This window comes from Carcharodon carcharias, chromosome 16, assembly GCF_017639515.1.
Source record: "Carcharodon carcharias isolate sCarCar2 chromosome 16, sCarCar2.pri, whole genome shotgun sequence".
Lineage (NCBI taxonomy): Eukaryota > Metazoa > Chordata > Chondrichthyes > Lamniformes > Lamnidae > Carcharodon > Carcharodon carcharias.
The window spans coordinates 38,785,590-38,856,223 of NC_054482.1; the positions used below are offsets into that span (position 1 = coordinate 38,785,590).

Genomic DNA, 70,634 nt, shown 5'->3' on the forward strand with positions numbered 1-70,634 from the left:
TGGGTGAATCCAAGGAGAGGGGTGAAATATCATCCTGTTTATTCCTACTTTGTTACCTGTCTGCCAACCATCTTTATCCATCTCAATACACTACCCCCAATCCCATGTGCTTTAATTTTACACGTTAATCTCCTATGTGGGATTATGTCAAAAGCCTTCTGAAAGTCCAAATAAACCACATCCACTGGCTCCTCCTCATCAACTCTACTAATTACATTCTGGATAAATTGTAGATTTGTCAAACTTGATTTCCCTTTCATAAATCCATGCTGACTCTGTCTGATTCTGCCACTGTTTTCCAAGTGCTCAGCTATTCAATCTTTTATAATGGATTCTAGAATTTTCCCCACTACCGATGTCAGGCTGACTGGTCTATGGTTCCCTGTTTTCTCTCTACCTCCCTTTTTAAATAGTGAGATTACATTAACTACCCTCCAATCTGTAGGAACTGTTCCAGAGTCTATAGAATCTCAGAAGATGACCACCAATGCATCCACTATTTCTAGGGCCACTTCCTTAAGTACTCCGGGATGTAGATTATCAGGGCCCAGGGATTTATCGGCCTTCAATCCCATCAATTTCCCCAACACCATTTCCTTACTAATACTGATTTCTTTCAGTTCCTCTCTCTCTCTAAACCCTTAATGACAAGAGGTCTGAAGATGGTTGTAACCCTGGCCAATTTGAGAATCGGGGCAAAAAGCATGTCTGGGATGGTGACCATAGGCATTTAAACCCAAAAAACGCATGGGGAATGGTTAATTGGTGTTTCTGATGTGATTCCCAGCACCATTACACAAACTGCCCACAGCGAATTTGAAGTGACCCACGAGATGGATTCATCTGGAACTGAAAATGATGATGGTGACCCTGCCATGATAGAATTATATTGATCAGAGTTTGAATCCAGTGATGTGTAGATTCCTTCAGCTGTGTGATTCTGGACAGTGGTTGCCCTTCTGCTATCTGGAGTCTCTCAATGAGGCAGACCAGCGGAAGGTCAAGGGGTATGAAAGCTCTACCTGCTTCAGGTTCGGAGCTGACAATACATTAATATCCTCCAAACAGGTGGTCCTCCCTTGTAAGATAGCAGGGATCAATCTGTTTATCAGTACTGATGTGGTTTCTAGTGAGATGCCGCTATTGTTAAGTTGATCTGTGATGAAGACTCAGGTGACGCTAGATATGAAGAATGATAGAGCAGTCATGTTTGGAAATAGTGTGGATCTCCATTTTACTCAGTCAGGCCATTACTGCTTGCCACTAAGGAAGCCAGTGATTTCTCATCAAAAAGTTCATGAAGCTTTGTTAACTGCTGAGAATGAGAATTTGGTGGACAAAAAGAAGATCATTTGGAAATTACATGGACAGTTTGCAAATCCGGCGCCACAAACTGAAGACTCTGCTTCGAGATGTGGGAGTGGTTGATAAAGGATATGGTGATCTTATTGAACAAATCACTGATCAGTGTGAAATTCACCTTAAATATCACAAGACACCACCGCATCCTAAACAAAAACAGAATTACCTGGAAAAACTCAGCAGGTCTGGCAGCATCGGCGGAGAAGAAAAGAGTTGACGTTTCGAGTCCTCATGACCCTTCGACCGAACCTTTACCACCGCATCCTGTTGTGAGCTTGCCACTAGCCAGGGAGTTTACTGATGCAGTGGCAATGGATTTGAAAGTTTGGGACAAGAATAGGGATTTTTTTTTACTACATTTCATAGATACGGCAACCAGATTTAGCCTATCCACTGTGATACATAGTAAAGACAAAAGGACCATTGTTGATAAGGTCATGGAGAAATGGGTAGGAACAGGATTAGGAACTCCAATGAAGTTCCTCACAGATAATGGTGGGGAATTCACCAATGAGGAATTTCGAGATATGTGCGAAAATGTAAACATTATAGTTATGCACTCTGCAGCTGAGAGTCTGTTTAGTAATGGTCTTTGTGAAAGAAACCCATGCGGTAGTAGATGACATGTTACATAAAATATTGGCTGATCAATCAGATTGTAAACTGCAAACAGCGTTAGCATGGGTAGTGCACGCAAAGAACTCTCTGCAAATGGTTGGGGGTGTACAGTCTATATCAGTTGGTGTACGGAAGAAATCCGAAGTTACCTCCGGTGTTGTCAGATGCTCCCCCTGCTCTAGAAGGAACCAGCCTGAGCTCCACCTTTTTTGCATGTGGCAGAAAAGCTTTCATTAAAGCTGAGGTTTCGGAGAAAATTTGGCAGGCCATACAGCATCACATAAGACCACCAGGAATACAATTTAGACAAGGAGACATGGTATATTATATAAGGGAAGGCCAGAAAGAGTGGAAAGGACCTGGCAAGGTTATAGGGAGCAATGGGAAAGTAGTAATTGTGCAACACGATAAACAAACTGTTAGGGTACATTTTTCACGGTTAATTGGTACTGACTAAACCTTTACAGGTTCTGAACAGGACATAGAGCATGAGGAGGCACCATGCACTTCACACACATACACCAGGTAGTTATGAGGAGCAGACGATGGCAGATACAGGGTTGACTGACTAAGTAATCCTGAGGTACAGGACAACACTCTTCGTCCAAACGGGCAACAACCCAAAGTAGGAACAAAGGTAACGTACATGCCAGAAGGGACCAGTGTGTGGAGGAATGCCACCATCATAGGGAGAGCAGGAAAGGCCACTGGTAGAGACATACATTGGCTAAATGTACAGGATGAAGGACAGGAGACAAGACCTATTGATTGGCAAACTGAGGTAAAGATGTGGAAACCCAAATAGTACAGTATGAGTTCAGAAAGTGGTCTTGACCCTAGAAAAGATCACGGACTTGCGAACGGGGTTCTGATCACATGGGAGCATGATCATATAGTAGTAGTCCGGAAAGGAATGTGAGTCGAGGCAGTAGCTTAACAAGGAAGTCTAGAGAGCCATTTAGCAATCTCAGAAGTCCTTATAACAGAGATTCTAGTAGCTGCTAATAAATTGGAAAATAAGCTGATAAAGGAAGCCAAATGGAAAGAGTTAGAAAGCTGGAAGGAATTTGGGGTATATTCTGAAACACCTGACAGAGGACAGCCAGCTTTATCTCACAGATGGACCTGCACAGAAAAGGTACTCCCAGATGGCACAAATAAGGCCAAAGCGAGATTAGTAGCCCAAGGCTGTGAAGAGAGACTAGCAGATCAGGATGTCAGAGTGGAATCGCCTACTGCAGGGAAAGTGAGTTTGGAGATTTTTTTTAGCTATTTTGACATCGTATTCCTGGGAGTACAAATCGATTGATATAAAGGTTGTGTTTTTACAGGGGGAGAAGTTTCAAAGAGAAGTTTTTTTTTTAAACAACCCAAAGAAGCCTGGGGATGTAGAAGGAAAGCTGTGGAAATTGAATAAGTGTGTTTATGGGTTGAATGAGGCATCAAGAATATGGTATTTTTCCGTGAGGTCTGTCTTGTTGAAAACCGGTTACATTCTGTTAAAGACAGGCCCCGTGATGTTCTACTGGTACCATAAGGAGAAACTAGCTAGAAGTTTTATCATGCATGTTGATGATTTCCTGTAGGGAGGATCTGTAGAATTTGAACAGTGGGTAATTGAAGATAAAGAAGTTCCAGGTTGGAAATCTGGCTTCTGAGGCCTTTAAATACATAGGTTTAGACATTGAGCAGAGCAAGTTAGGAGTGACCTTGAATCAACAATCTTACCTAGAAAATGTTAATCATATCCCAATAGCTCAGGTTAGATCCTCACAAAAAGAGAATTCTGCTACCAAGGAAGAAATGGAACAGTTGAGAAGTTTGAGCAGTTGAACTGGTTGTGCACTCAGACTAGGCCTGATGCTAGTTATGATGTGTTGGAGCTGAGTACCATGATGAAACATGCTACTGTTAAGCAAGTTCTGAGAGCAAATAAAACACTAAAAATTACATTCGGAGAAATGTGTGCTCAAGTTTCCAGCCTTGGGTGATCCAGAAGATGAGGTTGATCATTTTTAGTGCTGCTTCACATGCCGATCTTCCAGATGGGTACTCTAGCACAGCAGGGTTCATTATATTCTTGGTGGGAAAGAACGATAAATATTGCCCACTGGCTTGAGAGGCCAAGAAAATAAAAAGGGTAGTGAAAAGCACCTTAGCTGCTGAAGCGTTAGCCTTAGTAGAGGCATTAGATATGAGGGTTTACTTATATAACATACTGACAGGAATATTGTACATGGCGTAATGTGGGAAACGTTTGCCCATAGAATGTTATGTTGATAACCAGTCTCTTTGGGATAATGTTCATTCGACGAAGTGTCACTGAAAAAAGGCTAAGAATAGACTGAGCCAGTATAAAATAAATGTTAGAGAGGAGAGATCTGTAAGATACAATGGGTTGACACAAATCACCAACTATCAGACTGTTTTATGAAAAGGGCTGGCTCTAAGAAATTATTAAATGTATTGGAAGAGTGTGTCTTATGTTATAATGATGAAATTTAAAAAATATTTTTTTGTTATAATTGTTTATATATGTATATGTGGTAAAAGAAATTCAGGAATTATAGATGTGGAAATACATGATATTATTTCCTTCTGTTTGTTTAAACAAATGTTCATTAAGTTTTTTTAGTTTTAATTTAAAAAGAAAAGAGGAGAATCTGTCAGTGTATAAATAATCACACTGCATGGCAATCACCTTGTTAAAGACAATTGCTAGTTAAACAGATGATGGGCATTGATTATTCCATCTAAACAGAATAAAAAGATACAGCTGGAACACTTTTTGTGTGGAAGATACTTAGGGGTCAGTAGCAACGAGGAGTTGTCTTGAAAATAAACCAGCTTGAACCAAAAGACCAGCCTGGATTAATTCTTCCACCACAACCTTGTATTGTGAGTAAAACATGTTCTTCCTACCAAAATGCTTCACCTCTCACTTCTCCACGCTGAGCCTCGTCTGCCTGGTCCACCAACTTGTCTATGTCCTTTTGAAGTTCCACTCCATCCTCCTCACAGTCCACAACACTCCCAAGCTTCATATCATCTGCAAACCTTGAAATTGTCTCCTGCGCACCAAGATCTAGGTCATTCATATGTATCAGGAAAAGCAAGGGTCCCAATACTGGCCCCTGGGGAGCTCCACTACAAACCTTCCTCCAGCCTGAAAAATATCCATTGACCATTACTCTCTGCTTCCTATTTTTCAGCCAATTTTGTATCTATATTGCTATTGTCTCTCTAATTCCATGAGCAATAGCTTTTCCCACAAGTCTGTTGTGTGGCACTCTATCAAATGCCTTTTGAAAGTCCATTTACAGCACATCAACAGCACTACCCTCATCAGTTACCTCTTGAAAAAAAACTCCAGCAAGTTAGTTAAATATAATTTCCCCTTCAGAAACCCATGCTGCCTCTTCCATATCAATCTCTATTTTTCCATGTGACTAATTTAATTCCAAATAATTGTTTCTAGAATCTTGCCGACCACAAGTTAAACTGACAGGTCTGTAATTGCTGGGCTTATCCTTACAAACTTTTTAAACAAGGGTGTAATGTTTACAATTCTTCAATCCTCTGGCACCTCTCCTAAGTCTAAAGAAGGATGAAAGATTATGTCCAGTGCCTCTGCAATTTCTACTCTCTCTTCCTTCAATATCCTTGGATGTATCACCTCCTGTCCTGGTGGCTTGTCAACTTTAAGTACCGACAGTCTAGTCAACACTTCCTCTTTATCAATTTTGAACCCTTCTAGTGACAGAGCTTCCTCATCTGTCACCATGGCCTGGGTAGCATTTACCTCCTTGTTTAAGATGGATGCAAAGTATTCATTTAATACCTCAGCCATGGGTAAATTCCATTTTAGGTCCCTAATCAGCCCTACTCCTCCTTTTACCCATTTACTATTTATATGTCTGTAGAAGACTTTGGGATTCCCCTTTATGTTGGCTGCCAGTCTTTTCTCATAATCTGTCTTTGCTTCTCTAATTTGCTTTTTCACTTCCCCTCTGAACTTTCTGTATTCCTCTTGGTTCTCAATTGTATTTTCTACCTGACATCTGTCATAAGCATTCTTCTTTATCTTAATTTCTATTTCCTTTTTTATCCAGGGAGCTCTGGACTTGTTGGCCCTACCTTTCCCTTTCGATGGAATATACCTTGACTGTGCCTGAACCAATTCTTTTTTGAGGTTGGCCCATTGTTCAGCTGCAGTTTTCCCTGCCAATCTTTCATTCCAGTCTATCTGGTCCAGCTCCGTTCTTGCCCCATTGAAGTCGGCTCTTATCCAGTTAATTATTCGTACTCTGGATTGTCTATCGTCCTTTTCTATCATCATCCTAAAACATACAATACAATAATCACTGTCTCCTAAATATTCCCCCACTGTCACTTGATCTACTTGGTCCGCCTCATTTCTAAGAACCAGGTCCAACACTGCGTCTTTTCTAGTTAGATTGGTCACATGCTGCTGTAGAAAATTCTCCTGAACACAACCTAGGAACTTTTGCTCCTCCACCCTTTACACTACCACTGTCCCAGTCTATATTTGGGAAATTAAAGTTCACCCATTATAACTACACTGTAATGCTTGCATCTCTGTAATTTCCCTTGAGATTTGTTCTTCTATGTCCTTCTCACTATTTGGTGGTCTATAGACTACATTGAACAATGTGATTGCACCCTTTTTGTTCCTTAGCTCTAGCTAAATTGATTCTGGCCTTGAACCCTCTGGGACATCCTCTTTCTCCAGCATTGCAATGCTCTCCTTAACCAATACCGCCACCCCTCCTCCTTTCCTTCCTTTCCTATCTTTTCTGAACACCTTGTACCCAGGAATATTTAACATTCAGCTCTGCCCTTCCTTGAGCCAGGTCTCTGCTATCACAACATCATATTTCCACATGGCAATCTGCACCTGTAACTCAACAATCTTATTTACTATACTCTATGTATTCACATAAATGCATAGTAACCCTAACTTACTATTCTCTATACGAGTGCTATCTGTTTCTCCCAGTATTTTGTGCACCCTGCTATTCCTCTCTAATATTTTCTCTTGATTCCCAAACACCTCCCAAGTTAGTTTAAAGTCCTCCCAACAGCACTTGCAAAAGTAGCAAGAAACTCTGTTCAGGTGCAACCCATCTGGCTTGTACAGGTGCCACCTCCCCCAGAGCCTGTCTCAGATATCTAAAGCCCTCCCTCCTGCACCATCTTTCCAGCCACACATTCATCTGCCTCATCCTCCTATTTCTGTCCTCACTAGCACGTGGCACAGGGAGTAATCTGGAGATTACTACATTTGACGTCCTGCTTGCTAATACTCTACCTAGTTCCCTAAGTTCTGATTGCAGGACCACATCCCCTTCCTGCCGAAGTCATTGGTATTGATGTGAATCACGACCTCTGGCTGATCACCCTCCCCCAGAAGAATGTCCTGCATCTGCTCTGTGATGTAAGTTTCTGAAAGTGTTGTAATGTAACTAATCAATTGGTGGTACAGAAATTGAGTATTGCTGACAAAAGAGACATGCTATCGAAGGCTTTCCTCCTGCATTCGTCAGGACAGCTATGCAAGATAAACCAACAGTTAGGGGACAACAATTTATACTGCAGACAGAAGGAGAATGTCCACACATTACACCTTTTCCAACTAAACAAAAGCTGGGGAGCACCATTCCCTGGTCCATTTCCAATGCCCAGAAGGAAGAAACAGTTTGGATCAGTACATTATTTCCCAGTTTTTACTGTTTTTCTTCTGGGTAGCACTGCATTGACCAAGAAGTTGACCTGCCTGGTCTGATTTTGAACAAAAGCTTGACAATTAACTATTCTCTACTGCATTCTCCATGGGAATACCTCTTCCAATCAGAGTCCACTTTCCACCCAATCAGCACTCTCTTCTCATGCAGTATAAATTGTTCCCTTTACTATTGGTTTATCTTGCGTAGGTGTCCTCATGAGTGCAAGATGAAAATCTTCGGTAGCATGTCCTGTAATTTATTGAAGTTTGCCTTAGCATTAACAACCCCTCCAAACCATCCCCACTACCATCCAAAATTGGTGCCTCCACAAATTTAGAAATTGTGATTTTTATTTTAAAGTCTAGATTGTTAATATAAATTGAACAGCATTAAGCCTTGTGCAACCCCATTTCCCACCTTCTGCCAGTTTGAGTAATTAATCTCTTCTTTCCATCTTGCAGTTAGGTTGTTACATGTTCTGCACCTGTCCCCCTGATACCACCTTGTCCTTCACTCTATTGTATGGCAATTTATCAACAACCTTGTGGAAATCCAGACACCATATTTGCTGGATCAATTAGAGACACTTTCATTCTGGGAAATATGCCTAAGATTGCTGTCTTATGGTCTGAACGTCACCCAGTCGCACATGTTTTGCAGTTAGGCACACATTGTTACTGCAAACCTAATGGCTACAAGACAAAAAAATTTCCTTATAGCATGTGATTCAAACTGGTAGTGGGGGGGTTGGGGGGGTGGGGGTGGGTTGGGGGAGGGTGAGGTGGGGGGAGGGGTTGGGGGGGTGGTGAGTGGGGGGTGGTGGTGAGGGGGGGGTGGGGAACAGCTCTATGTGACCAGTTCTGGGCACATCCAACTGAGGCCACGTAAAGGAGATGTGATTCCGGGCAGTCTCCCGAGTCAATTACAGCCCCTTGATGTTCTGATAAACAAGCCATTCAATCATGCATGCTTGAGGATTGGACCAAATGAATGGAGAATCCAGGTCACGACTTGATACCAACAGATGGAATGAAGGGGCCTGCCATTTCTCAGGTATCAATAGGTGAGAAACTCATGGCACTTGGAGAAAGATGAGACAGTTGTGAAATCATTCAAGAAATATGGTTACAGCAATGGCCTAGATGGTAGTGAAGGTGCCTGTAAAGCACTTTGAGATGGCTCGTGATGGTGAAAAGCCTTATATCAATCTAAGACTTTCCTTTGAACTTTAGAACTTTGTTTCCTGCAGCTGTATATACAGAAGGCAGTGTTTTCACTTCTTTAATCTTTCATGGGATGTGGGCATCACAGGCAAGGCCAACATTTGTTGCCCATCCCTAACTGCCCTTGAACTGAGGGCAGTGAAAAATCAGTTACACTGCTGTGGGTCTGGAGTCAAATGTAGGCCAGACCAGGTAAGGATGGCAGATTTCCTTTTTAACCACAAGGGCAAGGTGAATTGAATCACTATTACTGTTCCCCTCTTGTGCCTGTGACAGCGGTAATTTAATTTCTACTTTAATTTGTTTCCCTTAGTATCCTTTCCCTTGTTGAAATGAGCCATGATGCGTTTTACAAACCTGGGTTTCTGAGATCCAATGTTAACAATAACCCCACAGCAAATTCGTTAAGGTGAAACAAAACTAGGATTGATTGACACATTCAAAACCCAAGGAGTGGATTGTGATGCACATTCAAACTCACGAGCATACAAGATAGGAAGGCAGGGAAAAGAAAGGAAAAGAGCTACAAATTACGAGTTATAAAAAACATCAAAGCATTAATTCACAAGTCGAGTCCAGTAGGTCACTGTCTAGTGAAGGTTCCTTCAGTTGGCATTTGTCTGGCAGAATTCCTGTTTTTCCTAGGAGCTTAGTTGCAGGTTGAGGCTGGGCTGTTGAAGGCGCAGCAAAGTATTCTTGTTTTCTGGGAATTGGTTCACTTTGTAGGCAAAATACGAGGTTCTTTCTGGAGATCAAATGTTGAAAGAGATGGAGGTCAGAGGCAGACTGCTAGCCTGGAGTCCTGCTTTCTCCTCTGAGGTTAAACAGCAACTGAAGACAGAATTCAAAAGCTGTATAATTAAAGCAATTCAAACAGCTCAAGTCTCAGTCATTCAGGTCGTGCCTTTCAGCTAACGAAGCATTTTAAGGGCCCCTCATTAAAAACCCTTGTATTTTGAGCAGGTAACTGTGGAACCATTAGCACAACATTGGAGATGAGGAGTCACAATAGCTCTTCCTTTGTCCAGAGCTGGCTGGTGCAGGCATCTCATCCACTAGTCCTTTGTGCTGGCTTGGCTGGAATGTTTGTAGAAAGGGGTGTCGCATTCCAGCAGCCTGAGTTAGCCTTTGTCCTTTAGAACTGCTCAGAATCTTCCACAACTACCATCATGTGACCAGCTCCAGCCATGTTATTAGTCCAGCAATATTGTCCATTTTTAAAAACAGAATCGAAACTAGAGAATGTGCAGGAAAAACACTTTTTTTAGGATTTTTTTTTCTTCACACCCACTGGGCATTACATTCCCTAAAGGACATTAGTGAAGCAGATGGGTTTTACAACAATTGATGATGTTCCATGGACTAGCTTTATATTATTTAAAAGATATATCAATTGAATTAAAACTCCATTAGCTGCCATGGTGGGATTTGAACCCATATTCCCAGAGCATTCAGCTGGGTTACTAGTCCAGTGAAATTACCATTCCTTCACCATCACTTCCTGTGGATGATATATATATATATATATATTCTTCACTGGATTGTGAAATGCGTTTTTTCAGTGGCTCTCTCTATTTTCACAGTTTGTAGAGGTTTACAGTCATTTAGGATGCTCCCAAGAGCTGAGATCATGTAAGACTATAATAAAATGGGAAACCAGGGGGTTGGGAAGCCTACAAAGACTAACAGAGGACAACTAAACAACTAAAAAAAAAATAAGGAGGGAGAAGATTAAATATGAGGGTAAACTAGCCAGTAATATAATAGGAGATTGCAAGAGTTTTTTTTTTAGATATATAAAGGGTAAGAGACGCAAAAGTGAACATTGGGCCACTGGAAAATGACGCTGGAGAAGTAGTAGTGGGGAACGAAGAAATGGCGGAGGAACTGAATAGGTACTTTGCGTCAGTCTTCTCCATGTAAGACACGAGTGACATCCCCAAAGTTCAAAAGAGTCGGGGGGCAGAGGTGAGTATGGTGGCCATTACCAAGGAGAAGGTGCTAGGAAAACTGAAAGGTCTGAAGGTGGATACATCACCTGGACCAGATGGATTACACCCTGGTGTTCTGAAGGAGATAGCTGAAGAGATAGTAGAGGCGTTATTGGTGATCTTTCAGGAATCACTGGAGTCAGGGAGGGTCCCAGAGGACTGGAAAATTGCTAATGTAACACCCCTGTTTAAGAAGGGAGTGAGGCAAAAGACGGGAAATTACAGGCCGATTAGCCTGACCTCGGTTGTTGGTAAGATTTTAGAGTCCATTATTAAGGATGAAATTTCAGAATACTTGGAAGTGCATGGTAAAATTGGGAAAAGTCAGCATGGTTTCATCAAGGGGTCATGCCTGACAAATCTGTTAGAATTCTTTGAGGAGGTAACGAGTAAGTTAGACAAAGGAGAGCCAATGGATGTTATCTACTTCCAGAAGGCCTTTGACAAGGTGCCGCACAGGAGGCTGCTCAGTAAGATAAGATCCCCTGGTTAGAGGCAAGGTACTAGCATGGATAGAAGATTGGCTGTCTGGCAGGAGGCAGAGAGTGGGGATAAGGGGGTCCTTCTCAGGATGGCGGCCGGTGACTAGTGGAGTTCCGCAGGGGCCAGTGTTGGGACCACAATTTTTCATTTTATACATTAATGATCTAGAAGGAACTGAGGGCATCCTGGCTAAGTTTGCAGATGATACAAAGATAGGTGGAGGGACAGGTAGTATTGAGGAGGCGGGATGGCTGCAGAAGGATTTGGACAGGTTAGGAGAATGGGCAAAGAAGTGGCAGATGGAATACAACGTGGGGAAGTGTAAGGTCATGCACTTTGGTAGGAAAAATAGGCATAGACTATTTTCTAAATGGGGAGAGAATTCAGAAATCTGGAGTGCAAAGGGACTTGGGAGTCCTAGTCCAGGATTCTCTTAAGGTTAACTTGCAGGTTGAGTCAGTAGTTAGGAAGGCAAATGCAACGTTGGCATTTATTTCGAAGACTAGAATATAAAAGCAGGAATGTGCTGCTGAGGCTTTATAAGGCTCTGGTCAGACCACATTTAGAATATTGAGCAATTTTGGGCCCTGTATCTCAGGAAGGATGTGCTGGCCCTGGAGAGGGTCCAGAGGAGGTTCACGAGAATGATCCCAGGAATGAAAAGCTTAACATATGAGGAACGTTTGAGGACTCTGGGTCTATACTCAATGGAGTTTAGAAGGATGAGGGGGGATCTGATTGAAACTTACAGAATACTGAAAGGCCTGGATGGAGTGGACGTGGGGAAGATATTTCCATTAGTAGGGGAGACTAGGACCCGAGGGCACAGCCTCAGTGAAGGGAAGACCTTTTGGAACAGAGATGAGGAGCAATTTCTTTAGCCAGAGAGTGGTGAATCTGTGGAATTCATTGCCACAGAAGGCTGTGGAGGCCAAGTCATTGAGTGTATTCAAGACCGAGATAGATGGGTTCTTGATTGGTAAGGGGATCAAAGGTTACGGGGAGAGGGCAGGAGAATGGGGTTGAGAAACTTATCAGCCATGATTGAATGGTAGAGCAGACTCGATGGGCCGAATGGCCCAATTTCTGCTCCTATGTCTTATGGCCTTATGGAAATGCAGTAGTTGCTTTGAAAGGAGTTAGGCTCCCAAGGCAGGTATTGAAAATTGTTGGCGAACTCACTGCACCACTACAGGATTTGAACTGGAAACTAAGGAATGATTTATAATGTCTCAACTTAGTCAGGCAGCAAGGACTAACAGGAGCCTGTAGAAGTTTCTCCTGTGGCTCTTCCAATCACAGATTCCCTAACTTTTCTCAAAACTGCTCCTGATGTGAGAGAAATCAGACTATACCGCAGTCGGCAAATGTTATGTCGCTGTTGATTTCTCTTAATGTTGTTAAAATAGTAACCTTTAGCTTCTGCCTGTTAATTAGGGACGTGTAAGTTAACTTAGACATCTCAATGACCACTAAATTGCTGAAGTAAGATTTAGTTTAGCCATATTAGGAAATCAAATTAAATGAGATGCCAGTACATACTTTCATAAACCAGAGTGAATTTTAATCAGTCCATAAGTGCAGCAAAAGCCATACATTTGGCAAAAGGAACTATCTAGATCATATCCTTTTTAACCATAGAAGCAGGAAATTGGCATGAAATGGTATTGAAACAAAGATTCATAATTAAAAGTTTCATTAGTGGGCTTGCAATCACATGACACCAAATCAACATAAGGGAGTTATAATGGACAGGAAAAAAACCTTTAAAACTAAAAATATCAATGTGTCTCACTCATTAGAATTCACCTTACATGAGATAATATTTTAGCTTTCAAATAATCTTGGAATGCAGAAGCACAAGTAGTCTCATGAATATTAGGAAAGAGGAGATATAAAGTTGGGAGTTGTAAACAGGTACATGGCCTTTGATTAGGTCTGATTTAAAGCTGCATTTCAATCTCGAGTTTGTAATGCACTCGAGTCCCTCAATTAAACCGGCAGTGTTCCACTGGGAGTACTGTTTCTTAAGTGTCTGTTCATCTAGTTTGACATGGAGTATAATGACTGATTGTCCTGTGATACCTGATATTAACTGTTCAAGAACCTTATTGATTTCAGAAGAGAATTAGACATGAGAACACTTATCCTCTCTCATGAAGGTAGGCAATCAGTGCTGAAAGCATGGGTCTGAATGTAAACCTGACAATGTCCCCTTGTTAGCTCATGTTGTCTTCCCTTTCAACACAGGCATCTTGCCTTGTCCAGAGAGACAGGAGGATCTGAAGTGGCAGGGTGAAGATTTACTAGGTGAGCCTTGGATTAAGACTCAGCAATGTTCAATATTCCAGGAGGAGGCTAAAAGCTACAAGGAAGAGCTGAAGAAGCAGTTCAATGGAAAAGGAGGAGGCATTGAAAGGAAAAGCAGTAGAACTTTTCAAACTGTGCAGGATAATGGAACCATGAATTGCACAATTATGGAAGTGAAACAGGTTAAGGCTTCCCTGGAGACAGACCTGGCCAACAGTGAATCCAAAATTAAGGATGAGGACAAAATTCTGTTGTAGGCAGAGAAAGAAAAGACAGAAATGAGATTGGAAAACGTAAATCTGACACTGAAGCACAAGGCATTAGAGGAAAGAGCAGGGGATGTCTCAGACGTACTGAGAACCATTGAGCTGAATGAGAAGAGTATAAACTTGCAAAATGATGTGAAAATAAAGCAGCACACAAATGTTTGGCTGAGACTGTGAAACAAGTGGAAATGAAGGTTCCATTTGCAAAATGTATACATCCAGCAAGAACATGGTGGACACGATGGAGAAAGGAAACTTGAGTCCACTCTAGGAATGAATGGGGTGAACATTCCCCTTGGAAGGAGCGGGACAAATCCACAGTGTCTGAGAAATGCAGAAGAGTTGTTAATAAAGAGAAATGCAACTCGAAGGAACAGAAAAAGTGAATCAAATGGAGATAGCCAAGTACCAGAATCAGTACGACAAGCACCAGCAACAGTACGACAATCATTCGTCCAGATGTGGAAGAACTGTCAAATCTCAGAGCGTCTGAATTTATAAAGTCAGACTTGAGATGAGGGAGCAGAGATAACAAAGTAAAGATTATATTACAAATAGTTATATTCCATTACAAAGGAAAAGTCTTCTTTGAAGAAAGGGGGAATGTTGTAATACTCTGCATGCCACTGTAATGTAAATGTGCTCAGGAGGGCAAGAGTTAATATGGGAGCGGAGAACAGCACTGCCCATGGTATGATGTATAGAGTCACATGCTAATAGACTGAGAACAATGTAGAAAGAACACTTGAAGCAGCCTGCATGAAGATAACAGCAACATGCATGACAGTAAGCTGGGATCTGTAAATAGTTAAAAATTAACAAACAATTCATGTTTAAACATACAAGTCTCATGATCTCATCATTGAGATGTCTAAATAAGCAATATTACAACAGGGGGTAAAGATAGTGACAGACTGACGGAAGGCAGCAAGTGGTTTTCCAAAAGGATTGATGCAGGGAACAGCACTGTTCACCATTTACAGTTACATTAAAAGACAATTGAGAACCAAGATGAATACAGAAGGTTCGGTGGGGGAGGAGGGGGGGGGTGGGGGGGGGGGGTGGGGGGGTGGGTGGTTGGTGGGAGGTGCTGGGGGGGGTGGAAAGCATATCAGAGAAACAAAGAGGGATTGTAAGAAAAGACTGGCAGCCCACATAAAGGGGAATCCTGAAGTCTTCTCTAGGTATATAAATAGTAAAAGGAGCAAGACCAATTAGGGACCTAAAAGGGAATTTACACATGGATGAAGGGGTCATGGCTGAGGTATTAAATGAATACTTTGCATCTGTCTTTACCAAGGAGGTAGATGCTACCCAGGCCGTGGTGATAAATGACTGTCACTAGAAGAACACAAATTTGATAAGGAAGGATTGTTGAATAGACTGTCGGTAATTAAGTTTGACAGGCACTGGGACCAGATGAGATGCATCCAAGGGTATTGAAGGAAGTGAGTAGAAATTGCAGGGACATTGGCCATAATTTTTCAATCTTCCCTAGATTCAGGGGAGGTACCAGAGGACTGGAGAATTGCAAACATTATGCCCTTGTTCAAAAAAGTTTGGTCTGTAATTGCTGGGCTTATCCTTACAATCAGTTTAACTTCAGTGGTGAGCAAGATTCTAGAAACAATTATTCAGGATAAAATTAGTAGTCACATGGAAAAATATGGGTTGATAAGGAAGAGCCAGCATGGATTTCTAAAGGGGAAATCATGTTAACTAACTTGCTGGAGTTTTTTGAAGAGGTAACAGAAAAGGTTGAGGGTAATGCTGTTGATGTGGTGTACATGGACTTTCAAAAGGCATTTGATACAGTGCCACACAACCGACTTTTGAGAAAACTTATTGCTCTTGGAATAAAAGGGACAGTAGCAATATGCAGAAAAAATTGGCTGAAAAATAAGCAGACAGGTCAATGGATACCTTTCAAGCTAAAGGAAGGTTTGCAGTGAAGTTGCCCAGGGGTCAGTATTGGGACTCTTGCTTTTCCAGATGATGCAAAGCTTGGGAGTGTTGTGAACTGTGAGGAGGACTGGAACTTCAAGAGAGCACAGACCAGTTGTTGGAGTGGGCAGATAGGTGGCAGATGAGATTCAATGTGGAGAAGTGTGAGGTGATGCGTTTTGGTGGGAAGAATATAGACAGGCAGTATAAAATAAGAGGTGACATTTTGATGGGTTGCAGGAGCAGAAAGACCTGGGTGTGTATATATTCATAGATCATTGACTCTGCTCTACCATTCAATCATGGCTGATAAGTTTCTCAACCCCATTCTCCTGCCCTCTCCCCGTAACCTTTGATCCCCTTACCAATCTAGCAAGAGCAGTTATTAATAGGGGCTTATGGTACAAGAGCAATGTGGTTATGCTGAATTTTTGTAAGACACTCGTTAGACCTCAGCTGGAGTATTGTGTACAGTTCTGGGTGCCATATTATAGGCAGGATGTGAACACATTGGAGAAAGTGCAGAAGAGGTTTAAAAGGATGGTTCCAGGGATGAGAAACTTCAGCTACCAGGATAGATTGGAGAGGTTGGGACTATCTTCCCTAGAGAGAAGGTGGCTGAGGAGATTTGATAGAGATGCTCAAACTCTTGAGGGGGCTGGACAGAGTAGATGGTGAGAAACTGTTCCAGCTTGTAAAAGGATTTCTCACGAGTGGTTCAGGTCTGGTATGCACTGCCTGGAAGTGTGGTGGAGGCAGGTTCAATTGAGGTATTCAAGAAGATATTGGATGATTGTTTCTATTCAAATAATGTACAGGAGTATGGGGAAAAGGCAGGGCAATGGAAGTAGATCACAAAATGCTCATTTGGGAAGCCGGTGCTGACACGATGGGCTGATTGGCCTCCTTCTGTGCTGTTAAGATTCTGTGTGGACTTGAGAGTCCACGATCAATGTCAAAATTTGCTGACAACACCAAAGGTGGGGTGGGTTGAGGGACTGGTGGGGAGGTCGGTACAGGTATGGTTAATACTGAGAAAACTGACAAGAAAATTCAGTACATTAGAAACAATGTACAGTTGTACATTGCACATTCAAATAATCATCTAATGTCCTCTTGAATGCCTCAATTGAACCTGCCTCCACCACACTTCCAGGCGATGCATTCCAGACCCAAGAAGACATGAACAAACTTGCAGCATGAGCATGTAAATAAATTAATGTCAGGCTGCCCACATCCTGTGATGGGATAATAACAAAAATGACAAACTAACTTCAGTAGTTCTGATGAAAGTCATCGAGCTGAAACATAATTGTTTCTCTCTCAGCAGGTCTGACAGCATCTGCAGAGTTTTCTGTTTTTATTTCACATGTCCAGCATCTGCAATATTTGCTTGTGTCCAAAGAATTTGATTTCTATGCACTTGCACACATAATAATCCTGTAAATTATTGACTAAACTACAAAGTAAAATTACTGGCTGAGTGCTGAAATATCCAAAGAATTATCCTCAAGATAATTCTCAAGCACAACTGCATTAAATATTCAAAGATACAAAGGCTAATAACTCAATTATCAAAATAATTATTCACTGAATTATCCACTGAATTAAACATTAGATTATTCACTGTATTCCTGACTAAATTATCCACTTAACTATCTACCAATGAAATGTACAAAGAATATTGTCCACAGAATTAATTGTTGAATTATCCAAAGGATTAAGTACTCAATTATCCACTCAACTATCTACCAAATTGAATATTAGAACAGCCAAAGAATTGTCCTCTTCACTTGCTCTCTCCAAGTGCAACTGATTTTTTGAGCTTTATTGATTTGCAGGACAGCGCGTACACGTTTCACTTTTACAAGGTGCTTATACAAGAACACAAGAAATAGGAGCAGGAGTAGACTATATGAGCCTGCTCTACCATTCAATATGATCAACTCCTTTTCACACTTGCTCCCTATATACCTTAATTCCCTGAGACCAAAAACCTGTCTATCCCACCCTTAAATATATTCAATGATGGAGCATCCACAACCCCCTGGGGTAGAGTATTCCTAATATTCACCACCCATTGAGTGAAGTAATTTCCCCTCATCTCAGTCCTAATGATAGGCCCTTTATCCCGAGACTGTGCCCCCGTGTTTTCAATTCCCCCAACCAACGGAAACAATCTCTCAGTGTCTATCAAGCCCCTTCATCATTTTGTAGGTTTCAATGAAATCATCTCTCATTCTTCAAAACTCCAGAGAATACAGATGAATTTACTCAGCCCCTCGTCACAGGGATCAATCCAGTGAAATTTCGTTGTATGGCCTCCGATGCAAGTATACCCTTTCTTAAATATGAAGACCAAACTGCACAATGTACCAGAAGCCTGTACAATTGTGGCAATACTTCTTTGTTCTTGTATTCCAATCCCCGTGCAATAAAGGCCAATATGCCATTTGCTTTCCCAATTGCTTGCTCCTCCATGCTAACTTTGTGTTCTTTGTACAAGTCTCTCTGAACATCAAAACCTACAAATTTCACATCTTTTAAAAAATATTCTGCTTTACCATTCTTGTGACCAAAGTGGATAGCTTCACACTTGCCTATATCATACTCTATCTGCCATCTTGTTGCCCACTCACCAATCTATACCTCTTTGCAGCCTCTCTGTGTCCACCCCACAGCTGACCTTTCCACCTAGCTTGGTATTGTCAGCGATTTTAGATAATCACTCTGCCTTGTCATCTAAGCCACTAATATAGATTGTAAATAGCTGAGGCCCCATCACTGATCCTTGTGGCACTTCACTATTTACTGCCTGCCAACTTCACAAAGCCCTGTTTGTGCCCATCTCTGTTTCCTGTCCATTAACCAGTCATCTACACATGCTTATTACCCCCAAATTATGAGCCCTTATCTTGCCTATGAACCTTTTGTGTCGCACCTTAACAAATGCCTTTTGAAAATCCAGGTATACTACATCCATTGGTTCCCCTTTATCTACCTTACTAGTTACATCTCAAAAAACTTTAATAAATTTGTCAAACAGGATTTCCCTTCAGTAAAACCATGTTGACTTGTTCTAATCATATGATGCTTTTCAATGCATACTATGCATTGTTAAGACTTCCTTAATAATAGATTTCAGCATTTTCCTAACTACTGATATTAGTCTAAAAGCAAAATACTGCGGATGCTGGAAATCTGAAACAAAAACAAAAATAGCTGGAAAAACTCAGCAGGTCTGACAGCATCTGTGGAGAGGAAGACAGAGTTAATGTTTTGAGTCCATATGAGTCTTCAACAGAACTAAGGAAATAGAGAAATGAGGTGAAATATAAAGTGGTAGAGCGAGGTGGGGCAGGTAGAGCTGCATTGGGGGCCAGTGATAGGTAGAGGCAAAGAAGAGATTGCCAAAGATGTCATAAACAAAAGGTCGAAGGGGTGTTGACGGTGGTGATATTATCTAAGGAACATGCTAATGGGGACATTAAGGGCAGCAAGCAGGACAAGCAAGTGGCAGGTGGCCCTAGTAGGGGTAGGGCGGGGGGAAGGGATCGAAATGGGCTAAAAGGTGGAGATAAAACAATAGATTGAAATAAATTTAAAAATAGGTCGGAAAAGAAAAATATATTTAAAAAAATTATAAATTGGAAAAAGTGGGATTGGAAAGGGGGTTGGGATTGGAGGAGAGAGTTCATGATCTGAAGTTGTTGAACTCAATGTTAAGTCCGGAAGGCTGTGAAGTGCCTAGTCAGAAGATGAGGTGCTTTTCCTCCAGTTTGCGTTGAGCTTCACTGGAACATTGCAACAGGCCAAGGACGGACATGTGGGCATGAGAGCAGGGTGGTGTGTTGAAATGGCAAGTGACAGGGAGGTCTGGGTTATGCTTGCGGTCATGTTCCTCTCCGCAGATGCTGTCAGACCAACTGATATTAGTCGTTTGGTAGTACAGAACTTGAGTATAGCTGAAAAAAGGTATTTTTGTTAAAGCTTTTCATCTTGCACTCATCAGGACAATTCACAAGAAAATAGCAATGTCGGAGGAAACAACATATTTAAACTGTATGAGAAGAGAGTGCTGATTGGTTGGCAAGTGTACTCTAATTGATAGAGGTGTTGCCATGGAGAATGCATCAGTTGATGGTGACTGACAGTTAACAGCCAAGCATTGATTAAAATTAAACCCGGCAGCTTGACTCTGACTGGTCAAGCCCTTGCCCTGAGGAATGAACCAGCAATGGATGTCACTTATTTTGTTTAGCTGAAACAGGTGCAATGTGTGTACATGTTCTTTCTGTCTGCAATGAACAGGATCCTGTGTACTAATATATGTAGCTTCCAGCACACGCAAATGGACCACATTGTGAACACAACTGGCAATCTTAAATTGGTTCGGTGTAATTCCTTAGCAAACTGAGGATTATTTAGCAAAAGTTGTCCAATCGCAGAATCACATCTAATGTTGTGAAATGTCCTAATGAGTGAAAGATAAAAAGCTTCAACAAAAAATGTCTCTTTTTCAGCAAAAGCCGATGTTAAGCTAACCGGCCTTTCTCCCTGCTTTCTTGAAAAGTGTTAACATTTGCCAACTTCCAATCTAATGGCACCGCTCCCGAATCTAAGGGATTTTGGCAAATCATAGCTAGCACATCCACTATCTCTGTAGTTGTGTCTTTTAGAATCCTAGGGCAGCGGTTCCCAAACAGTATGCCACGAAGGTCACCCAAGTGTGCCAGGAAATAAATTTGAAAGTTATGAATATATGCATGTTTTTAATTTAGGAAATCCAACTAACCTTCATCTTCAGCTCAAAGGTCGGCATCTCCGTGTCCTGATGAACCTTAGGCCACTTGTGCCAGCCGGGAACAGGCTGCACATGCACGGTTCGGATTCGGTACGTTACTCAGGCCCCATTTTAACATTGTTACAAGATAGGTGAGTTGACGACACAAATAGAAATCAATGGATATGCCTTGATAGCTGTTACAGAGTTGGGGTTGCAGGGTGACCAAGTCTGGGAACGCAATATTCAAGGGTATTCGACGTTCTGGAAAGATAGGCAAAGGGGAAAAGGAGATAGAGTAGCTTTGTTAATAAAGGAAGGTATCAGTCCGTAGTGAGTAGTGTTATTGTTGTAATAGATCGTGATGTGGAATCAGTTTGGGCGGAAATAAGGTATTGCAAGGGGAAGAAGTCACAGGTGGGAGTTGTCTATAGGCCCCCAAAGAATTGCCTCACTGTATGAAAGTATAAATCGGGAAATAATGGAGGCATGTAAGAAGGGCATTACAATTGTCATGGGTGATTTTAGTTTGCACATTGACTGAACAAATCAGATTGGTAACATGGAACATGAATTTGTAAAGTGCATCAAGGATTGTTTCTTAGAGCAATATGTTGCAGAACCTACCCGAGAACAGACTATTTTAGATCTAGTAATGCATAATGAGGTAGGATTAATAAGAGATCTCGTAGTTAAGGATCCTCTAGGGGGTAGCGATCACAACATGGTAGAATTTCAAATTCAGTTTGAGGGCGAGCAACACATATCTCAAACCAGTGTCCTCAACTTAAATAAGGACAATTACCGAGGTATGAAGAAAGTTGTCTAAAGCGGGCTGGGGAAATAGACTAAGAGGAAGATCAGTGGATGAGCAGTGGCAGAAGTTTAAGCAGGTATTTCATAACACTCAGCAAAAATTTATCTCAGTCAAAAAGAAGGACTCGATGAGAATGATGAACCACCTGTGGTTAACAAAGATGGTCAAGGCGAGCATCCAATCAAAAACTAAGGCATACAAAGTGGGGAAAACTAGTGGTAGGCCAGAGGATTGGGAATTTTTTTAGGAACCAGCAGCGAATGACTAAAAAGCTAATGTAGAGGGAGAAAATTGATTATGAAAGTAAATTGGCAAGAAATATAAAAACAAACAGCAAGAGCTTCTACAGGTATATAAAAAGAGAGTAGCTAAAATGAGTGTGTGACCCTTGACTGGAGAATTGGTAATGGGGAACAGGGAAATGGCAGATAATTTAAATCAATATTTTGCATCAGTCTTCACAGTGGAGGACACTATAAACATCCCAAAGATATCAGATAACCAAGGAGCTGATGGGAGGAAAGATCTTGTGACAGTCTCTATCACAAGGGACAAAGTATTTGACAAACTAATGGGACTAAAGTAGACAAGTTGCTAGGACCTGATGGTCTGCATTCAAGGGTTTTAAAGGAAGTGGCTGCAGAGATAGTGGAGGCATTGGTCAAAATATTCCTGAAATCACCGGATTCCAGGAGGGTCCCGGAGGATTGGAAAACCGCTAATATGATGCTCCTGTTCAAGAGGGGAGGGAGACAAAAAGCAGGAAACAATAGGCCAGTCAGCCTAACATCTGTTGTTGGGAAAACACTAGAGTCCATTATTAGGGAAGAAATAGCGGGACATTCAGAAAAGCTTAAAGCAATCAAACAGAGTCAAGATAAAAGCAAAAGACTAGGGATGCTGGAAATCTGAAACAAAACCAGAAAATGCTGGAAAAGCTCAGCAGTGCTGACAGCATTTGTGGAGAGAGAAACAGGGTTAACGTTTCGAGTCTGTATGACCGTTCTTCAGTTTGAAGAAGGGTCATACAGACTCGAAACGTTAGCTCTGTTTCCCTCTCCACAGATGCTGCTAGACCCGCTGAGTTTTTCCAGCATTTTCTGTTTGCAAAGTCAACATGGTTCTGTGAAAGGGAAATCATGTTTCACAAATTTGCTAGAGTTCTTTGAGGATATAACAAGCAGAGTTGATAAAGGTGAACCAGTAGATGTAGTGTATTTGGATTTCCAGAAGGCATTGGATAAGGTGCCACATGAAAGGTTATTGCACAAGATAAGAGCTTGTGGTATTGGGGATAATGTATTCACATGGATTTAGGATTGGTTAACACACAGAAGACAGGGAGTCGGGATTAATAGGTCTTTTTTAGGTTGGAGAGACGTAACTGGTGGAGTGCCACAAGGATCAGTCCTAGGGCCTCAATTATTTACTATCCATATTAATGATTTGGAGGAGGGGGCAGAGTGTAATGTATCCAAATTTGCTGATGATACAAAAATAGGTGGGAAGGCATGTTGTGATGAGGACAAGGGGATATAAACAGGTTGAGTGAGTGGGCAAAAACTTGGCAGATGGAGTTTAATGTAGGAAAGTGTGAGGTCATGCACTTTGGTAGGGAAAATCAAAAGGCAGACTCCTAAGTTAACTGTGGTATTAGACCAAACGGTGAAAGTCATGAATTATGTAAAATCACGTCCTTTAAAATCACTTGTTTACTATTTTGTGTGAAGAGATGAGAGCTGAGACCAGGGTTTACTCCTGCACACACAAGTGCGATGGCTGTCTCGTAGGAAGGTCCACTCCCCTGGTTATGAGCTCCGTAACACACTGAAAGAGTTTTTGGCTCTGCATGAATTGCCACACAAAGATTTAATACGTGACAATTCTTGGTGTGCTGAGATTGCATGTCTTTCAGATTTATTCAGCCATCTGAATGAGCTGAATGCTAAAAGCTGAATGGGAAAAGCAAGGACATTCTGACTGCCACAGTTAAACTTCAAAGCTTCAGGTCAAAACTGGCCAGTTTGGCAGGAAGAAGTGGCAAGTGGGTCGATTGAGATGTTCAAGCTGGCATCAGCGAGTCCTGCTGGCAAAACCATATTCGGCCTCATCTCCACACATCTTAAAACACTGCAAGAGAAGTTTGAATGTTACTTCCCCTCCACGAGAATGGAAGACTTTGACTGGATACATTATCCCCATCTATGCCTGTCTCTTTATGGGGTATGTGGAACATTCCTTGTTCCAGTCCTTCTCTGGCCCCCTTCCACAACTCTTTCTCTGGTACATCGATGATTACTTCGGTGCCGCTTCATGCTCTCGTCGGGATTTGGAAAAATTTATTAATTTTGCTTCCAATCTCCACCCCTCCATCATTTTCACGTGGTCCATCTCTGACACTTCCCTTCCCTTCCTTGACCTCTCTGTCTCAATCTCTGATGATAGACTGTCCACCAATATCCATTACAAACCCACCGACTCCCACAGCTATCTCGACAGCTCCTCACACCCCGCTTCCTGTAAGGACTCCATCCCATTCTCTCAGTTCCTTCGCCTCCGTCGCATCTGTTCCGATGATGCTACCTTCAAAAACAGTTCCTCTGACATGTCCTCCTTCTTCCTTAACCGAGGTTTTCCACCCACGGTCGTTGACAGGGCCCTCAACCGTGTCCGGCCCATCTCCCGCGCATCCGCCCTCACGCCTTCTCCTCCCTCCCAGAAACATGATAGGGTCCCCCTTGTCCTCACTTATCACCCCACCAGCCTCCGCATTCAAAGGATCATCCTCCGCCATTTCCGCCAACTCCAGCATGATGCCACCACCAAACACATCTTCCCTTCACCCCCCCCTATCAGCATTCCGTAGGGATCGCTCCCTCCGGGACACCCTGGTCCACTCCTCCATCACCCCCTACTCCTCAACCCCCTCCTATGGCACCACCCCATGCCCACGCAAAAGATGCAACACCTGCCCCTTCACTTCCTCTCTCCTCACCATCCAAGGGCCCAAACACTCCTTTCAAGTGAAGCAGCATTTCACTTGCATTTCCCCCAATTTAGTTTACTGCATTCGTTGCTCCCAATGTGGTCTCCTCTACATTGGAGAGACCAAACGTAAACTGGGCGACCGCTTTGCAGAACACCTGTGGTCTGTCTGCAAGAATGACGCAAACCTCCCTGTCACTTGCCATTTTAACACTCTACCCTGCTCTCTTGCCCACATGTCTGTCCTTGGCTTGCTGCATTGTTCCAGTGAAGCCCAACGCAAACTGGAGGAACAACACCTCATCTTCCGACTAGGCACTTTACAGCCTTCCGGACTGAATACTGAATTCAACAACTTTAGGTCGTGAGCTCCCTCCCCCATCCCCCATCCCCACCCCCTTTCTGCTCCCCCCTTCCTTTTGTTTCCAATAAATTATAAAGATTTTCCTTTTCCCACCTATTTCCATTATTTAAAAAAAAACACCCCTTGAGTGCTATACCTTGAGTGCCCTACCATCCATTCTTAATTAGCACATTCGTTTAGATAATATCACCAACTTTAACTTTAACACCTATGTGTTCTTCTGTACCATTGTTGTTGACATCTTTTGATGATCTGCTTCTATCACTGCTTGTTTGTCCCTACAACCACATCCCCCCCCACCCCTCCACCTCTCTCTCTCTCTCTCTCCGCCCCCCACACACACACCTTAAACCAGCTTATATTTCAACTCTTTCTTGGACTCGAACTCAAGTTCTGTCGAAGGGTCATGAGGACTCGAAACGTCAACTCTTTTCTTCTCCGCCGATGCTGCCAGACCTGCTGAGTTTTTCCAGGTAATTCTGTTTTTGTTTTTGTTTTACATTATCCATTTAGTTCACTTTCTTTTGAATCATCAAAGACGTTGCTATTAAAAGAACAAGAGGAATTCGCAGAGCTCAGGATGGATCGTACACTGAAACTGAAGTTTGCAGAGATGCCTCTGGACACGTTTTGGTTGCTTGCAGGTCAAGAGTATCCATCTATTTCAGATCGTGCTATAGCAGTACTCTTACCATTTCCCACAACCTACCTGTGTGAGTTGGCTTTCTCAGCACTGGCTGATGTAAAAAGCAAAAGGAGGGAGCACCTGTCAATGGAGCAAGACCTGCAAGTTGCCCTGTCAGCAGTTCCTCTCCGGATCGAGAGACTCTGCTCACAAAGGCAGGTCCAGGTGTCACACTAACATTGTCAGTAACATGCAGCTCATAGTATTACCTTCATTTGTGTTTTGTTCTGATTCATATACTTTTAATTTCAATATGTTTTTTAATGTATGAGAAGAAACTGGGCTTCTTTCTTATGTTACAAATAGGAACTTTCACAATGAGAAACGCAGGCCTAAAAAAACTGAAAACAATTGAAATCTTTAATGGGAAACACCTAAATTTTCTATGAAAAAATATTGTATTTGACATGCAGCTGTTGATGGGGTTTTCATTGTAAACTGCTTCAGCTAATAAAAATTGTATTAGATGGTGGCTTGAAGTGTTTTTAGGAGGTTTAAGAGATAAAAGGCTTTTGATCAAGGGCAGTTCAGTTGGAGAAAATAGGTGGTGTGCCTCAAAGCCTTTGGTAGTATAAAGGTGCGCAGTGACAAAAAAAAAGGTTAGGAACCACTACTCCAGAGTCTTGCCCATCAGGTTCTGGGATTTGTTGGATTTTAATCCCTTAAGTATCTCTGATACATTTTTTCTGCTCACATTAATTTCCTTAACTTCCTCATTCTTTTTACAACCTTGGGGTCACATCTGACCCTGAAATGAGCTTCCGACTTCATATTCGTGACATCACTAAGACCGCCTATTTCCACCTCCATAACATCGCTCGACTTCACCCCAGTCTCAGCTCATCAGCTGCCGAAGCCCTCACCCATGCCTTCATTACCTCTGGATGTGACTATTCCAATACACTCCTGGCTGCTCTCCCACATTTTACCCTCCGCAATCGTGGGGTCATCCAACGCTCTGCTGCCCGCGTCCTAACTCACAGCGAATCCCGTTCCCCTGTCACCCCTGTGCTCACTGACCTACATTGGCTCCCAGTCAAGCAACATCCTGATTCTAAAATTTTCATTCGTGTTTTCAATTCCCTCCATGGCTTCACGCCTCCCTATCTCTGGAATCTACTCCAGCCCCACAACCCTCCGAGAGATCTGTGTTCCTCTAATTCTGGCCTCTTGTGTATTCCCAATTATAACTGCTCCACAATTGGTGGCCACACCTTCAGTTGTCTGGGCCCCAAGCTCTGGAATTCCCTCCCTACATCTCTCCCCCTCTCTGCCTCACTTTCCTCTTTTAAGACATTCCTTAAATTTATCAAATCTTTTGGTCATCTGATCTAATATTTGCAAAACAAAAACAGAATTACCTGGAAAAACTCAGCAGGTCTGGCAGCAACGGCGGAGAAGAAAAGAGTTGACGTTTCGAGTCCTCATGACCCTTCAGCAATATTTGCATATATGGTTTGGGGTTATATTTTAGAACGCTCCTGTGATGTTTCATCATGTCCAAGGTGCTACATAAATCTAAGTTGTTGTTGTTGGTGACCTGTTCCTGGATGGAGGAGGGCAAAGAGAAATCATCAACATTTTAGCAGGATTTTCCTCAGCCGGAATATTGGAAGTTGGGGTCAGCACTGAAGAGATATCAGGATCTACACTGCTCATCGACTGGATTCTGGAACCAAAATAAGGATGAGACACCGGTAGATATGTTGACGGGTTAGTATCGTGATTAAGGATGAGGCTCTGGTAGGTATGTTGACGGCTCAGTATCGTGATTTTCGGTCAAACTTCCTTTCCTCTAAATTGATGAGTTTCAGGAATGCCAGACAGTGCCCCATCATATAGAGAGGGGAGAACTTGAATTTACATAGCACCTTTCATAACCTCAAGGTCCCAAAGAGCTACACAGCAAAATACTCTGACTACAGTAGCCATTCTTAGAATTTAGGAACTGTGGTGTTCAATTTGAGCACAGCAAGATTCCTCACAGTGATGTGATAATGATCAGATCATCTGAGACATGAGACAGGCTGGGTGAATATCAGCCCAGGACAGTAGGTAGGACACTACTGGATCTTTCCGAAACAGCGTTATATAATTTTTAACATCCACCTGAAAGGACAGATCCAGCATCAGTTTAACAGCACTCCCTCAGGACTGACCCTCCGACAGTGCAGCACTCCTTCAGTACTGACCCTCCGACAGTGCAGCACTCCCTCAGTACTGACCCTCCAACAGTGCAGCACTACCTCAGTACTGACCCTCCAACAGTGCAGGACTCCCTCAGGACTGACCCTCCAACAGTACAGCACTCCCTTAGTACTGACCCGACAGCGCGACACTGCCTCAGTACTGACCCCCTGACAGTGCAGCACTCCCTCAGTACTGATCCTTCGACAGTGCAGCTCTCCCTCAGTACTGACGCTCTGACAGTGCAGCACTCCCTCAGTACTGATCCTCTGACAGTGCAGCACTCCCTCAGGACTGTCCTACAGTGCAGCACTCCATCAGTACTGACCCTTCGACAGTGCAGCTCTCCCTCAGTACTGATGCTCTGACAGTGCAGCACTCCCTCAGTACTGATCCTCCGATAGTGCAGCAGTCCCTCAGGCCTGTCCTACAGTGCAGCAGTCCATCAGTACTGATCCTCCGACAGTGCAGCACTCCCTCAGTATTGGTTCTGATTCAGTACTGCCCGTTGACAGCTTCCCCTTTCCGTCCCCACCTCTCTCAGTTGACCACAATATCAAGGTTTTTATCTTTTGAATTCAGTTTTTACACCGACCACCTTTTGGCACCAGAGGGATCGTGTATGTCGTCTGGCCCTGACCAGGTTTTCTAAAAGGACACTGCAGTGCTCTTAGTTTCATTGCAGTGCACTGCTATAACCTCTCTGCGCTGATCCAGAACTTTTAAGAGACTCATGTTGTGACAAGGCTGCAGCTTTGGTGAACTGGTTTACATTTCTAGAAGACATTGAAGCCTTTGCTTCTTATCCAACACTTCACAATGAGTGCACTGTCGGAGGCAGTGGACATTGTGCATCACTCCACCAACATAAACTGTTAGCACTGGCTTCACTCTCTTTTATACATGCCACTTGTCTCTGTATAATGCAGATATCTCACTGTCCAACCATCCAGTCTGTCACTAGCTTATTTCAATCTTGCACATTACTTTACACACTGTTCAATTATTGCCAAAGATTTCAAATTGATCAGCTCCATTACTCCCACTCTCTGGCAGTGTCCGAATCTGGGCAGAGAGAGGACAGTGTGATGCTTCCTCAAGCCCCCAGACTTGCATTCCTTGTCCAGTACAGAGATTGGAGGAATTTTTGGAAGTGTGATCGAGTTACTATTTTATTTTTCATGTTTAGAGGATGATCTTCAGTTAATCTATCCCAGCGTGAGAAACATCACACATTCATCACCAAGTAAACCAGGTTCGTTTTTATGCTTTGGCAGGGTCAGTTAACCACTCTGAGGCAAGCACAGAGCAGGAAGAAGACTTCGGTCTTTCCTCCTGTTCGCAGCTCTGAACTAAACTGGGAGAGATTAACTAACAGAGTATAGGCTTGAGAGAGGGAGGGGCTTTGGGATCGGTACAGGGCTATGGGGAGACAATGGGATTAGTTTGGGATTGACACAGGCCTATGGAGAGACAGTGGGATTAGTTTGGGGTTGATACAGGGCTCTGGAGAGACAGTGGGATTAGTTTGGGGTTGACACAGGGCTATGGGGAGACAGTGGGATTAGTTTGGATTGACACAGGGCTATGGGGAGATAGTGGGATTAGTTTGGGATTGACACAGGGCTATGGGGGGAGATCATGGCAGCATAACAACTTTGAGATTGGTCTAACATTGAGGCAGCTTTGTGCTCCAAGGTTGTACACAGTGGGATGAACGTAGTGACCAGAGGAAAGGCTGTGTCCTACAATGATTACCCTACAGCAGATGCTGATGGGAAGTTGACTGCAAACATGAACGGGCAGCAGAGTTAGCACATCAGGTTTATTGCAGAGGAAAATCAACGTACAATGAAAACTTCTGCAAAACAGTCAGCTGAATAAACCCCTCCCTGGTAATGCCCTTCCCCATCCCCCCCAATCCTGGCCTCCCACCATCCCTCACTTACCCAGTGAACCGTTCTGATGCTGTTCCAGACACACCCCAGTGCTGCAGCGTTTCAAACCATAACTGGAGTTGCTGGGCATTTTCATACATCGGGCACAGAGCCAGGTTCCAGCTGCCCCCAGCGTGACTGCTCCTCAAGTGCCCAATGCTCCTGGACTTGCCATCCTTGCCCAGTCTGGTCCACAGTGGTCGTCGGCAAATGATTGGCGTCACATAGAACAGGCAGCATTCATTGCCAATGAGGTAGCCATCCCATACCAGCACTGCAGACCCTCCCCACAGCTTGAGAAAGAGCAGGCCATGACCCCCCAACCCACCTTGAGCTAGAGTCTACTCTCCCTGAGAAGGGCCTACTCCTGTGCCGTGATGGGGTTGAAGATCTTGGCAAGAAGTGTGATGTTGGACTGGGATTTCCTGTGGAATTCAGCTGCCTTCCCGAGCTACTGGGGCCTTGCTCCTGCGGCCAGCCTCCTTACTGGCCTGGATCTGCGCCTCGGTTGCCCGCTGCTGGAAGTACCAGCTCTTCTCCTGCCACTCTTGCCCCTTCTTCTTCTTCACCTCCTGCAGCTTCTCCAGACCTTTACTCTTCTCCACATTCTGGAGGAAGAAGTTGATCTCACGTTTGGCCTGGGAGACCTCAGCTCGCATCCTCTGTCAGCTAACCAGCTTCTCGTAGGCCAGGCATTCACTCAGGTGTGTCCACTTGAAACGGTGCAAGTACTGTCAGGAACAGAAAAACACACACTCAGGGACAGTGGGAGACATTCAAACCCAAAACTAAAGGAGCTCAATATCAGACTGTGGGACAAGAGAGAGGCTCTCTCTCCTGGAACTGTAATGAATGTTACAATATTGTACTGAATCTTGCTAGATAAATCACAGCGTTAACAAAGCTCACTGTCATTAATGTGCAAATCGGTGAGTTCAGGGGAGGAAGGGATATACTGGGAGTTGCAAATCTCCAAAACGTGCTCATTGATTTATGCTAAGCAACAGTTTGCTTCATACAGAGTCTTGGCCTTAGAAAAGATGCTGGCCAGCTCACCACTCCATAGAACAACTCCCTTTTAGACAGCATCTTTAACCCAGTGAAACATCCCGACGAACTTTCAACGAATACGTGACACTGAGCCACATAAATAACACTCGGACAAGTGACCAAAATCTTTGTCAAAGAGTTGGATTTGAAACTAAGGGAAAAGAGGCACAGGGGTTTAGGGAGAGAATTGCAGAACTCGGAGTCATCGTGAAGCTGGATGAGATTAGAGAGATAGGAAGCAGTGAGGTGATGGAGGGATTTGAAAACAGATGCAAATTTTAAAATCAAGACATTGGGAATTAGGAGGAATAGGGAGACTATGCAGGGTTACGGGGGGAATGGCACTAGGTGAGTGCTCATTCAGAGCTAGTGCAAACATGATGGGCTGAATCACCTCTATCTGCTCTGTAACAATTCTATGAAGACACCAGACCAGCAGAAACATAGGTCAGAGAGCACAGGGTGATGGATGAACAGGGCTCGCTGGAAGTCAGGATAAATGCGGTAGAATTTTGGACGGGTTTGAGTTAATGGTGGGGGGGCCAGTTGTGGGGCTGGTCAGGAGGGTACTGAAATACTCAAATCCAGAGGTAACAAAGGTTTGTGAAATGAAGATTACATAAGATTTACAGCACAGAGATAGGGAGGCAGTGGCGTAGAGGTAATGTCATTGGATTAGTAATCCAGAGGCATAGGATAATGGCTCTGGGGAACACAGGTTCAAATCCCACCGTGGTACTGGTGGAATTTAAATTCAATTAATAAATCTGGAATATAAAGCTAATCCTAAAAACAGTGACCATGAAATCATTGTCGACTGTTGTAAAAACCCATCTGGTTCACTACTGTCCTATAGGGAAGGAAATCTGCCATCCTTACCTGGTCTGGCCTATGTGTGACTCCAGACCCACATCAATGTGGTTGACTTTTAACTGCCCTCTGAAATTTCCTAACAAACCACTCATTTGAATGGAACCGGACGGACCACCCAACATCGGCCTAGGCACCGAAAACGCTTACCACAAACTCAGCCCTGTTGACCCTGTAAAATTCATCCTAATAACATCTGAGGGCTTGTGCCAAAATTAGGAGAGCTGCCCCACAGACTAGTCAGGCAACAGTCTGACATAGTCATCCTCATAGAACCATACCTTACAGATAATGTCCCCGATACCACCATCACCATCCCTGAGTACATCTGTCTCACTGGCAGGACAGGCCCAGCAGAGATGGCAGCACAGTGGTATACAGTAGGGAGGGAGTTGGCCTGGGAGTCCTCAACATTGACTCTGGACCCCATGAAGTCTCATGACATCAGGTCACATGGCCCTCCCTCAGCTGATGAATCAGTGCTCCTCCATGTTGAACATCACTTGGAGGAAGCACTGAGGGTGACAATGATACAGGGTGTACTCTGGGTGGGGGACTTCAACGTCCATCATTAAGCGTGGCTCAGTAGCACCACTACTGACTGAGTCCAAAAGGACATAGCTGCAAGACTGGGTCTGCAACAGATGGGAAGGAACCAAGAGGGAAAAACCTACTTAACCTCCTCTTCACCAATCTACTTGTCACGGATGCATCTGTCCAGGACAGTATCAGTAGGAGTGACCACTGCAAAGTCCTTGTGGAGACAAAGTCTCCATTGTGTTGTGTGGCACTACATGCTAAATGGCATAGATTTCAAAAAGATGTGACATCTAGCAAAACTGAGCACCCGTGAGATGCTGTGGGCCATTAGCAGCAGTAGAATTATATACAACCAAAATCTATTAACTCATGGCCCGGCACAGCCCCCACTCTACCATTACCATCAAGCCAGGGGATCAATCCTGGTTCAATGAAGAGTACAGGAGGGCATGCCAGGAGCAGAACCAGGCATACCTAAAAATGAGGTGAAAACCTGGTGAAGTTATAACACAGGACTACCTGTGTGCCAAACTGCGTAAGCAGCAAGTGATATACAGAGCTAAGCTATCCCACAACCAATGGATCAGATCTAAGCTCTGCAGTCCTGCCACATCCAGTCAGGCAATGGTGGTGGACAATTAAACAACTCACTGGGGGAGGAGGCTCCACAATTATCCCCATCCTCAATGATGGAGCAGCGCAGCACATCAGTGCAAAAGATAAGGCTGATGCATTTGCTAGAACCTTCAGCCAGAAGTACCATGTGGATGACCCATCTCAGCCTCCTCTGAAGGCCCTCAACATCACAGATGCCAGTCTTCAGCCAATTCGATTCACTCCATGTGATATCAAGAAACAGCTGAAGGCACTAGATATTTCAAAGGCTACGGGACCTGACAATATTCCGGCAATAGTAATGAAGACTTGTGCTCCAGAACTTGTCGCGCCCCTAGCCAAGCTGTTCCAGTACAGCTAAAACACTGGCATCTACCTGGCTATGTGGAAAATTGCCCAGGTATGTCCTGTACACAAAAAGCAGGACAAATCCAACCCGGTCAAATACTGCCCCATCAATCTACTCTCCATCATCAGTAAAGTAACGAAAGGGGTCATCAACAGTGCTATCAAGTGGCACTTGTTTAACAATAACCTGCTCGCTGATGCCCAGTTTGGGTTCCTCCAGGGTCAGCTCCTGACCTCATTACAGCCTTGATTCAAACATGGACAGAAGAGCTGAACTCCCGAGGTGAGGTGAGAGTAATTGCCCTTGACATCGAGGAGCCCTAGCAAAACTGGGGTCAATGAGAATCAGAGGGAAAACTCTGCTCTGCTTGGAATCATACCTAGCACAAAGGAAGATAGTTGAGGCTGTTGGAGGTCAGTCATCTCAGTCCCAGGACATCACTGCAGAAGTTCCTCAGGGTAGTGTCCTCGGCCCAACCATCTTCAGCTGCTTCATCAATGACCTTCCTTCCATCATAAGGTCGGAAGCAGGGATGTTCGCTGATGATTACACAATATTCAGCACCAGTCACAACTCCTCAGATACTGAAGCAGTCCATGTCCAAATTCAGCAAGACCTGGACAATATCCAGCCTTGGGCTGACAAGTGGCAAGTAACATTCGCGCCACACAAGTGCCAGGCAATAACGATCCAACAAGAGAAAATCTAACCATTGCCCTTTAACATTCAATGGCATTATCATCGCTTGAATACTCCGCTATCAACATCCTGGGGGTTACCCATTGACCAGAAACTGAACTGAACTAGCCATATAAATACTGTGGCTACAAGAGCAGGTCAGAGGCTAGGAATCGTGTGACGAGTAACTCACCCTCTGACTCCCCAAAGCCTGTCCACCATCTACAAGGCACAAGTCAGGAGTGTGATGGAATACTCCCCACTTGCCTGGATGAGTGCAGCTCCAACAACACTCAAGAAGCTCAACACCATCAGGAGAAAGCAGCCACTTAATTGGCATCCCATCCAAACATTCACTCCTTCCACCACCAACGCACAGTAGCAGCAGTGCTACAACATCTACAACATGCACTGCAGGAATTCACCAAGGCTCCTTCAACAGCACCTTCAAAACCAACAACCGTTACCATCTAGATGGACAAGGGCAGCAGATAGCTGGGAACACCACCACCTGGAAGTTCCCCTCCAAGTCACTCACCATCCTGACTTGGAAATATATTGTCGTTCCTTCACTGTCGCAGGGTCAAAATCCTGGAACTCCCTCCCGAACAGCACTGTGGGTGTACCTACACCATATGGACTGCAGTGGTTCAAGAAGGCAGCTCACCAGCACCTTCTCAAGGGCAATTCGGGATGGGCAATAAACGCTGGCCTAGTCACCGATACCTGCATCAGGTAAATGAACTTAAATGGTTAATACTGTGGCTACAAGAGGTCAGAGGCTGCGAATTCTGAGGCAAGTAACTCATCTCCTGACTCCCCAAAGACTGTCCACCATCTACAAGACAAGTCAGGAGTGTGATGGAATACTGTCCACTTGCCTGGATGAGTGTGACTCCAACAACACTCAAGAAGCTCTACACCATCCATGACAAAGCAGCCCGCTTGATTGGTACCCCATACACCACCTTAAATATTCACTCCTCCACCACCGATGCACAGTAGCAGCAGTGTATACCACCTACAAGATGCACTGCAAAAACTCACAAAGGCCCCTTAGACAGCACCTTCCAAACCCACGACCACTACCATCTAGAAGGATAAGGGCAGCAGACAAATGGGAACACCACCAACTGCAAGTTCCTATCCAAGTCACCCACTATCCTGACTTGGAAATATATCGCCGTTCCTTCACTGTCACGGGGTCAAAATCCTGGAACTTCCTTCCTAACTGCACTGTGGGTGTACCTACACCACATGGACTGCAGCGTTTCAAGAAGGCAGCTCACCACCACCTTCTCAAGGGCAACAAATGCTGGCCCAGACAACGAAGCCCACATCCCATGAATTAATAAATAAATAAATAAACTAGCCACTTCTTTTAAGACTCTAGGACGAAATCCATCAGGATTCGGGGACTTGCCAACCCATAGTTCCAACAATTTGCTAAGTACCACTGCCCTGGTGACTGTAGTCTTTCTTGAGTTCCTCCTTCCCTTCCACATCCTGATTTATAGTTATTTTTGGGATGTTACTTGTATCCTCTATAGTGAAGACCGATGCAAAATACCTGTTCAATTCAGTTGCTATCTCCTTATTTTCTATTATTAACTCCCCAGACTCGCTTTCTATAAAAGCAGCACATTGTTAACTCTTTTCTTTTCAAAATATCTATACTCTTACTGTTTTATATTTCTAGCTAGCTTTCTCTTGTAATCGAATTTTGCCCTTATTAAGCTTTCAGTCGTTCTTTGCTGTTTTTAGCAATATTCTACCTGCAACCCATTTTTGCGCATTATATGCTTTTTCTTTAAGTTTGATGCCATCTTTAATTTCTCTAGTTAACCACAGATGGTGGGTCCTGCCCTTGGAATTTTTCATTTTCATTAGAATGTACTTATTCTGTGTATTCTGAAATATCTCCTTAAATGTTTGCCACTGCATCTCTATTGACCTATCCCTTAACCTAAATTGCCAGTTCGCTTTAGCAAGCTCTGCTTTCATAATTGCCCTTATTTAAAGCAGCCCGCTTGATCGGCACCCCATCCACAAACATTCACTCCCTCCACCACTGACGCACAGTAGCAGCAGTGTATACCATCTACAAGACGCACTGCAGGAATTCACCAAGGCTCCTTAGACAGCACATTCCAAACCCATGACCACTACCATTTAGAACGACAAGGGCAGCAGATGGATGGGAACACCACCACCTGGAATTCCATCCAAGTCACTCACCATCCTGACTTGGAAATATATCACTGTTCCTTCACTGTTGCTGGGTCAAAATCCTGTAACTCCCTTCCTAACAGCACTGTGGGTGTATCTACACCACATGGACTGCAGCGGTTCAAGAAGGTAGCTTACCACCACCTTCTCAAGAGCAACAAGGGATGGGCAATAAATGCTGGCCCAGCCAATGAAGCCCACATCCCGCAACCTAATAAATAAAAAAAAACAGGTAATTTGACCAACCAGCCCAGGTTGATGTTTATGCTCCACTCATCTTAATCTATAATTCTAACCATCTATTCACCTCTGCCTCATTTATTTGTCTTGCTTCCCCTTAAAATGTATCGATGTAATTGGTTCAGCCACTCCCTGTAAGAGGGAGTTCCACGTTCTCACCGCTCTTTGGGTCGACAATGGGCTTCTCACCAAACTCCCGGAAAACTAAGGTCTTCTTCCAACCAGCTCCCACAGCACAACACCTCACCCCGTCGGTTAAGATCAAAGGTGAGAGCCTGGAAAATGAGGATCATTTTCTATATCTTCGGGGGGTGGGGGGGGGTCTCCTCTTAACTAAGGCAGATATAAATGATGAAATTCATCATCACCTTCAATGTCCTCCTGTAATTTGTTGCAGTTCTCCTCAGCATTGACTATTCCCACTCTCCCAATTTCATGTCATCCTCAAATTTAGACATTAACTATTTGGAGTTTGCAAACACCAAATGGTTAATGTAAATTGTGAACAGCAGTGATCCCAGCGCTGATACTTGTGGAACTCCATTTCCTACCTTCTGCCACTCTGAATAATGACCCTTTATTCCCACTCTCTGCTTCCTGTCTTGGAACAATCCATTCTGACACTTGTCCCCTGACTCCACATTCTCTGACCTTATTTATCAGTCTATTCTGGGGCACCTTACTGAAGGCCTTTTGAAAAATCATATAAATTACATCTTCTGCATTACCAGTGTCTACTCTCTCTGTTACCTCCTCTGAATATTCAATAAGGTAGACCAAGTAAGATATCCCTTTTGAAATCCATGCTGACACTTCATTATTATATTTCTCATTTCTAGATGATCTCCTATTTTCTCCTTCAGTAAGGATTCCATTATTTTCCTACCACCCACGTTAAGGTGACTGGCCCATAATTCCCTGGACATGTTCTGTCCCCCATTCTTAAATACAGGAATTCCGTTAGCTATCTGCTAGTCCTCTGGCACTACACCTTTCTCTGATCAATTGTTAAATGTGTGTGGTAATGCCTCTGTTATCTCTTCCCTAGATTATTTCAAAATACCTGAGTGCATCTATACAAACATTAGATTCAGTGTTTTGTGATTGGATTTTGTACTGAACTTGCATCTCAGTTTCTTGTGGGATTGTCAGTAACTTGAAGTTCCGTTTATCTATCACAAACTACGGGATATTGGCTTCGATATTTAAATTACTGATTTTTTTTTCCAAAAACAAATTAGGAAAGAAGCTCTGTGTGCTCTTACCTTTCAAAGTGTAATACAGTTTCTCAATTATTTTCAACTCAAAACAGTGTCTACTCTCTGTTATATTCAATAACTAAAGCTGCAATAGCTATGTAATCAGTATAGTGCTTTTCTGTCTCTTTCACATGGAGAGCCTGACGTTTTTAAAATAAACTTGCATTTATATAGCACCTTTTACCTAGTTAAAATATCCCAAGGTGCATCTTTCAGCCCCTCATCTACCATTCAATATTGGATGATGGCTGATCTGTGTCTTAACTCCACTTCCTTACCTAACAAAAATCTATTATTTCTTTACTTATTCTTCCATGGGATGTGGGCACCACTGGCAAGGCCAGCATTTATTGCCCATCCCCAATTGCCCTTGAACTGAGTGGCTTGTTAGACCATTTCAGAGGCAGTTAAGAGTCAACCACATTGCTGTGGGTCTGGAGTCACAAGTAGGCCAGACCAGGTAAGGACGGCAGGTTTCCTTCTCTAAAGGACGTTAATAAACCAGGTGGGTTTTTACAACAATCGATGATAGGTTCACGGTCACTGTCACTGAGACTAGCTTTATACTCCAGGTGTATTGATTGAATTGAAATTCCACCAGCTGCCTTTTCACCCTGCAGCCCCATTATCGTTCTGGTGAATCTGCACTGCACCCCTCCAAGACCCATATATCCTTCCTGAGGACTGATCTCAGTTCTCTAGATGGGACCTGTCCAGTACTCTGTACAGCTGTAACATAACTTCCAAACTCCTGCATTCCAGTCCTGAGATAAACAAAAATAGTCCATTAGCTCTTTAAGTTACTTTTTGTACCTGCCCACTAGCAGCTAATGCTGTCTGTGCTGGATCCCTAAATCACTCTCCTTTAGGTCTTTGTTATTCGTTCACAGATGCGGACATCACTGGCTAGGCCAGCATTTACTGCCAGTCCCTAATTGCCCTTGAGAAGGTAGCGGTGAGCTGCTTTCTTGAATTTCACTGAGTGGCTTGTTGCACCATTTCAGAGGGAAGTTGAGAATCAAACAAATTGCTTTATGTCTGGAGTCACATGTAGGCCAGGCCAGGTAAGGATGGCAAGTTCTTTTTCCTGAAGGTTATTAGTGAGCCAATATGGGATTTTACAACTGCGAGTAAGGGGTGTGCCGTTAGTGAGTGGAGACTTTGGCTTGAGTGAGACAGAAACAGAGTGAGTATATTTGGGAGTTTGGTTCAAGTGGAGATTCAGTGCATAGGGGGAAAGAGATGTTGTAGGTAAAGCTTACTGCAAGAAGTGTGAGTTAGAGTAGAGTGCTAGGAGTTGGGAATTAAGGGAGTTAGGGAAGGAAGGGAAAGAGATGCTCTGCTACTTTCTGCTTTCTAACTTTCTCAGCCTTCAGGAAGTGGTTGTACTCTGTTACAGGAGAAAAAGCTAGATATTTAGTGAGTATCTGGTAAGCGACTCGGATTTATTCTATTCCTAAGGCTCTAAATGGTCTAGCAACTGGTGGTAAGGTTAATAAAATATATAAAGACCAAAGTAAAATATAAATTGAATAAAATAATTAAATAGTTAAGTAGAACACATTAAGGATGTCAGGACAGGTGCTGTGTCACAGCTGCAGCATGTGGGAGCTCCTGGATGGCAGTCTGATCCAGGACAAACATGTCTGCAGTAAGTATTTAGAGTTTGAGCAGCTTCAGCTCAGAGTCTATGAGCTGGAGGCTGAACTACAGACACTATGACACATCAGGAGGGGGAAGTTACTTGGATTCATTGTACCAGGAGGCAGTCACATCTCTTAGGACAGGGTCATTTGATTTGGTCAGGGACATGAGAGTGTGACTGTGAGTGAGGCAGGTAAGGAGACTCAGAGGGCAGGATTGTGAGCCTCTTCAATTGTCCAAAAGGTTTGAGGTTTTTTCAGCTTGTTTGGAGAGAGTGGGGGCTGTAGGGTGGATGAGCAAACTGACCATGGCACCATAGTACAGGAAGCCATTCAAGCTGGGGGGAGGGTGTGGAGAGAAAAGGAATATAGTGATAGTAGGGGACAGTATAGTCAGAGGGATTGATACCATTCTCTAAAGCAAACAGCGTGATTCCAGACGGCTGTATTACCTACCTGGTGCCGGGGTGAGGGATATATGCTCGGGGCTGGAGAGGAACTTGCAGTGGGAGGGGGAAGATCCAGTCATCGTGGTCCATGTAGGTACCAACGACACAGGCAGGACAAAGAAGACAATATGAGAACCTAGGCACCAAATTAAGAAGCAGAACTTAAAAGGTCATAATCTCCGGATTATGACCTGAGCCATGTGCAAATTGGCATAGGACAAATCAGATTAGAGAAAGGAATGTGGGGCTCAAAGACTGGTGTGGGTGAAGTGGGTTCCCGCTCGTGGGGCACTGGTACCAGTACTGGGGAAAAATGGGATCTGTACCGTTGGGACGGTCTACACGGTTTATGCTGGGACCGGTGTTCTTGCGAGCTGCATAACTAGGGAAGTAGAGAGGATTTAAATTAAGTAGTGGGGGAATGGGGTCAAATTTGGGAAGATTTGGTAAATCAAAGAGCAGGGACAAGGCAAAAAACAAAGGCGTTACTACAGGAAATGAAAAACAGAGCGTGACAGGAGGGATAGAAAGTACAAATCTAACAGTAAATCAACAGAACAGACTAGAGGTTATAAATAGAATAAAATGATAAAACTAAAAGCTCTGTTTCTGAAAGCATGTAGCTTTCAAAACAAAACAGATGAAGTGAGAGCGCACATAGAATTAGATATTAACCATTTGATAGCCATTATGGAGACATGGCTGCAGGAGAACATGGATTGGGACCTGAATATTGAAGGGTACAGGATATTTAGGAAAGACAGGAAGAGAGGAAAAGGTAGAGGGGTGGCCCTATTAATTAGTGATGGTATTTGCACTATAGAGAGGGATGACCTAAGTTCCGGGAAACAGGATGTGGAAACAGTTTGGGTAGAGATGAGAAATGGTAAAGGCAAGTCGTCACTTGTGGGACTCATGTACAGGCCCCCTGACAGTAACCACATGACAGGATGGAGGATAAAGGGAGAAATAATGGGAGCTTGTCAGAAATGCACAGCGATAATCATGGGTGATTTTAATTTACATATAGGCTGGAAAAGTCAGATGGCAAAGGTAGCCTATATGGAGTGTTCATTGAATTTTGGGACAGTTTCTTCAAGATGTTCTGGAGCCAACCAGAGAGCAGGCTATACTAGACCTGGGATTGTGCAATGAGATGGGAGTAATTAATGATCTCATAGTGAAGGTGCCCCTAGGTAGCAGTGACCATAATATGATGGAATTTTACATTCAGTTTGAGGGAAAGAGCAGTAGGTCTGGGACTAAGTTTTAAAACATAAATAAGGGCAATTATGAGGGTATGAAAGCAGAGTTGGCTAAAGTGAATTGGTAAGTTAGGTTAAGGGATAGGTCAATAGAGATGCAGTGGCTAATATTTAAGGGGATATTTCAGAATACACAGAATAGATACATTCCAACGAGTAAGAAAAAGTCCAAGGGACTTTTACAGGTAGGAATTATACAGTAAATGGCAGAACCCTTAAGTGCATCGACGGGCAGAGGGATCTGGGTGTACAGGTCCACAGGTCACTGAAAGTGGCAACGCAGGTGGATAAGGTAGTCAGGAAGGCATATAGCATGCTTGCCTTCATCAGCAGGGGTATTGAGTATAAAAGCTGGGAAGTCATGCTGCAGCTATATAGAACCTTGGTTAGGCCACACTTGGAATATTGCATGCAATTCTGGTCGCCACATTACCAGAAGGATATGGAGGCGTTGGAGAGAGCGCAGAGGAGGTTTACCAGGATGCTGCCTGGTCTGGAGGTTAATAGCTATGAGGAGAGGTTGGAGAAACTCGGATTGTTCTCACTAGAGTGACGGAGATTGAGGGGCGACTTGATAGAAGTTTACAAAATTATGAGTGGCATGGACAGAGTAGATAGTCAGAAGCTTTTTCCCAGGGTGGAAGAGTCAATTACTAGGGGACGCAGATTTAAGGTGAGAGGAGAAAACTTTAGAGGAGATGTGTGGGGCAAGTTTTTTTACACAGAGGGTAGTGAGTGTCTGGAATTCGCTACCAGAGGAGGTGGTGGAAGCAGGTACAATAGTGGTGTTTAAGAGGCAGCTTGATAAATACGTGAATAGGATGTGAATAGAGAGATACGGATCCCGGAAGTGCAAAATGTTTTTGTTTGACAGGCAATATGATTGGCGCAGGCTTGGAGGGCCGAAGGGCCTGTTCCTGTGCTGTACTTTTCTTTATTCTTTGGTGAGATACACCATCTGTGGTTAACTAGAAAGGTTAAAGATAGTGTCAAACTTAAAAGAAAAAGTATATAATTGTATAAAGAGAGATGGAAGGTCAGAAGACTGGACAGAATAAGGAACAGCAAAGAAGGACTAAAAGACTAATAAGGAGGGAAAAATTAGAAAGCTAGCCAGAAATATAAAAACTGATAGTAAGAGTTACTATAAATAGCTTAAAAAGAAAAAAGAGTTAACAAAGTGAGCAATTGTCCTATAGAAAATGAGTCTGGAGAATTGATAATGGAAAAAATGGAGATGGCAGATGAACTGAACAGGTATTTCGCATCTGTTTTCACTATAGAGGATACAAGTAACATCCCAGAAGTAGCTATAAACCAGGAAATGGAAAAAGGGAAAGAAGTCAGGAAAATTACAGTCACCAGAGAAGTGGCACAGAGTAAACTGTTGGAGCCGAGGGCTGACAAGTGCCCTGGTCCTGATGGACTTCATCCTAGGGTCATAAAGTATCTAGTGAGATAGTTGATGCATTGGTTTGAATTTTCCAAAACTCCCTAGATTGGGGAAGGTCCCATTAGATTGGAGGATAGCAAATGTAACTCCATTATTCAAAAAGGGAGGGAGACAGAAAGTGGGAAACTACAGGCCAGTTAGCTTAACATCTGTCATAGGGAAAATGTTAGAAGCTACTATTAGAGAAGTTACAGCAAGGCACTTGGATAAGCTCAAGGTTGTCAGGCAGGGTCAGCATGGTTTTGTAAAAGGGAAATCGTGTTTAATGGAGTTCTTCGAGGAAGTAACATGTGCTGTGGATAAAGGGGATGTACTGTACTTAGATTTCCAGAAGGCATTTGATAAAGTGCCACATCAAAGGTTATTGCAGAAAATAAAAGTTCATGGTAGTGGGGGTAAAATATTGGCATGGATAGAAGATTGGTTGGCTAACAGGAAGCAGAAATTGGCATAAACGGGTCTTTTCAGGTTGGCAAGGTGTAACGAATGGTGTGCCACACAGAAAAGTGAAGGGACCACAACTGTTCACAATTTTTTTAATTACTTGGATGAAGGGATTGAAGGGATGGTTGCCAAATTTGCTGATGACTCAAAGATAGGTAGGAAAGTAAGTTGTGAAGAGGACATAAGGAGGTTACAAACAGATATGGATAGGTTAAGTGATTGGGAAAAGATCTGGCAGATGGAGCATACTATGGGAAAATGTGAAATTGTCTATTTTGGCAGGAAGAACAAAAGAGAGGCATATTATCTTAATGATAAGAGATTGCAGAGCTCTGAGGTAAAGAGGAATCTGGGTGTCCTAGTGCATGAATCACAAAAGACTAGTATGTAGGTACAGCAAATAATTAGGAAAGCTAATAGAATGTTACCATTTATTGCGAGGGGAATTGACTACAAAAGATTATGCTTCAGTTATGCTGAGCACTAGTGAGGCCACATTTGGAGTACTGTGTACAGTATTGGTCACCTTATTTAAGGAAGGATGCTTTGGAAGAAGTTCAGAGAAGGTTTATCAGACTAATACCTGGTTTGGGCGGGTTGACTTATGAAGAAAGGCTGGACAGACTAGCTTGTATCCACTGGAGCTTAGAAGAGTAATAGGCGGCTTGATTGAAACATATAAGATCCTGAGGGGTCTTGACAGGGGGGATGTGGAGAGGATGTTTCCTCTTGTGGGAGAATCTAGAACTAGTGGTCACTGTTTAAAAATAAGGGGTCACCCATTTAAAACACAGGTGAGGCGAAATTTTTTCACTCAGGGTCTAGTGTCTTTGGGACTCTTCCTGAAAAGGTAGTGGAAGCAGAATCTTTAAATATTTTTAAGGCAGAGGTGCATATATTCTTGGTAAGCAATGGGGGTGATAGGTTATGGGGGTAGGTGGGATGCAGGTGTCAGGTTACTATCAGATCAGTCATGATCTTATTCAATGGTGCAGCAGGCTCCAGGGGCTGAATGGCCTACTCCTGCTCCTTGTTCTTATGTATGTATGTTCGGTCCTTTCATCGTCACAATTACTGAGACTAGCTTATAATTCTGATTTGCTTAATTAACTGCATTTAAATTCCACATCTGCTGTGATGTCATCCCTCTGAACATCTGCATTAAAGTCCAGGAGCATAACCAATCTCTACCTTACTCCCATGTTGAAAATACTCTTGATAATGCTCACCTTTATGTTCCACAAGTCGTCATGGAAAAGGCTGCGCTTCCGAGTGCTGATCGGTGTGTTATGGAGACTTCTGGCCACACTTTTGGCTACAGCCTTGTCCTGGAACTCTACCCAGCCCTCGGTGAAGCCCCTCCCCCGTCTCCAGGCCTTTTTCTTCCCCCAGGACCCCTGTCCACCTGAAAACGAGAGGAAAGTCTATTACTTCATACTACACCCAGTCCTCGACTTCAGCTTTCATCCATTGCCGATAAAGAGCCATTCAAAAATAGAAAAGAAAGCAGACAGACCAAGACGGAGTACATGAATAGATGCATAGTCACAAATTGGTAAAGAGGGCTGGTGAGTTGCAGATGGAGATTATGACACAGAGGCAATAAAAGAGACCTGGATTAAGGGTAAGTTAATATTCCTGAATAGAAAGTATTGAAGAACCATGGGAAGGGAAAAGACAGGGGTGATCACAGATTAATGAAACATTCAAAACACTGGACCAGGAAAATGCTGTTAAACGATCAGATACAAACATTCCCCCCCACCCCCCGGTCTCTGTCTCTCCCATTACCCCCTTTTCTCTCTCTCATTCCTCTCTGGCACTCAATACCCTTCTTGCTCTGTCTCTCATTCCCCTCCTCTCGCTATCAAAACCCCCTCTCATTCCCCTCCTATCTCTCATAACCCCCTCCCCACTTTCTCTCTCTCTTTCATAACCCTCTCTTTCTCTTGTGCTCATTCCCCCCATCTCTTTCTCATTCCCTCCGTTGTTCCAAACTCTCTTTCATTCTCCCCCGCGTCGCTACTTTCCCTACATCTCTCTCACTCATCCCCCCTCTCTCATTCCCCCATCTCTCTCTCCCTCACCCTCATTCTCTCTCCCTCACCCTCACTCTCTCCCTCACCCTCACTCTCCCTCACTCTCTCCCCCTCACCCTCACTCTCTCTCCCTCACCCTCACTCTCTCCCTCACCCTCACTCTCCCTCACTCTCTCCCCCTCACCCTCACTCTCTCCCCCTCACCCTCACTCTCTCCCCCTCACCCTCACTCTCTCACTCTCTCCCTCACCCTCACTCTCTCCCTCACTCTCTCTCCCTCACCCTCTCTCCCTCACCCTCACTCTCTCCCTCACCCTCACTCTCTCTCCCTCACCCTCACCCTTACTCTCTCTCCCTCACCCTCACTCTCTCCCTCACCCTCACTCTCTCTCCCTCACCCTCACCCTTACTCTCTCTCCCTCACCCTCATTCTCTCTCCCTCACCCTCACTCTCTCTCCCTCACCATGATGATGATGATGCTGTTGATGTTGCTGCCGTTGGTCTGTTTCTTGGATGAAAACTCTCCCGACCTCCCCAAAAACCGACGTCATGTTCCGCAGATATTTGGGCCTCAGCCCCGGGGGGATGAAAGCGAAATAGAGAAGCTCGGGCACCGGGGCCTGGTCCCGGGGAGAGTCCGAACCCAGACCGGGCACCGGGGCCTGGGCCCGGGGAGAGTCCGAACCCAGACCGGGCACCGGGGCCTGGGCCCGGGGAGAGTCCGAACCCAGCCCGGGCACCGGGGCCTGGGCCCGGGGAGAGTCCGAATCCAGCCCGGGGACCGGAGCCTGGGCCCGGGGAGAGTCCGAATCCAGCCCGGGGCCTGTGGAGCATCGGACCGGAGACTAAACTCGGATTCATCAAAAATAAACCCCAGATGCTGAATAGAAATAAACTCCGGAACCTGAATACAAATAAACCCTGGATCCTGAAATGAGAGAAAACCCGCACCCTCAATAGAAATAAACCCCAGACCCGGAATAGACAGAGACCCCAGACCCTGAATAGACAGAGACCCCAGACCCTGAATAGAGAGAGACCTCAGACCCTCAATAGAAATAAACCCCAGACCCGGAATAGACAGAGACCCCAGACCCTGAATAGACAGAGACCCCAGACCCTGAATAGAGAGAGACCTCAGACCCTCAATAGAAATAAACCCCAGACCCGGAATAGACAGAGACCCCAGACCCTGAATAGACAGAGACCCCAGACCCTGAATAGAGAGAGACCTCAGACCCTCATAGAAATAAACCCCAGACCCGGAATAGACAGAGACCCCAGACCCTGAATAGACAGAGACCCCAGACCCTGAATAGAGAGAGACCTCAGACCCTCAATAGAAATAAACCCCAGACCCGGAATAGACAGAGACCCCAGACCCTGAATAGAGAGAGACCTCAGACCCTCAATAGAAATAAACCCCAGACCCGGAATAGACAGAGACCCCAGACCCTGAATAGAGAGAGACCTCAGACCCTCAATAGAAATAAACCCCAGACCCGGAATAGACAGAGACCCCAGACCCTGAATAGAGAGAGACCTCAGACCCTCAATAGAGAGAGACCTCAGACCCTCAATAGACAGAGACCCCAGACCCTGAATAGAGAGAGACCTCAGACCCTCAATAGAGAGAGACCTCAGACCCTCAATAGAGAGAGACCTCAGACCCTCAATAGAGATACACTCCAGACCCTCAATAGAGAGACACTCCAGACCCTCAATAGAGAGAGACCCCAGACCCTCAATAGAAAGTGAATCCAGACACTGAATAGAAATAAATCCCGGACCATGAATACAAATAAACCCTGGATCCTGAAAAGAGAGAAATCCTGGACCCTGAATAGACAGAGACCCCAGACCCTGAATAGAGAGAGACCTCAGACCCTCAATAGAGAGAGACCTCAGACCCTCAATAGACAGAGACCCCAGACCCTCAATAGAGAGAGACCTCAGACCCTCAATAGACAGAGACCCCAGACCCTGAATAGAGAGAGACCTCAGACCCTCAATAGAGAGAGACCTCAGACCCTCAATAGAGAGAGACCTCAGACCCTCAATAGAGAGAGACCTCAGACCCTCAATAGAGAGAGACCTCAGACCCTCAATAGAGATACACTCCAGACCCTCAATAGAGAGACACTCCAGACCCTCAATAGAGAGAGACCCCAGACCCTCAATAGAAAGTGAATCCAGACACTGAATAGAAATAAATCCCGGACCATGAATACAAATAAACCCTGGATCCTGAAAAGAGAGAAATCCTGGACCCTGAATAGAGAGAGACCTCAGACCCTCAATAGAGAGAGACCTCAGACCCTCAATAGAGAGAGACCTCAGACCCTCAATAGAGATACACTCCAGACCCTCAATAGAGAGAGACCCCAGACCCTCAATAGAGAGAGACCCCAGACCCTCAATAGTGAGAGACCCCAGACCCTCAATAGAGAGACACTCCAGACCCTCAATAGAGAGAGACCCCAGACCCTCAATAGAAAGTGAATCCAGACACTGAATAGAAATAAATCCCGGACCATGAATACAAATAAACCCTGGATCCTGAAAAGAGAGAAATCCTGGACCCTGAATAGTGAGAGAACCCGAACAGAGAGAGGCCCCAGACGTTGAACACAGGGAGAGACACCAGACCCTGAATAGAGAGAGACCCAGACACTGAATAGTGAGAGAGCCCTGACACTGAATAGAGATAGATCCCGGACCCTGAAGAGAGAGAGAGGCCCCAGAACCCGAATAGAGAGAGATGCTGGACCCTGAAAAGAGGTGGGCCTCAGAACCGGAACTGAGTGAGACCGAGGACCCTGAATCGAGCGAGACTGAGGACCCTGAATAGAGAGAGATCCAGACCCTGAATAGAAATAAAACCCAGGCCCTGAATTGAAATAAAACCCAGACCATGAATAAACAGAGACCCCTGGCCTTGAATAGTGAGAGACCCCAGACGCAGAATATCGAGAGACCCTGAATAGATATAAACCGTGGACCTTGATTATAGAGAGATCCCAGACCCTGAATAGAGAGACACTCCAGACACTGAATAGAGGGACACTCCAGACCCTCAATAGAGAGAGAATCCAGACACTGAATAGAAATAAACCCCAGACCATGAATAGAGAGAAACCCTGAACACTGAATTGATATAAATCCAGGACCATGAATACAAATAAACCCTGGATCCTGAAAAGAGAGAGACCCCTGATCCTGAATAGAGGGAAACCCCAGACCCTGAATAGAGAGAGACCCCAGACCCTGAATAGAGAGAGACCCCACACCCTGAATAGAGAGAGACCCCAGACACTGAATTGAGAGACACTCCAGAACCCTGAATAGAGAGAAACCCTAACCCTGAATAGAGAGAGACCACGAAACGTGAATAGAGAGAAAACACAGACCCTAAATAGAGCGAGACCCGGACCCTGAATAAAAATAACCCCTGGACCCTGAATAGAGAGAAAAACCAGACCCTAAATAGAGAGAGATGTGGAGCCTGAATATAAATAATTCCTGGACCTTGAATAGAGAGAGACCTCAGATCCTGAATCGGTCGAGACCGAGCACCCTGAATAGAGAGAAACCCCGGACCCCGAATAGAGGAACCATGGACACTGAGTAGAGAGAAACATTGGACCCTGAATATAGGGAGGTCCCAGACCCTGAATAGAGAGAGATCCCAGACCCTGAATAGAGAGAGATCCCAGATCCAGAATAGAGAGACCCATGACCCTGAATAGAGAAAGGCTCCAAACACTGAATAGAGCAAAACCCAGTTCCCTGAATAGAGAGAGACCCCAGATCATCAATAGAGAAAGAGCCCAGATCCTAAATAGAAAGAGACCCAGGACAATGAATAAAAATAAACCGGGACCTTGAAAAGTGAGAAAACCTGGACACTGAGTAGAAATAAACCCCGGACCCTGAATAGAGGAACAGAAACCACGGACACTGAGCAGAGAGAAACATTGGACCCTGAATAGAGAGAGATCTCAGACCCTGAAGGCAAAGAGACCCCGGATCCTGCACAGAGAGAAAACCTGGACCCTGAATAGAGAGAGACCCTGGACCATCAATAGAGAAAGAGCCTGGATCCTAAATAGAGAGAGACCCAGGACACTGAATAAAAATAAATCATGCACCCTGAATAGAAATAAACACTGGAACCTCAATAGAGAGAGAATCCGGAACCTGAATAGAGAGAGCTCCAGGACCCTGAATAGAGAGAGACCCCGGACCCTGAACAGAGGGAGACCACGAAACCTGAATCGAGAGAAAACCCGGAACCCGAAAATAGTGAGTCCCTGGTCCCTGAATAGAGAGAGACCCCAGACACTGAATAGAAAGTGACCCCAGACACTGAATAGAGAGAGAGCTCAGAACCTGAATAGAGGATCAGAAACAACAGACACTGAGCAAAGAGAAACATTGGATCCTGAATAGAGAGAGATTCCAGACCCTGAATAGAGAGAACACCAGAACGCTGCATAGAAAAAAATCCCGGACCCAGATTAGAGAGAGACCCAGACACTGAATAGAGAGAGATCCCGGACCCTGAATAGAAATAAATACCGGACCCTGAATGGAAATAAATCCCGGACACTGAGTACAAATAAACTCTGGATCCTGAAAAGAGCCAAACCCAGGACCCTGTATAGAAATAAGCCCCGGACCCTGAATAGAGGGAGACCCAAAACCTGAATAGAGAGAGATCCTGGACCCTGAACAGAGAGAGAGACCCCAGACACTGAATAGAGAGAGACACCAGACATTGAATAGAGAGAGACCCCAGACCCTGAATAGAGAGAAAACCCAGACTCTAAATAGAGAGAGACCCAGAACCTGAATATAAATAATCCCCAGACCCTGAATAGAGAAAGACCCCGGACATTGAATAGAAATAAACCCTGGACCCTGAATACAAATAGACCGTGGATCCTGAAAAGAGAGAAACCTCGGACCCTGAATAGAAATAAGCCCCTGACCCTGAATAGAGAGAGACCCAGACCCTGAATAGAGAGAGAGAGACCCCAGAAGCCGAATAGAGAGAGATCCCAGGCTTTGAACAGAGAGAGAGGTGCTGGACCCTGAATAGAGAGAGACCCCGGACACTGAAGAGAGAGAGACCTCAGAACCGGAATTGAGTGAGACCGAGGACCCTGAATAGAGCAAGATCGAGGACCCTGAATCGAGCGAGACTGAGGACCCTGAATAAAGAGAACCCCAGACCCTGAATAGAGGAACAGAAACCACGGACACTGAGCAGAGAGAAACATTGGACCCTGAATAGAGAGAAACCCCGGACCCTGAATAGAGACAGATCCCAGACCCTGAATACAAAGAGTCCGCCGGATCCTGCACAGAGAGAATCCCTCGACCCTGAATAGAGAGAGACCCCAAACCATCAACAGAGAAAGAGCCCGCACCCTAAATAGAGAGAGACCCAGGACACTGAATAAAAATAAACCCCGGACCCTGGATAGGGAGAAACCCTGGACCCTGAATATAAATAAACCCCAGACCCTGAATATAAATAAACACTGGAACCTGAAAAGAGAGAGAACCCAGAACCTGAATAAAGAGAACTCCCGGACCCTGAATGGAAATAAACCCCGGACTCTGAATAGAGAGAGACCCCAGACCCTGAATAGAAGGAAACCCCAGACCCTGAATAGAGAGAGACCCCGGACAGTGAATAGAGAGAGATCCTGGACACTGAATAGAGAGACACTTCCAAACTCTGAATAGAGAGAGACCATGAACCCTGAATTGAGACAGACCGAGGACCTTGAATAGAGAGAAAACCCAGACCTTAAATAGAGAAAGACCCCGGACATTGAATAGAAATAAACCCTGGACCCTGAATACAAATAGACCGTGGATCCTGAAAAGAGAGAAACCTCAGACCCTGAATAGAAATAAGCCCTGGACCCTGAATAGAGAGAGACCCAGAACCTGAATAGAGAGACAGACCCCAGAACCCGAATAGAGAGAGACCTCAGGCCTTGAACAGAGAGAGAGGCCCCAGAAGCCTAATAGAGAGAGATGCTGGACCCTGAATAGAGAGAAACCCCGGACACTGAATAGAGAGAGACCTCAGAACCAGAATTGAGTGAGACCAAGGACCCTGAATACAGCGAGATCGAGGACTCTGAATCGAGCGAGACTGAGAACCCTGAGTAGAGAGAGACCCCAGACCCTGAATAGAGGAACAGAAATCACGGACACTGAGCAGAGAGAAACATTGGACCCTGAATAGAGAGAAACCCCAGACCCTGAATTGAGAGCGACCGCAGACCCTGAATAGTGAGAGACCTCAGAACCCGAATAGAGAGGGACCCCAGACATGGTATAGAGAGTGACTCCAGACACTGAATAGAGAGAGACCTCAGACCCTGAATCGAGCGAGACCGAGGACCCTGAATAGAGAGAGAGAACCCAGAACCCGAATACAGAGAGATGCTGGACCCTGAACAGAAAAAGTCCCCAGATACTGAATATTGAGAGACCTCAGTACCTGAATCGAGCGAGACCGAGGACCCTGAATAGAGAGAGTCCCCAGACCCTGAATAGAGGAACAGAAACCATGGACACTGAGCAGAGAGAAACATTGGACCCTGAATAGCAAAGAGATCCCAGATCCTGAATAGAGAGAACACCCAGATGCTGAATATAAAAAAACCCCGGACCCTGAATACAGTGACACCACGGATCCTGCGCAGAGAGAAACCCTAGTCCCTGAATAGAGAGAGACCCCGGACCATCAATAAAGAAAGAGCTCAAATCCTAAATAGAGAGAGACCCAGGACACTTAATAAAAATAAACCCTGGACCTGAATTGAAATAAATCATGGACCAAGAATAGAAATAAACACCGGAAACTCAATAGAGAGAGAATCCAGACCCTGAATAGAGAGAGCCCCAGTACCCTGAATAGAGAGAGCCCAGGACCCTGAATAGAGAGACCCCAGAACCCGAATACAGAGAGATGCTGGAACCTGAATAGAGAGAGACACCGGACCCTGAATAGAGGGAGACCTCAGACCCTGAATAGAGAGATGCTGGACCCTGAATAGGGAGAGTCCATGGACACTGAATAGAAAGAAACCTCAGAACCTGAATCAAGCAAGACCATGGACCCTGAATAGAGAGAGACCTCTGACCCTGAATCGGGCGAGACCGAGGACCCTGATTGGGAGAGACCCCAGACCCTGAATAGAGAGAGACCGAGCTTCCTGAATAGAGAGAGACAGCGGACCCTGAATAGAGAGAGACCTCAGACCCTGAATCGAGCGAGACCGAGGATCCTGAAAAGAGAGAGACCCCAAACCATGAATAGAGGAACAGAAACCACGGACGCTGAGCAGAGAGAAACATTGGACCCTGAGTAGAGAGAAACCCCGGACCCTGAATAGAGGGAGATCCCAGACCCTGAATAGGGAGGAAGACCCCAGAACCCGAATAGAGAGAGACCCCAGACCTTGACAAGAGAGAGAGATCCCAGAACCCGAATAAAGGAAGATGCTGGACACTGAATAGAGAGAGTCCCCAGACACTGAACAGAGAGAGACCTCAGAACCTGAATTGAGCGGGACCGAGGACCCTGAATAAAGAGAGACCGAGGAGCCTGAATAGAGAGAGACCGTGGACCCTGAATAGAGAAAGACCTCAGACGCTGAATAGAGAGAGACCTCTGACCGTGAATAGAGAGAGACCTCAGACGCTGAATAGAGAGAGACCTCTGACCCTGAGTAGAGAGAGACCCCAGACCCTGAATAGAGGAAGAGAAACCACGGACACTGAGCAGAAAGAAACATTGGACCCTGAATGGAGAGAAACCCCGGACCCAGAATAGAGGAATTGAAACCACGGACAGTGAGCCGAGAGAAACATTGGACTCTGAATAGAGAGAGATCCCAGACCCTGAATAGAGAGAACGCCAGAACGCTGCATTGAAAAAAACCCCGGACCCTGAATAGAGAGAGAGAGACCCAGAACCCGAATAGAGAAAGTCCCCAGACCTTCAATAGAGAGAGGGAGACCGCAGAACCCGAAAAGAGGAACAGAAACCATGGACACTGAGCAGAGAGAAACGGAAACCACGGACACTGAGCAGAGAGAAATATTAGACCCTGAATAGAGAGAAACCCCAGACCCTGAATATAGAGAGAGACCCCAGAACCCGAATGGAGAGAGACTCCAGACCTTGACAAGAAAGAGAGACCCCAGAACCCGAATAGAGAGAGATTCTGGACCCTGAATAGAGAGAGACCCCGGACCCTGAATAGAAAGAGGCTCAGACCCTGAATAGAGAGAGACCCCAGTCCCTGAGTAGAGAGAGAGATCTCAGAATCTGAATAGAGAGAGACCACAGACCTTTAACAGAGAGAGAGATCCCAGAACCTGAATAGAGAGAGATGCTGGACCCTGAATAGAGAGAGATCCCAGACACTGAATAGAGAGAGACGTCAGAGCCTGAAATGAGTGAGACCGAGCACCCTGAATAGAGAGAGACCGAAGACCCTGAATAGAGAGAGACCATGGACCCTGAATAGAGAGAGAACTCAGAACCTGAATCGAGCAATACCAAGGACGCTGAATCGAGCGAGACCGAGGACCCTGAATAGACAGAGATCCCAGATCCTGAATAGATATAAGACACAGACCCTGAATAGAGAGAGATCCCAGACCCTGAATAGAGATAGAGACCCCAGAACCCGAATGGAGAGAGACTCCAGACCTTGACAAGAAAGAGAGACCCCAGAAACCGAATAGAGAGAGATGCTGGACCCTGAATAGAGAGAGACACTGGACCCTGAATAGAGTGAGACCTCAGACCCTGAATAGAGAGATTCTGGACCCTGAATAGGGAGAGTCCCTGGACACTGAATAGAAAGAGACCTCAGAACCTGAATCAAGCGAGACCGTGAACCCTGAATAGAGAGAGACCGAGGACCCTGAATAGAGAGAAATCCTGGACCCTGAATAGAGAGGAAGACCCCAGAACCCGAATAGAGAGAGACCCCAGACCTTGACAAGAGAGAGAGATCCCAGAACCCGAATAAAGAGAGATGCTGGACACTGAATAGAGAACGTCCCTGGACACTGAATGGAGAGAGACCTCAGAACCTGAATTGAGCGAGACCAAGGAACCTGAATCGAACAAGACCGAGGACCCTGAATAGTGAGAGACGCCAGACCCTGAATAGAGGAAGAGAATCCACGGGCACTAAGCAGAGAGAAACATTGGACCTTGAATGGAGACGGACCCCGGAGCCAGAATAGAGGAACTGAAACCACAGACAGTGAGACGAGAGAAACATTGGACTCTGAATAGAGAGAGATCCCAGATCCTGAATAGAGAGAACGCCAGAACGCTGCATTGAAAAAAACCCCGGACCCTGAATAGAGAGGGAGCGAGACCCAGAACCCGAATAGAGAAAGTCCCCAGATTTTGAATAGAGAGAGAGAGACCCCAGAACCCGAAAAGAGGAACAGAAACCACGGACACTGAGCAGAGAGAAACATTAGACCCTGAATGGAGAGAGACCTCAGACCCTGAATAGAGAGAGACCGTGGACCCTGAATATAGAGAGTACTCAGACCCTGAATAGAGAGAGACCTCAGACCCTGAATCGAGCGAGACCAAGGACCCTGAAGAGACAGAGATCCCAGACCCTGAATAGAGAGAACGCCAGAACGCTGCATTAAAAAAAACCCCAGACCCTGAATAGAGAGGGACCCAGACCCGAATAGAGAGAGATCCTGGACCCTGAATAGAGAGAGAGACCCCAGAACCGAATAGAGACAGATGCTGGACCCAAATAGAGAGTGTCCCCGGACACTGAATAGAGAGAGTCCCCAGACACTGAACAGAGAGAGACTCAGAAACTGAATTGAGCGGGACCGAGGACCCTGAATAAAGAGAGACCGAGGAGCCTGAATAGAGAGAGACCGTGGACCCTGAATAGAGAAAGACAACAGACGCTGAATAGAGAGAGACCTCTGACCGTGAATAGAGAGAGACCTCTGACCCTGAGTAGAGAGAGACCCCAGACCCTGAATAGAGGAAGAGAAACCACGGACACTGAGCAGAGAGAAACATTGGACACTGAATGGAGAGAAACCCCGGACCCAGAATAGAGGAACTGAAACCACGGACAGTGAGCCGAGAGAAACATTGGACTCTGAATATAGAGAGATCCCAGACCCTGAATAGAGAGAACGCCAGAACGCTGCATTGAAAAAAACCCCGGACCCTGAATAGAGAGAGAGAGAGAGACCCAGAACCCGAATAGAGAAAGTCCCCAGACCTTCAATAGAGAGAGGGAGACCGCAGAACCCGAAAAGAGGAACAGAAACCACGGACACTGAGCAGAGAGAAACGGAAACCATGGACACTGAGCAGAGAGAAACATTAGACCCTGAATAGAGAGAAACCCCGGACCCTGAATAGAGGGAGACCTCAGACCCTGAATAGAGAGATGCTGGACCCTGAATAGGGAGAGTCCCTGGACACTGAATAGAAAGAAACCTCAGAACCTGAATCAAGCGAGACCATGGATCCTGAATAGAGAGAGACCGAGGACCCTGAATAGACAGAGACAGCGGACCCTGAATAGAGAGAGACCTCTGACCCTGAATCGGGCGAGACCGAGGACCCTGATTGGGAGAGACCCCAGACCCTGAATAGAGAGAGACCGAGCTTCCTGAATAGAGAGAGACAGCGGACCCTGAATAGAGAGAGACCTCAGACCCTGAATCGAGCGAGACCGAGGATCCTGAAAAGAGAGAGACCCCAAACCATGAATAGAGGAACAGAAACCACGGACGCTGAGCAGAGAGAAACATTGGACCCTGAGTAGAGAGAAACCCCGGACCCTGAATAGAGGAACAGAAACCACGGACACTGAGCAGAGAGAAACATTGGACTCTGAATAGAGAGAAAACCCGGACCCTGAATAGAGGGAGATCCCAGACCCTGAATAGGGAGGAAGACCCCAGAACCCGAATAGAGAGAGACCCCAGACCTTGACAAGAGAGAGAGATCCCAGAACCCGAATAAAGGGAGATGCTGGACACTGAATAGAGAGAGTCCCCAGACACTGAACAGAGAGAGACCTCAGAACCTGAATTGAGTGGGACCGAGGACCCTCAATAAAGAGAGACCGAGGAGCCTGAATAGAGAGAGACCGTGGACCCTGAATAGAGAAAGACCTCAGACGCTGAATAGAGAGAGACCGCTGACCGTGAATAGAGAGAGACCTCAGACGCTGAATAGAGAGAGACCTCTGACCCTAAGTAGAGAGAGACCCCAGACCCTGAATAGAGGAAGAGAAACCACGGACACTGAGCAGAGAGAAACATTGGACCTTGAATGGAGAGAAACCCCGGACCCAGAATAGAGGAACTGAAACCACGGACAGTGAGCCGAGAGAAACATTGGACTCTGAATAGAGAGAGATCCCAGACCCTGAATAGAGAGAACGCCAGAACGCTGCATTGAAAAAAACCCTGTACCCTGAATAGAGAGAGAGAGAGACCCAGAACCCGAATAGAGAAAGTCCCCAGACCTTCAATAGAGAGAGGGAGACCGCAGAACCCGAAAAGAGGAACAGAAACCATGGACACTGAGCAGAGAGAAACGGAAACCACGGACACTGAGCAGAGAGAAATATTAGACCCTGAATAGAGAGAAACCCCGGACCCTGAATATAGAGAGAGACCCCAGAACCCGAATTGAGAGAGATGCTGGACCCTGAATAGAGAGAGACACCGGACCCTGAATAGAGAGAGACCCCAGACCCTGAATAGAGAGAGATCCCAGACCCTGAATAGAGAGGAAGACCCCAGAACCCGAATAGAGAGGGACCCCAGACCTTGACAAGAGAGAGAGATCCCAGAACCCGAATAAAGAGAGATGCTGGACACTGAATAGAGAATGTCCCTGGACACTGAACGGAGAGAGACCTCAGAACCTGAATCAAACAAGACCGAGGACCCTGAATAGTGAGAGACGCCAGACCCTTAATAGAGGAAGAGTATCCACGGGCACAAAGCAGAGAGAAACATTGGACCTTGAATGGAGTGGGACCCCGGACCCAGAATAGAGGAATTGAAACCACGGACAGTGAGACGAGAGAAACATTGGACTCTGAATAGAGAGAGATCCCAGATCTTGAATAGAGAGAACGCCAGAACGCTGCATTGAAAAAAACCCCGGACCCTGAATAGAGAGGGAGAGAGACCCAGAACCCGAATAGAGAAAGTCCCCAGACTTTGAACAGAGAGAGAGAGACCTCAGAACCTAAATCAAGCGAGACCGAGGACCCTAAATAGAGAGAGACCCCAAACCCTGAATAGAGGAACAGAAACCACGGACACTGAGCAGAGAGAAACATTGGATACTGAATAGAGAGTGACCCCAGACCCTGAATAGAAAGAACGCCAGAATTCTGCATAGAAAAAAACCCCGGACACTGAATAGAGAGAGAGGGAGATCCAGACCATGAATAGAGAGAGACCAGGACCCTGAATAGAGAGAGAGACCCCAGAACCCGAATAAAGGAACAGAAACAACGGACACTGAGCAGAGAGAAAAATTGGATACTGAATAGAGAGTGACCCCAGACCCTGAATAGAAAGAACGCCAGAATTCTGACCTTGAATAGAAAGAGACCCAGACCCTGAATAGAGTGAGATCCCGGTCGCTGAGTAGAGAGAGAGATCCCAGAACCCGAATAGAGAGAGACCCCAGACATTGAACAGAGTGAGAGACCCCAGAACCCGAATAGAGAGAGATGCTGGACGCTGAATTTAGAGACATCCCAGACACTGAATAGAGAGAGACCTCAGAACATGAATCAAGTGAGACTGAAGACGCTGAATAAAGAGAGACCCTGGACCCTGAATAGAGAGAGACCTCAGACCCAGATTGGCAGAGATCCCAGATCCTGAATAGAGAGAGGCCCCGGACACTGAACAGAATGCAACCCCGGACCCTGAATAGAGAGAGTCGCTAGACCCTGAACAGAGTGTGAGACCCCAGACACTGAATAGATAGATACCCAGGCTCTGAATAGAGAGAACCCCTGGACTCAGAAAAGAGAGTCCACAGACCCTGAATAGAGAGAGATCCCTGATCCTGAATATAGAGAGAGACCCCAGAACCCGAAAAGAGAGAGATGCTGGAACCTGAATAGAGAGGATCACCGGACCCTGAACAGAGAAAACGCCAGAACGCTGCATTGAAAAAATCCCCGGACCCTGAATAGAAAGAGATCCCGGACCCTGAATAGAAAGAGATCCCGGATCCTAAATAGAGAGAGAGAACCCAGAACCCGAATAGAGAAAGACCCCAGACCTTGAATAGAGAGAGAGACCCCAGAACCTGAATAGGGGAACAGAAACTACGGACACTGAGCAGAAAGAAACATTAGACCCTGAATGGAGAGAGACCTCAGACCCTGAATTGAGTGAAACCGAGGACCCTGAAGAGAGAGAGACCCCAGACCCTGGATAGAGAGAGATCCCGGACCCTGATTAGAGAGGAAGACCGCAGAACCCAAATAGAGAGAGTTGCTGGACCCTGAATTTGGAGAGATCCCAGACACTGAATAGAGAGAGACCGAGTACCCTGAATAGGGAGAGACCGAGGACCCTGAATAGAGAGAGACCGAGTACCCTGAATAGGGAGAGACCGAGGACCCTGAATAAAGAGAGACCTCAGAACCTGAATCGAGCTAGACCGAGGACCCTGAATAAAGAGTGACCGCGGACACTTAATAGAGAGAGACCGCGGACCCTGAATAGAGAAAGACCCTGGACACTGAATAGAGAGAGACCTAGACCCTCAATGGTAAGAGACTCCAGACGCAGAATAAAGATAGACCCTGGACCCTGAATAGAGAGAGACCCCAGACCATCAATAGAGAAAGAGCCCGGATCCTAAATAGAAAGAGACCAAGGACACTGAATAAAAATAAACCCCGGACCTTGAATAGAGAGAAACCCTGGACACTGAATAGAAATAAATTCCAGACCCTAAATAGAGAGATGCTGGACCCTGAATAAGGAGAGTCTCTGGACACTGAATAGAGAGAGACCTCAGAACCTGAATCAAGCGAGACCGAGGACCCTGAATAGAGAGAGACCGAGCTCCCAGAATAGAGAGACTGCGGACCCTGAATAGAGAGAGACCTCAGACCCTGAATTGAGAGAGACCGAGGACTCTGAATAGAGAGAGAGACCCCAAACCCTGAATAGAGGAACAGAAACCATGGACACTGAGCAGAGAGAAACATAGGACCCTGAGTAGAGAGAAACCGCGGATCCTGAATAGAGGAACAGAAGCCACGGATACTGAGCAGAGAGAAACATTGGACTCTGAATAGAGAGAGATCCCAGACCCTGAATGGAGAGAACGCCAGAACGCTGCATAGAAAAAAAGCCCGGACCCTGAATAGAGAGAGAGACCCAGACCCTTAATAGAGAGAGATCCTGGACACTGAATTGAGAGAGAGAACCCAGAACCCGAAAAGAGAAAGACCCCAGGCCTTGAAAAGAGAGAGAGAGACCCCAGAACCTGAATAGAGGAACAGAAACCACGGACACTGAGCAGAGAGAGATATTAGACCCTGAATGGAGAGAGACCATGCACCCTGAATATAGAGAGATATCAGACCCTGAATAGAGAGAAACCTCAGACTATGAATCGAGTGAGACCGAGGACCCTGAAGAGAGAGAGATCCCAGACCCTGAATAGAGAGAATTCCAGAATGCTGCATAAAAAAAAATACCCTGGACCCTGAATAGAGAGAGACCCAGACCTTGAATAGAGAGAGATTCCACGCCCTGAATAGAGAGAGAGACCCCAGAACCTGAATAGAGGAACAGAAACTATGGACACTGAGCAGAGAGAAACATTAGACCCTGAATGGAGAGAGACCACAGACTCTGAATAGAGAGAGACCTCAGACCCTGAATAGAGAGAGATCCTGGACCCTGAATAGAGAGGGAGACCCCAGAACCCGAATAGAGAGAGACCCTAGACCTTGACAAGAGAGAGAACCCAGAACACGAATAGAGAGAGATCCCAGACCCTGAATAGGGAGATCGCCCGGACGCTGAATAGAAGTAAACCCGGGACCCTGAATAGAAAGCAGCCCTGGCACAGAATAGAGAGAGGCCCCTGACCCTGAATAGAGAAAGGCCCCAAACACTGAATAGAACGAAACCCCGTTCCCTGAATAGAGAGAAACCCCGAACCCCGAGTAGAGAGAGACCCCAGACCATCAATAGAGAAAGAGCCTGGATCCCAAATAGAAAGAGACCCAGGACACTGAATAAAAATAAACCCCGGACCCTGAATAGAGAGAAACCCTGGACACTGAGTAGAAATAAATCCTGGACCCTGAATTGAAATAAATCCCGGACTCTGAATAGCAATAAACAGCAGACTCCGAATAGAGAGAGAGACCATGGACCCTGAATAGAAAAAGACCCAGACCCTGAATAGAGTGAGATCCCGATCCCTGAATAGAGAGAGAGAACCCAGAAGCCAAAAAGAGAGGGACCCCAGACCTTGAACAGCGTGAGAGACACCAGAAACCGAATAGAGAGAGGTGCTGGACCCTGAATTGTGAGAGATCCCAGACGCTGAATAGAGAGAGACCTCAGAACCTGAATCGAGCAAGACCGAGGACCCTGAATAGAGAGAGACCTCAGACCCAGATTGGCTGAGATCCCAGACCCTGAACAGAGAGTGAGACCCCAGACACTGAATAGATAGAGACCCAGGCCCTGAATAGAGAGAGACCCAGACCCTGAATAGATAGAACCGCCGGACCCTGAATAGAAATAAAACCCGGACCCTGAATAGACAGACCCTAGACCCTGAATGGTGAGAGACCCCAGACACAGAATAGAGATGGACCCTGGAAGCTGAATAGATATAAACCGTGGACCATGAATATAGAGAGACCCCAGACCATCAATAGAGAAAGAGCCTGGATCCTAATTAGAAAGAGACCCCAGACACTGAATAAAAATAAAGCCCGGAACTTGAATAGAGAGAAACCCTGGACACTGAGTAGAAATAAATCTCAGACCCTGAATAGAAAGAGATGCTGGACCCTGAATAGGGAGAGTCCCTGGACACTGAATAGAGAGAGACCTCAGAACCTGAATCAAGCGAGACAGAGGATGCTGAATAGAGAGAGATCCTAAACCCTGAATAGAGAGAACGCCAGAACGCTGCATAGAAAGAATCCCTGGAGCCTGAATAGAGAAAGATCCTAGACCCTGAATAGTGAGAGAGACCCAGAACCCGAAAAGAGGAACAGAGACCACGGACACTGAGCAGAGAGAAACATTAGACCCTGAATGGAGAGAGACCTCAGACCCTGAATCGAGCGAGACCGAGGACCCTGAAGAGATAGAGATCCCAGACCCTGAATAGAGAAAGACCCCAGAACCCGAATAGAGAGTGATCTCAGAAATTCCTCTATTCAGGGTCCGGGATCTCTCTCTATTCGGGGTCTGGTGTTTATTTCTATTCAGGGTCCAGGATTTATTTCTATTCAGGGTGTGGGATTTATATCTACTCAGTGTCCAGGGTTTCTCTCTATTCAAGGTCCGGGGTTTATTTTTATTCAGTGCCCTGGGTCTATTTCTAATTAGGATCCAGGCTCATTCTCTATTGATGGTCTGGGGTCTCTCTCTATTCAGGGTTCGGGGTTTCTCTCTATTCAGGGAATGGGGTTTCGCTATATACAGTGTCTGGGGCCTTTCTCTGTTCAGGGTCAGGGGCCTTTCTCTATTCTGCGCCGCGGCTGCTTTCAATTCAGGGTCCCGGGTTTACTTCTATCCAGCGTCCGGGCGTTCTCTCTATTCAGGGTCTGGGGTCTCTCTCTATTCAAGTTCTGGGATCTCTCTCTATTCAGGGAATGGGGTTTCGCACTATTCAGGATCTAGGGTTTATTTGTATTCAAGGTCTGGGATTTATTTCTATTCAGTGTTCAGGCTTTCTCCCTATTCAAGGTCCGGTGTTTATTTTTATGCAGTTTCCTGGGTCTCTTTCTATTTAGGATCCGGGCTCTTTCTCTATTGATGGTCTCGGGTCTCTCTATATTCAGGGACCAGCATCTCTCTCTATTCGTGTTCTGGGGTCTCTCTGTCTTGTCAAGGTCTGGGATCTCTCTCTATTTGGGTTCTGGGATCTCCCTCTCTATTCACGGTCCGGGATCTCTCACTATTCAAGGTCCAGGGTTTTTTTTTTATGCAGCATTCTGGCCTTCTCTCTATTCAGGGTCTGGGATCTCTCTCTCTTCAGGGTCCTCGGTCTCACTTGATTCAGGGTCTGAGGTCTCTCGATATACAGTGTCCGCGGTCACTGAGCAGAGAGAAACATTGGACTCTGAATAGAGAGAGATCCCAGACCCTGAATAGAGAGAACGCCAGAACGCTGCATAGAAAAAAATCCCGGACCCTGAATAGAGAGAGAGAAACCAGAATCCGAATAGAGAAAGACCCCAGACCTTGAACAGAGAGAGAGACCCCAGAACCTGAATAGAGGTACAGAAACCATGGACACTGAGCAGAGAGAGACATTGGACTCTGAATATAGAAAGACCACAGACCCTGGATCAAGTGAGACTGAGGATCCTGAGGAAAGAGAGATCCCAGAACCTGAATAGAGAGAGATGCTCGACCCTGAATAGAGAGAAAGCCAGAAAGCTGCATAAATATATATGAACCCTGAATAGTGACAGACCCAGACCTTGAATAGAGAGAGAGACCCCAGAACCCAAATAGATGAACAGAATCTACGAACACTGAGCAGAGAGAAACATTAGACCCTGAATGGAGACAGACCGTGGACACTGTATATCGAGAGACCTCAGACCCTGAATATAGAGAGACCTCAGACCCTGAATAGAGAGAGACCTCAGACCCTGAATAGAGAGTGACCTCAGACCCTGAATCGAGTGAGACCGAGGACCCTGAAGAGAGAGCGATCCCAGACCCTGAATAGAGAGAGATGCTGGACCCTGAATAGAGAGGGTGACCCCAGAACCCGAATAGAGAGAGACCTCAGAAACTGAATTGAGCGAAACCGAGGTCCCTGAATAGAGAGAGAGAGACCGGTCCCTGAGTAGAGAGAGAGAACCCAGAACCCCACTAGAGAGAGACCCCAGATCTTGAACACAGAGAGAGAGATCCCAGAACCCGAATAGAGAGAGATGCTGGACCCTGAATAGAGAGAGATCCCAGACACTGAATAGAGAGATACCTCAGAATGTGAATCGAGCGAGACCGAGGATCCTGAATAGAGAGAGACCGAGGACACTGAATAGAGAGAGATCCAGGCCCTGAATAGAGAGCACCTCTGGACCCTGAACAGAGAGACCCAGACCCTGAATAGAGAGAGATCCCAGTCTCTGAATAGAGAGAGACTGAGGACCCTAAATAGAGAGAAACCTCGGACGATGAATAGAGGAACAGAAACCACGGAGACTGAAAAGAGAGAAACATTGGACCCTGAATAGAGAGAGACCCCGGACCCTGAATAGAGAAAGGCCCCAGACCCTGAATAGAGAGAAACATTGGACCCTGAATAGAGAGAGACCCCAGATCATCAGTAGAGAAAGAGCCCGGATCCTAATTAGAAAGAGACCCGAATAAGCCCCGGACCCTGAATAGAGAGAGATCCCAGACCCTGAATGGAAATAAACCCAGGTCACTGATTACAAGATTACTGGATCCTGAAAAGAGAGCAATCCCGGACCCTCAATAGAAATACGCCCTGGACCCTGAATAGAGAGAGACCACAGACCCTGAATAGAGAAAGACCATGGACACTGAATAGAGAGAGACCCCGGACACTGAATAGAGAGAGACCTCAGAGCCTGAATCGAGCGAGACCGAGGACCCTGAATAGAGAGAGAGACCCCAGACTTTGAACAGAGAGAGAGACCCCAGAACCCGAATAGAGAGAGATGCTGGACCCTGAATAGAGAGAGTCCACAGACACTGAATAGAGAGAGACCGTGGACCCTGGATAGAGAGAGACCTCAGAGCCTGAATAGAGGAACAGAAACCATGGACACTGAGCAGAGAGAAACATTGAACCCTGAAAAGAGTGAACGCCCAGATGCTGAATAGAAAAAAAACTCCAGACCCTGAATAGAGAGAGACACAGACCTTGAACAGAGAGATATCCCAGACCCTGAATAGAGAGGAAGACCGCAGAACCCGAATAGAGAGAGAGGCTGGACCCTGAATAGAGAGAGATCGCGGAACCAGAATAGAGAGAGGGAAGCCAGAACCTGAATAGAGAGAGACCCTAGATCTTGAACAGAGAGAGGGACCCCAGAACCTGAATAGAGAGAGATGCTGGACCCAGAATAGAGAATGACCCCGGACACTGAATAGAGAGAGACCTCAGAACCTGAACGATCGAGACCGAGGACCCTGAATAGAGAAAAACCTCGGACCCTGAATAGAGGAACAGAAATCACGGAGACTGAGAAGAGAGAAACATTGGACCCTGAATAGGGAGAAACATTGGACCCTGAACAGAGATCCCAGACTCTGAATAGAGAGAACGCCCGGACGCTAAATAGAAGTAAACCCGGGAGCCTGAAAAGAGAGAGACTCCGGACCTTATATAGGGAGAGATCCCAGACCCTGAATAGAAAGCAGCCCCGGTGCATAATAGAGAGAGACCCCTGACCCTGAATAGAGAAAGACCCCAGAACCCGAATAGAGAGAGAGAGGCTGGACCCTGAAGAGAGAGAGATCACGGAACCAGAATGGAGAGAGAGACACCAGATCATGAACAGGGAGAGAGACCCCAGAACCCGAATAGAGAAAGATACTGGACCCTGAATAGATAGAGACCCCGGACACTGAATACCGAGAGACCTCAGAATCTGAATCGAACAAGACTGAGGACCCTGACTCGAGCGAGACTGAGGACCCTGAATAGAGAGAAACCTCGGACGCTGAATAGAGGAACAGAAAGCATGGAGGCTGAGAAGAGAGAAACATTGGACTCTGAATAGAGAGAGACCCCGGACCCTGAATAGAGAGAGATCCCAGACCCTGAACAGAGAGAACGCCCAGACGCTGAATAGAAGTAAACCCGGGACCCTGAAAAGAGAGAGACTCCGGATCCTGAATAGAAAGCAGCCCCGGCGCAGAATAGAGAGACACTCCTGACCCTGAATAGAGAAAGGCCCCAGACCCTGAATAGAGTGAAACCCCGCTCCCTGAATAGAGAGAGACCCCAGACCATCAATAGAGAAAGAGCCCGGATCCTAATTAGAAAGAGACCCGAATAACCTCCGGACCCTGAACAGACAGAAACCCAGACCCTGAATAGAAATAAACCCTGGATCCTGAAAAGAGAGAAATCCCAGACCCTCAAGAGAAATAAGCCCCAGACCTTGAATAGAGAGAGACCACGGACACTGAATAGAGAGAGAGACCCCGGACACTGAATAGAGAGAAACCCCGACACTGAATAGAGAGAGACCATGGTCACTAAATGGAGAGAGACCCCGGACACTGAATAGAGAAAGACCTCAGAACCTGAATCGAGCGAGACCGAGGACACTGAATGCAGAGACCGCGGACCCTGGATAGTGAGAGACCTCAGAGCCTGAATTGAGCGAGACTGAGGAACCTGAATATAGAGAGACCACAGACCCTGAATCAAGTGAGACCAAGGATCCTGAAGAGAGAGAGATCCCAGAACCTGAATAGAGAGAGATGCTGGACCCTGAATAGAGAATCTGCGGACACTGAATAGAGAGAGACCTCAGAACCGAATTGAGCGAGACCGAGGTCCCTGAATAGAGACCGAGGACCCTGAAAAGAGAGAGATTCCCGACCCTGAATAGAGAGAACGCCGGGACGCTGAATAGAAGTTAACCCGGGACCCTAAATAGAGAGAGATTCTGGACCCTGAATAGAAAGCAGCCATGGCGCAGAATAGAGAGAGGCCCCTGACCCTGAATAGAGAAAGGCCCCAGACACTGAATATAGCGAAACCCCATTCCCTGGATAGAGAGAAACCCCGAAGCCTGAATAGAGAGAGACCCCAGACCATCAATAGAGAAAGAACCTGGATCCTAAATAGAAAGAGACCCAGGGCACTGAATAAAAATAAGCCCTGGACCTTGAATAGAGCGAAACCCTGGATGCTGAGTAGAAATAAATTCCAGACCCTGAATAGAAATAAATTCTGGTCCCTGAAGAGAAATAAACACCGGACCCCAAATAGAGAGAGATCCCGGATCCTGAATAGAAAGAGACCCAGACACTGAATAGAGTGAGATCCCGGTCCCTGAATAGAGAGACAGAACCCAGAACCGGAATAGAGAGAGACCCAAGACCTTGAACAGAGAGAGAGATCCCAGAACCCGAATAGAGAGAGATGCTGGACCCTGTATAGAGAGAGATCCCAGACACTGAGTAGAGAGAGATCTCAGAACCTGAATCGTGCGAGAACGAGGACCCTGAATAGTGAGAGACCGAGGACCCTGAATAGAAAGAGACCGAGGACCCTGAATAGAGAGAAACCTCAGACCCAGATTGGCAGAGATCCCAGACCCTGAATAGAGAGAGGCCCCAGACACTGAACAGAATGCAATCCCGGACCCTGAATAGAGAGAGTACTTAGACCCTGAACAGAGAGAGAGAGACACCAGACACTGAATAGATAGAGATCCAGACCCTGAATAGAGGAACAGAAACCATGGACCTGAGCAATGAGAAAAATTGGACTCTGAATAGAGAGAGGTCCCAGTCTTTGAATAGAGAGACCAAGGACCCTAAATAGAGAGAAACCTCGGACCATGAATAGAGGAACAGAAAACACGGAAACTGAAAAGAGAGAAACATTGGACCCTGAAAAGAGAGAGACCCCGGACCCTGAATAGAGAGAGATCCCAGAACCTGAATAGAGAGAACCCCTGGACTCTGAATAGAGAGAGTCCACAGACCCTGAACAGAGAGAGACTCCAGACCCTGAATAGAGAGAACCGTGCGGACCCTGAATAGAAATAAAACCAGGACCCTGAATAGAGAGGCCATAGACCCTGAATGGTGAGAGACCCCAGACGCAGAATAGAGATAGACCCTGGACCCTGAATAGATATAAACCGTGGACCCTGAATATAGCGAGACCCCAGATCATCAATAGAGAAAGAGCCCGGATCCTAAATAGAAAGAGACCCAGGACACTGATTGGAAATAAATCCCAGACCCTGAATAGAGAGATGCTGGACCCTGAATAGGGAGAATCCCTGGACACTGAATAGAGAGAGACCTCAGAACCTGAATCAAGCGAGACCTAGGACGCTGAATAGAGAGAGACCGAGGACCCTGAATAGACAGAGACAGCGGACCCAGAATAGAGAGTGACCTCAGACACTGAATCGAGCAAGACCGAGGACCTTGAATATAGAGAGACCCCAGACCCTGAATAGAGGAAGAGAAACCACGGTCACTGAGCAGAGAGAAACATTGGACGCTGAATAGAGGAACAGAAACCACAGACACTGAGCAGAGAACAACATTGGACCCTGAATAGAGACAGATCCCAGATCCTGAATAGAGAGAACGCCAGAACTCTGCATAAAAAAAACCCCGCACCCTAAATAGAGAGAGAGAGACCCAGACTCTGAATCGAGAGAGATCCCGGACCCTGAATAGAGAGGGGGAAACCAGAACCCGAATAGAGAGAGACCCCAGACCTGGAAAAGAGAGAGCGACCCCAGAACCCGAATGGAGAAAGATGCTGGACCCTGAATAGAGGGAGTCCCCAGAACCTGAATAGAGGAACAGAAACCACGGACTTTGAGCAGAGAGAACCATTGGACTCTGAATAGAGAGAGACCCAGACCCTGAATAGACAAAGACCCCAGATCTTGAAAAGAGAGAGAGACCCCAGAACCCGAAAAGAGGAACAGAAAAAACGGACACTGAGCAGAGAAACATTGGACCCTGAATGGAGAGAGACAGCGGACCCTGAATAGAGAGAGACCTCAGACCCTGAATAGAGAGAGACCTCAGAACCTGAATCGAGCAAAACCAAGGACCCTAAATAGAGGAAGAGAAACCATGGACACTGAGCAGAGAGAAACATTGGACCCTGAATAGAGAGAGACCGAGGACCCTAAATAGAGAGAAAGCTTGGACCCTGAATAGAGGAACAGAAACCACGGAGACTGAGAAGAGAGAAACATTGCACACTGAATAGAGAGAGAGACCCCAGAACCCAAATAGAGAGAGACCTCAGACTTTGAACAGAGAGAGAGACCCCAGAACCTAAATAGAGAGAGATGCTGGACCCTGATTAGAGAGAGACCACGGATACTGAATAGAGGAACAGAAACAATGGACACTGAGCAGAGAGAAACATTGAACCTTGAAAAGAGAGAAACCCCGGACACTGAATAGGGAGAGACCTCAGAACCTGAATCAAGCGAGACCGAGGACACTGAAAAGAGAGAGCTCGCAGACCCTGGATAGAGGAACAGAAACCATGGATACTGAGTAGAGAGAAAGATTGAACCTTGAAAAGAGAGAAACCCCGGACCCTGAATAGAGTGAACGTCTGGACGCTGAATAGAAAAAAAATTCCGGACCCTGAATAGAGAGACCCAGACCCTGAATAGAGAGAGATCACAGAACAAGAATAGAGGGAACCCAGAACCCGAATAGAGAGAGACCCCATATCTTGAACAGAGAGAGAGACCCCAGAACCCGAATAGAAAGTGACCCCGGACACTGAACAGAGACAGACCTCAGAACCTGAATCGAACAAGACTGAGGACCCTGAAAAGAGAGAGACCGAGGACCCTGAATAGAGCGAGACCGAGGACCCTGAATAGAGGAACAGAAAGCATGGAGACTGAGAAGAGAGAAACATTGGACCCTGAATAGAGAGGGAACCCGGACCTTGAATAGAGAGAAACCCCAAACCCTGAATAGAGAGTGACCTCAGACGATCAATAGAGAAAGAGCCCGGATCCTAATTTGAAAGAGACCGGAATAAGCCCTGGACCCTGAACAGAAAGAGACCCAGACCCTGAATAGAAATAAACGCCGGACCCTGAATACAAATAAACCCTGGATCCTGAAAAGAGAGAAATCCCAGACCCGGAATAGAAATAAGCCCCGGACCCTGAATAGAGAGAGACCCAGACCCTGAATAGATATAAACCATGGACCCTGAATATAGCGAGACCCCAGATCATCAATAGAGAAAGAGCCCGGATCCTAAATAAAAAGAGACCCAGGACACTGAATAAAAATAAACCCCGGACCTTGAATAGAGAGAAACCCTGGACACTGATTAGAAATAATTCCCAGGCCCTGAATAGAGAGATGCTGGACCCTGAATAGGGAGAGTCCCTGGACACTGAATAGAGAGAGACCTCAGAACCTGAATCAAGTGAGACCGAGGACACTGAATAGAGAGAGTCCGATGACCCTGAATAGACAGAGACAGCGGACCCAGAATAGAGAGACCTCAGGCACTGAATCGAGCGAGACCGAGGACCTTGAATATAGAGAGACCCCAGACCCTGAATAGAGGAAGAGAAACCATGGTCACTGAGCAGAGAGAAACATTGGACCCTGAATAGAGACAGATCCCAGACCCTGAATAGAAATAAATCCCGGACCCTGAATACAAATATAGTCTGGATCCTGAAAAGAGAGAAATCCCGGACCCCAATAAGAAATAAACCTCGGACTCTGAATAGAGAGAGAGACCCCAGAACTTGAATAGAGAGAGATGCTGAACCCTGAATAGAGAGAGACCACGGTCACTGAATAGAGAGAGACCCTGGAAACTGAACAGAGAGAGACCTCAGAACCTGAATTGAGCAAGACCGTGGAACCAGAATAGAGAGAGAGAACCCAGAACCCAAATAGAGAGAGAGACCCCAGATCTTGAACAGAGGGAGAGACCCCAGAACCCAAATAGAGAGAGATGCTGGACCCTGAATAGAGAGAAACCTCGGACAGTGAATAGAGAGAAACCAAGGACCCTGAATAGAGGAACAGAAACCACGGAGACTGAGCAGAGAGAAACATTGGACCCTGAATAGAGAGAGACTCTGGACCCTGAATAGAAAGCAGCCCTGACGCATAATAGAGAGAGTCCCCAGACACTGAATAGAGCGAAACCCCGTTCCTTGAATAGAGAGAAACCCAAACCCTGAATATAGAGAGACCCCAGATGATCAATAGAGAAAGAGCCCGGATCCTAATTAGAAAGAGACCCGAATTAGCCCCGGATGCTGAACAGAAAGTGACCCAGTCCCTGAATAGAAATAAACAACGGACACTGAATACAAATAAACCCTGGATCCTGGAAAGAGAGAAATCCCAGACCCTGAATAGAAATAAGTCCTAGACCCTGAATAGAGAGAGATCCCTGAGTCTGAATAGACACAGAGACCCCAGAACCCGAATAGAGAGAGACCCCAGACCTTGAACAGAGAGAGAGACCCCAGAACCCGAATAGAGAGAGATGCTGGACCCTGAATAGAGAGAAACCCCGGACACAGAATAGAGAGAGACCTGAATCGAGTGAGACCAAGGACCCCGAATACAGAGAGACCAAGGACCCTAAATAGAGAGAAACCTTGGACCCTGAATGGAGGAACAGAAACCATGAACTCTGAGCAGTGAGAAACATTGGACTCTGAATTGAAAAAGATCCCAGACTCTGATTAGAGAGAGACCGAGGACCCTGAATAGAGAGAGACCAAGGACCC

The 70,634-nt window shown here is 45.5% G+C and overlaps 1 protein-coding gene across 1 annotated transcript; it reads right to left on the bottom strand.

The window, feature by feature from the left end:
* Positions 1-29,737: 29,737 nt before the first annotated feature.
* On the bottom strand, positions 29,738-45,771 carry LOC121289205 (activator of basal transcription 1-like). The gene is given in 4 exon segments (XM_041208404.1): positions 29,738-30,147; positions 30,149-30,433; positions 44,016-44,191; positions 45,290-45,771. Coding segments are annotated over 4 exon segments (633 nt in total). The 5' UTR covers positions 45,378-45,771; the 3' UTR covers positions 29,738-30,063.
* Between the last annotated feature and the right edge of the window lie 24,863 nt (positions 45,772-70,634).